This window comes from Danio rerio, chromosome 6 (genome assembly GCF_049306965.1).
Source record: "Danio rerio strain Tuebingen ecotype United States chromosome 6, GRCz12tu, whole genome shotgun sequence".
Classification (NCBI taxonomy): domain Eukaryota; kingdom Metazoa; phylum Chordata; class Actinopteri; order Cypriniformes; family Danionidae; genus Danio; species Danio rerio.
The window spans coordinates 43,725,430-43,797,518 of NC_133181.1; the positions used below are offsets into that span (position 1 = coordinate 43,725,430).

Consider the following 72,089-nt stretch of genomic DNA (forward strand, 5'->3'; position numbering starts at 1 on the left):
TACAGTATAAGCATTAGTTTAAATGTGAAACAATCAATCGTTAAATATTGTACAGCACAAAATATATAATGGATAGCTGTGCGAGTGATAATTATATTATATTATATTATATTATATTATATTATATTATATTATATTATATTATATTATATTATATTATATTATATTATATTATATTATATTATATTATATTATATTATATTATATTATATTATAGATTATGTAAATATATTATAGATTTTCATTATAACTAAATAAATCATTTGTAGAATGTGCTTTTAATGTGTAAAGGGGTCAAAGCCAAGAGATCCTGCAGATGCCAGCTTGTTGAATTTGACTGATGGCTCGACAAATAAGATAACAGGGTTGAAGACCTTATAGAGTTCAGCACTCATTTAAATAGTGGAGTAGAGAAGCTTTATTTGTTAAATACACTGTTTTCCAAAGCCATGATCAACCATAGTTTGGGACTACAGTTTTAGGTGTTACTTTTAGAAAATTAATGTAGTTAATTCAATTGCTGATGCCTTAATATTTAGTTAGCCAAACGTCAAATGAATCCTTTTAAGTAAACCAATGTAATTGTACAATGTCTTAAGATTGAAGTTTTAATTAGTATATTAATTTAATTAAACATTATAATTAAAGATTATATTTAACGGAAATGGATGAAGAAAGAGAAAAAATGGATGGATGGATGGTTGGATGGATGGATTAATAGATGTATAAGAGTGATGTAAAAAAGGAACAAAGGATAGATGGATGAATAGACATTTAGACAGACAGATATATGGCTGGGGGAATGGATGGTTGAATTGGAATTTAATTGGAGCTATCAATAGAGGAAATGGTAGATATATAGCTCATTGGAGGGATGAATGGAAGCAAAAAAGGAGGAAAGGAAAGAAGGATGGATGGAGATCTTTCAAACTGCTTTCCTGACCCAATGTATTTTTCTCAAAATTTTGTCAAGCATATTTTAATTTTTTTTTTTTTTTCCTGAAAATGTCTTCTAAATTGAACAATTTGATGAATTATTTACTGACCTGTGTATGTTGTAGGTTCAGTTCCAGTATGTACTGCAATATTGTTTACAGTTGTGCACAGCTCTACCCAAAGGGACTTTATGTTTGTTGTAAATAAGGGTGTGTTTATTCTTTTGCACAATGCTGTGAATAAGATTGAATCGTAAAGACCAGTAGAAATGTGAAATATGCATATTCAGTGTCTTTTACTCAGATACCTCACTAAATGCAGTGATGTCAACCTTTACTGTAGTTTTCAAATGGCTGTGCAAACAGTATATAATGCTGTCTTGAGCTTTTTTTGCATTGGAAAAAATGAACAGTGTAAACTGTCATAATGAAACATGACAAAGCCATTTGACTATCTCGTTCTTAAACAATGGTGTCAGGACTTTTCATCTTGATGTCACTGACACTTTCATTGACATCAATACTTGCTTTTGAGGAATGAGCTATCCATTTTGAGCAAGTCACACTTTTTTGCAGGTTATCAACTAGGCTTTGCAATTTGTACTAGTTGTTTTGAGAAATTGCATTAACTGTTGTGCAAATGTAAATAGTGTTGTGAGAAATGCACCAAAGCGACTGAAAAAACAGTAAAAACACTGTTGTTTGAAGCCATGTTTGATGCTAGTTTTGGGGCTACAGATTTAGGTATTAAGGTGCTGATGCCTTAGTTTGCACAAATATTTAGCTGGCCAATGGTCAAATTAATTCTTTCAAGTAAACTAATGTAATTCTACAATCTATTCATCATAGATAGACAGACAGACAGACAGACAGACAGACAGACAGACAGACAGACAGACAGACAGATAGATAGATAGATAGATAGATAGATAGATAGATAGATAGATAGATAGATAGATAGATAGATGTGGATGGATGAATGTATGGATGGATGGATAAAGGGACGAAAAATCGGATAAATAAATAGACTCAATTTATTTGAGTGGATGGTAGAAAGCATGGAGAATGAAAGAATGAATTGATTCTCAGATGGATAGATGGATGGATGGATGGATGGATGGATGTGTATTAGAGTGGTCGAAAAAAGGAATGAAGGACAGATGAATGAATAGACAAACCGACAGAAGAAATGAAGGATAGGTGGATATATAGCTGAATGAAGGGACGAAAGAAAACTGCTTTCCTGACCCAATGGATACACTAGTGAGTATTCAAATTCCAAATGAGTCTTTTTTTAATGACTCCTCGTATTATTTCACTACAAATACACCTTATTTACCGTATTTATATTCTTAGTTATTTGTACATATTTTCACTTGTGTTTATTACCCTGAAGCCTTACATTATTTTACACCCCCTCCAATCCTACATTTAAGCAATACTTAAAGAGTGTGTAGTCATCTTATCCAAGAGTATCCGTAGTATCCAAAATACAATAAAAAGCAACAGAACACTAGTAATAACAGTAAAAATGCCTTTGTTGATTGTAGTTAATGAAGTGGTGAATCACCACCTCCAGTTAAACATGCTATTTGAGGAGTAAATGTAATTAGTAATTGCATTAGACCTTTGTAGCGATCTAAAACAGGTTGAATTGGATTATAGTTAAAACACATCCCAAGCATTACACTAGGTGTGGGGCAAAATGTGTATGGAGGTGCTGCCTGGCTTCTAATAGGAGAGATTTGAATATCTGTGATCATCTGTGAAGTATTCAGTCCAAATCACAATTATGATATTTTATAGCATACTTAAAAAAAAGATGATTGAATATTAAATTGTTTTTTATTATATATATTATTAAATAAATTGGTTTTACACTTTATATTTTGAGATTATTCATAGTATATGAATTAATTCAGGTATACTTTAACCCTAAAAAGTGACATATTAACCTCTATCAAATATGATTTCGGTCTTATAATACAAAATTATAAGATATATTATTATTATGTTATAAAAATGCATTGAGTGTGTTAAATAGCGACATTAGGAGTTGCAATCCACTTTTCTTTCTTTCTTTTTAAATTTTTTTTTGATGTTAGGGCTGTTTAAGGGTTAAGTGACATTGATTTAAATAATAGGCTTGGTGAGGTAAAACAAATCTACACTGGTCTGTAAAATTACATCATTACAATTTTACCCAGAAGAAATGGCGTTATTTGTTATTGCTCAAACAACATGTGATTGGCTAAAAAGGATGTGGAAAGAGGGTGGGTGAGAAAATTCACTGCAATGGGATAATTAGATCTATTGCCTCCTCTTTGGGAATTGTACTTCAGCCAGAAGTCATTGGGTAAGTATATTAGCTCAGTCACTACCAAGTCTAATTTCATTGCTGAAGATCTCTGATATTTACAGGGAACGCCAGAATAATTGTGTGAGTCCAAAACGCAAAATAGCTCTAAGAACATGTTTAAAGTTCAACCAAAAACTTAAATTTACTCACTATTTATTTACCCCTAGGTGGTTACAAACTTTTTATGTGTATCCTTTTTTTAATGTTGAAAATTGTTAGAAACCTGTAACCATTGACTTCTATTGTAGAAAAAAGTAATACTATGGAAGTGAATGGTTACAGGTTTCCAACATTTTTCAAAATATCTTCTTTTGTGTTTAACAGAAAAAAAAGTCAAACAGGTTGATGTTGAAAAAGGATGACTAATTTTTCAGTTTTGGGTGAACTATCCATTTAAGAACTTTCTTTTTTTGGATAAACTGAGAGTTTATGTGCTGTATACAAAATCACACTAGTATATCTGTATAAAAATATATATTTTTCAATATTTTCACATATTCATAATGCAAAATTCTGCAAAATTCCAGAAAGCATGTCTTGGTGGTGGAACTTGACCCATTGATCTGACCTATAACAACTATGGGTAAGCTTTATTTGTTAAAAGCTAATCATGATCCCCAAATATGATCTTCCACAATATTTTAGCCAAACACACCACATCACGGATCCTATCTGTGATTGATTTTCCAGGCATACCTCCCTATTGATTTTTGGCAGTGATTTGAGGAAAGAAGGTAAGTGTGTTAAAACAATTCACTCTCAATAAAGTTCACTTAAAGTAGATAATTAGATCTAAGCTATTATTCTTGCCACAGACTGTACTTTGGCCAGAAGTCTCAAGGTAAAGGAATTAGCACCAATTTACCGCTATAGCCTGAAGAGACAGTTAGTGGACACACAGCTGTGTTTGTCTTTCCAATAGAAGGTGGTTGAGGGGGAAGCAAATAAAAAGTGCCAAGAGGAAGAAATTTGTGTATTGTCTAAACAAGACTTGCATTAAAACAATATATTGAAGAGGGAATGGAGGGATTAACTGTGAAATGGATGTGAGGATTGTTAAATTAGAGTAACGGAGAGAAGAAAGAAAGGATAGATGTTTATATGAATTGAAGGAATGAAGGAAAGATGGATAAATGGGCAAGTCAGAATCAGAATCAGGAAGAGCTTTATTGCCAGGTATGTTCACACATACAAGGAATTTGTTTTGTGACAGAGCTTCTACACTGCAACAGAATTACAGAGACAGAACAAAAAACACATAACTATATTTAAAAAATAGAAATAGGAGTGGAAATGGAATAGAAATATAAATAAAAATAAAAATGGAATGATGGATGCAATAAAGTAAGAAAGAGAACAAATGTATCAATTGTATGGAAGGATGGATGATTTTAGTGATGGACAGAAGGAAAGAAAGGAATAAAGGACATAAGAATGTATGGATAGGAAGGAAATGAAAGAAAGATGACTGTATGGATGGATAGATGTAAGAAAGAAAAAAGGAAAGAAAGAAAGAAAGAAAGAAAGAAAGAAAGAAAGAAGGTAAGGTAGAAGGTTTGAAGGATGGATGGACAGACATACAGAACTTAACAAAAGGATGGATAAATGATAGATGGATGGATTTATAGATGGATGGATGGATGGATGGATGGATGGATGGATGGATGGATAAAATGGAATGATGGACAGAAAAGAAAGGAAAGAAGAAATAAAGGAAGCAAGCAAGGAAGAAATGAAGGATAGATGAATGTATTGATGGATGTATGGAAGGAAGGAGAAATGAATTGAAGAAAAGAAAGAAAGAAAGAAAGAAAGAAAGAAAGAAAGAAAAAAGAAAAAAGAAAGAAAGAGGAAAGCAAGAAAGAATAGTTTGATTGATAAACGGAATGAAGAAATGATGGATGAAAAGATGAAAATAAATAAATTTATTAAATAATGTATTGATTAAGAAAGAAAGAAAGAAAGAAAGAAGAAAGAAAAAGAAAGAAAGAAGTTATAAGTTGAAGGATTGAAAGACAGCACTTGACAAAAGGATGAATAAATGATAGACAGATGCATTTATGGATGAATATATAAAATGGAATGATGGACAGAAAATAAAGGAAGGAAAGAATAAAGCAAGCAAGGAGGGAATGAAGGTTAGATGAATGTATGGATGGATGTATGGAAGGAAGGAAGGAAGAAAAGTTTAACTGAGGGATGGAAGGAGGAAATAATGGATGAAGGATAAAGATAAATAAATTGATGAATTAATAATCAATTTAGATTATTATGAAGAAAAATTATTATCAAGAAAGAAAGAAAGAAAGAAAGAAAGAAAAAAAAAAAGAAAGAAAGAAAGAAAGAAAGGATGGATTGAAGGATTGACATAAAAAGGATGGTAAGCAGGTATGATGGCTATAAAGTGATGGGGAAAAGTAGGGAAGATAGGATAGATGTATATATGATCGGAGAATTTAAGTGATGGATAGAAAGGAAAGGAAGGAATAAAGGGTATGGATGTATGGAAGGAAGAAAGGATGCATAGATGTATTTCCAGGTTTTTTTATACACTTACAGGCCATCCAATAGGTTCATCTGTTCAACTGCTTATTACAGAAATCTATAACCAGCTTATTACATGGCAGCCACTCAATGAATCTATATATGTAAATATGGGCAAAATGATCTGCTGAAATTCAAACCAAGCATCGGAATGAGGTAGAAAGTTAAGAAAAAATTATGTTTAGATCCAGATGAGCTGCTCTAAGTGTTCCAGGAAGCACAAATCTACAGAGAACACTCAAAAGTCTCAACAGTTTAAAGAGAATGGTCAAACTCAAAGAAAATATCCAGTGAACAGCATTTCTATGAGTGTAAATGGCTTGCTGTTGTAAGAGGGGAATAATCAAGGCTCCGGCAGGCAATCAAGCAGTGAGTTGGAACAGCCTGATTTAATATGAAAGCAAGTTACAAACAATACAAACCAAAAACAATAGAAAGAAGATTTTCTTTTGTTGTTTATAGATTAAACAAAGATGTCACTTTAACACCATGTCCGAGCTACGCACTATATATTGCTGTGACACACGTTAAGAGGCGTCTTTTCCATGTGAACCATATACAGTTTCTATTTCTGCAATGTCATAGCTGAACAACAGCATAAACGTCGATAACAATGATCACCTCAGGTGCTGATTATGTGCTGTATTCAGTGTTAATGTGAGTTGACTTTGAATACCATTTTACATGATGTTCATTTACCATTCTGAAAGCAGATCTTGAATATAAAATAGTTAGCATAACATATAGTTTGAAAATAAACATTAGAACTGAGACCAAGTCACACCAACATCAGTCACTCAGCATGCATTAGAATTGGTGTTTAATAGGTATTAAATAGATTATAAACATAATTTTAAATAATTTAGTTGGGAGTGCAGTGGATTATTCTGCACTTCTGAATGGCTCTTGTTTTTTAAAAATCTTTATGACGTGTTGCGTCTGGTGAGGACAGCCAAATTGCTTGTTGCTTGAATCTTGTTGTGATGCATGTTGTTAGGACTAAATGCACTGATCTATGGAAAGACATTTCAGTTACTGATTATGTAAATTTAACATAAATTTAAGTGAAACATACCAAGAAAGAAATTTTGACATTTTATTACAGGTGCAAGGTATTTGGATGTTTACTTATGTACAGTTTTTTGGTGTTCATTACAGAAAACAGATCAAGATTAATGTATAGGTTGAAACATTATCAAAATGGAAGTTTGTTCTGTCACTTCAACTTAAATTTTTTTTTTTAAATAAAAATAAATAAATAAATAAAATAAGAATAAAAATAAAAAATAAAACGAAACAAAATACTAAATCAGAGCAACTTCAAGATTCTTACATTCTTGCTTTTTAACAAAGCAGCACAGTATGCTGTACAGTATACACCTCAGCAGTTCATAGAATTAGAAGTCTTTATTGTCCACATGTGTGAAAATTCATATTTGGCCACACAAAATGTTACTAAACATCACAAACACAAAATACAAATACAAACAGCTCAAACACAAAGCTTCCTACACCATGGATTACCATCACACTACACTGGCTATAAAACCACATAGATTCACAGTCACAGATTAGCATGTAAACTAGTCTGTAGTCATTTGTTCACTCTAGTAATTGCAGATGGTATAAAAGATTTCTTGAAAATATTTGTTTTGAATTGTTTACCGAAGAAAGCTTTTCAATTTCACAATGAAGAGTGTGGGCTTTCCGTCTGGTCTGGTTTATATACAATTCCACAAGTTGCTTCTGGGGGTCCATATTTCTTGAGAAGATTTGATTTTGTTATTAGCTTTACTGTTGGTCAACATTCCCTTTTGAACACTTTTACCAGTAGTCTTGAGATCTGTGTGCTTACAAAATAAAATGTGTATTTTATGGAATTATTTATTGTACAAATTTGTTTTTAAGCATAATCATTGCTAAATGTAGAATTTCATTTCATATTATCTGACAGATTTTGCTGTGTGAAAGAAGTCTTCAGCTTCTAGTGTCTCATGTGACTTGGGTTTGGCTGTTAAGCAGTGAAAGAAGTGTGATTACTTTCAGCTTTGATATTGAGAATATAGCCTTGGCCAGCAAAGAGAGATTTATAGATGAGATCAGATTAAATCATTAGAAAAAGCAAATGTGAAATCAAAGTGATGCTAATTTCAAGGCTTTGGATTTACAATAGAACCAGCCTACATAATCAAACTTTTAATCATAATCATACAGGATGTCATACTTTAATGGTAAATATTTAAAACACTATATATTTTGTCTATTCAAGATAAACCATGTGATGCCAACCACAAGATCCACTAAAGTTCAATTAGGTCACATCTAACTTGGCATCTGCCAATGTTACAGCACCTGCCAGGTTGCCTAGTCTGTAGTAGCCATCCTGATTGAAAGTTTATCAAACAGTGTTAGATAGACTGGTGTAGGTTAAGAAAAACTGCATGTTTACTTGTTTAGCTTACACATGAGGATCTTTATTTCTCCATTTTCAAACATATTGCAATTAAACCAATTCAAGTGCTGAAATTGCATGTAAATGTACAGTGTTGAAATCATTCAATATGTAGGTATAAGGTGAAGTAATATGCAAATATTTATTCTCATTCAGCATCAATAATTGGATGATATTTCAAAGAGCATGGACATTAAAACAAGCCATTCCAATTAAAGCCTGTGACAATGTTGGAAATGGCCTAGGTCAGCAATTGAAAAACTAAGTATGATTGGTTAGAAAAGACAATAAAGTAAAAGTTTTTGCTATTTTGTTGAGACCTTAAAAAAGTCAGACTCTACACTGCCAGTGAGGACTACTTTGCGATGTACTTTGATTGAACTCTGTTTGCTGCCAAAAGAGTCTTAAGAAGGACGCCTGAGCATTTACATCCTGACTTGACAACTGTGTTGAGGGAAGCTTCAATACTGTAGGATAGTTAAGCTACAAAATACAAAACAAGCATACAAAAAGAAAATTGGTAACGTCATACATTTCAATTATTCAATAAAACAAATTGGGTGACGTGGTGGCTCAGTGGTTAGCTCTGTCACCTCATAGCAAGAAGGTCACTGGTCACGAGTCCCAGCTGGACCAGTTGGCGTTTGTGCGTGTAATTTGCATGTTCTCCCGTTGTTCGTGTGAGTTTCCTTCTTTGCTGTAGTTTCCTCCACAGTCTAAAGACATGCGCAATAGGTGAATTAAATAAACTAAATTGTCTGTATCGTATGAATGTGTGTGTGAATGTATAGGTATTTCCCAATGCTGGGTTGTGGCTGGAAGGGCATCCGCTACGGAAAACCTAAGCTTGAATAGTTGGCGGTTCATTCTGCTGTAGCAACCTCTAAAATACAGACTAAACCGAAGGAAAATGAATGGTTGAATTAATGAATGATATATCCACAGCTGTATCCCATATGACTCTGGCCTAGAAAAATACATTTAAAATCGCCATGAAACTGAAGTTAGTTTGTTCTTTTTTACTCTATCCACGTACATCCACTTGAAATGATCTTGAAAAAAGTAAGGCGACGCATCATTTCTTCCTTTGGGAACTAATTGGATTGTTGGAAGATGGCTGTTGCTACAAAATAAAAGAAGATTGATGAATAAATTAAGGCAGAGCAGAATGAGACATGCCATGATAGCCCCGCCCTAAAGGCATTCCATGTGACCAGAAGTGAAGAAAAGTTGTTTCGAGAAAGGAAAAAAAATTATGATATATGATTAAAGATTGAGGGGTAATACATTTTTACAAAATAATAAAGCACACAAATACATAAAAATAAGAAGAGTATAGCTCCAGCCTCCGGCGCCTAGACTGCAGCTCAATTCAAGAAGATTGGCCAGAGGAGAAATGGTCATGCCCAACTGAGCCTGGTTTCTCTAAAGGTTTTCTTTTCCTTCACTTTCGTCAATTGGTGGTTTGCTCCTTGCCATTGTTGCCACTGGTTTGCTTGGTTTTGGACTTGTGGAGCTTTGCATCGATGGATTTGCTCTTTAGTGTTTGAACCTTCAGCAGTGAAATTTAAACCACACTGAACTGAACTAAACTGAACTTCAACTCTGAAAATGGACTGACTGTTTCAATTTACTAGAACTTCTATGTTAAGCTGCTTTGACACAACCTAAAAGATGTATTGAATTGAATATTGATTTAATTCCAACATTAACTTTGTCATTTTTAAAGGAAAAAAGTTGCTGTGGTTTGTTTAAATGGTTTATTCTACTGTAGCAACCAGAGTTTTTGTCTTGATTTCTTTTATGTGATGTCAGATTGTGCCCTGGGATCCCTGTTGTTTACAAGATGCACATTTCTGCAAGGGTCAATGCGGCATGTTGACAAGCATTCACTCATTCATTTTCATTCACTTTTCCAGAGCCGAGCTGTGGGGACAGCAGTCTCAGGAGAAAACCCCAGACTTCCATCTTCCCAGACACTTCCTTCAGCTCCTCCGGGGGTATCCCGAGGCGTTCCCAGGCCAGCCAAGAGTCATAGTCCCTTCAGCATGTCCTGAGTCTTCCTAGACCTCCTCCTGGAGGGACATGCCTGGAACACCTCCCTAAGTAGGTGCCCAGGAAGCATCCGAAATACAGATGCCCGAGCCACCTCAGCTGGCTTCTCTCGATGTGGAGGAGCAGCGGCTCTACTCCAATCTCCTCCCTGGTGACAGAACTCCTCACCCTATTTATAAAGGTGCGCCCTGCCACCGTGTAAAGGAAACTTATTTCGGCCGCTTTTATTCGAGATCTTGTCCATTCATAGGTGAGAGTAGGAATGCAGATTGATCAGTAAATCGAGAACTTTGCCTTTCAACTCCTTCTTTACCACAATGGACCAGTACATTGACTGCATAACTGCTGCCGCTGTACCGATCCTACTGTCAATCTCACCTTCCGTCCCTCACTCATAAACAAAACCCCAAGATACTTGAATTTCTTCACCTGGGGTGAGGATGTTCCTTCAACCTGTTGATGGCAAGTCAACTTTTTTCCGGTGGAGTACCATAGCCTCGAACTTGAAGATGCTGATTCTCATCCTAGCCGTGTCACACTTAGTAGCAAACTGCCCCAGTGCATGCTGAAGGTCCATGTTCAATAAAGCCAACAGAACAACATTCTCTGTGAATAACTGAGATGAAACCACAAGAATTCAACCGAAAGGAATACATTTTTTTGAGGCTTATGATTGGCCAACATGATGTCATGGTTATGAGTATACTATCGTCTTTTGATTTGGCATGCTCTTGACAAGGCATGTTTTTATGTGAACAAAATTTTTTTGAAACTACATGTGGGGACACTTTTTTTTAAACCGAGTAAAACTCTTTTTTAAAAAAGACTGTGAAAAGTTGTTCAAGACAACAATTTCAAAAAGCAATCAAAACATCCAAAACCTTAAGAAATGTATGATCTCCACAAGTAGTGATAAAAAGCATTCATTTAAAAGTGCATGTGTGAGTACTGACCAGTCCTACTGTAGGCTACAGGACTAGAGTTTGGATTCACACTGCATGGGTAGCCCAGGGTGGCTAGCCCAAGTTGACAAGGACCGGCTAATCTTTTGTATCCCCGGTGAGCAGATTGCCAAACAAGGGGCTAAACCTATTAGCTGCTTTCCAGCATTTGTTACCATCTACATTGAACAGGCAGACTAAACAATCAATCAAGCATCTACTGAAGAGAACAAACCTGCTATCATTCCTGTTACAATGCATGCCTGATTAGTAATCCACGCTAATAAAGCAGCAAATTAAATGAAGCTATCTGATAAAGCAAACAGGCTTAAAAGGAAATACAATAGACCTTACCTAAAAATTCTATTTAGCTTTGGCGTGCAGTACTTTATCTAGACCCAAACCTTCTATTGTTTTATCCATGTGCAGTTTGCAAGACACAGTGGTAGGTTGTTTAAATAATGGTTTCAGCGAAAAGAGAATAAACAGCACAGAAAATATGAGTATGTCACCTAAAACTGACACGTGTCCATATGTTGCACCAAGATATTAGCAGCACATTCTTTAAATACTGTAGATTGTTATGTGGGTTAGGGTTAGGGTTTCACCATAGAAGCAGCACTATCATGAAGGGTTGTACCTTGCAACTGTTGTGGTATCATTTAAAATAATATTACCTTACAAAAGTTTGAAACTGCTATCATAGGAACACCTTCAAACGACCAGTGGTATGTGTGCTCTGGGGCTCTGCCTTAAAGGCAGATAGGGTCACCCCATATGAAAAAGTATTATCGTAATATATAATAAATACTATAGTGTTTTTGAAGAACACTATGGTAAACAACAATATGTTTACAACTCTTTGTTAATGAATGCTATGGCATACTGTAGTACAGTGGTCTCCAACCTTTTTATCAACCTGGAATGCCTAATGCTTGATAAATTTACCACAGCCTGGAGGGTGGGTGTGCGTAGAGTGCTAGGCAACCATCATCAGTGTTTAAACATAATCAAAGTATGACAAAATGACAAAACATTGCTGCAGCTCTGATACAAGTTTTATTTACTGTATGGAGAAAATAAAAAATGCGCTGCAGTGTTTGGCTGTTCTGTGATTGTCTGAGATAATAGTGAAATGTGTATATTTCAAACAATGTATAAAGCTGATATGTCAGTTCTTGTCATGTGAGTTGCAGCGTACTTTCAGTATTCTGATTTCAAAGTTGAGATGTTTTCAGCTGGGTGAGCCTGGAAGGCCGGGTCCCTTTAGTGGAAAGAACAAACTTGTGCTCGTAAAAGACGTGATATGTGAACGGCCCCTAAAGGCTGCTGTCATTTGCGATCTTCAGCAGTTGATTTTCTTGTACAGACATGCTGGATTTACCCGATTTGTTTATAAATGGGCTGCAGATCTATTCCTTTGTAGTTTGTGGGTCCTTCACTGGGTCTTTTCTCCATTGCAACTTTCCAAAGATGTCAGTTTCTTTTTGACGTCAGACGTCAATGTGTGGATTACATTTTGCCACTGAGAGAATACGGTCATATTTCAAAATGAAAGATTTTTTTAAAATAAAAGATCATTCAGACTCAGATAATAAATAAAATGGAAATAATTAATGATTTCTTGTGCGGCCTGATACCAACTGATCCACAAACTGGTACCAGTCCGCAGCAAGGGGATTAGGGACCACTGCTGTTCTACACTAGTTTATTATAGTGTGATATCCTATAGAGTCATTTGTTTACACTATAGTTGTTGTATTACCATAGCAGCTATATAATTAATACCATAAAAATCTAATACTTTTCTATAGACAGTTTAGACAGCTTTTTTTTTTACCTGCTATGTTTTTAGTTGTAATGTTTCACTGTTATAGTTATCTTGTTGTTAAAAACATGCACCAATTTATTAACAATACCTCTCTTAGGAGAGTGGTGTTCTTTTCACATCAAATTGCTGTGATTATAGGAGGACTTCGCTGATCAGGTTTCTATTGTGATTCTTGCCATTGAGAAGTTCTTTGTACCAATTGAACGATTCAATAATTCTTCCAATCATGTAATATAGGCATTGATTTCACATGGATCATGGCATGAAGGGGATTTATTATTGATTGATTGATCGGATGGTTGGTCGATTGATTGATTTATTGATTGAAAGAATCTTTGGAATCTTGGCTTTTTTATAGGAATCTTTATTCAGATTTTCTATTCTTGTTCACATTCTTCTGTAAATATGTAATTGTATATAATAGCTACATTAATTAATGCGTATATGCACGTATGTAGTTTTATTCGCTTAAATATATTGTATAAAAGCTTATGCAGTGTAGCAGTTGAGTTAAATGTGTCTCACTATAATGCTCCTATAATTAGTTTACCAACTGGATAACAACATGTTGGCAAACAAATGATTCAATGATGAATTCATTCACATGTCAGATAATGAAGCCATGGAAGTCTTTCCCAAACTGACTTTCCTACTGCACTTGCAGTTTATTAGATGTGAAGTTTTGTAATCATGAAGAATATTACAATACATAAACAAACTATTTTTTTTTTAAAGATTTAAGACATCATTATAAAACAGTCTAACCTTTATTCTACAATTTGTCAAGTGTATGATGAAGTGGACGAAGCACGTCTGAGTTGAAGAAATCTGAGCATTACTGGACTTTGAGCTGATCTCAGTGGCTTAAGATGCAGCTTAAGAAGAGTCCAAAGCTAAAAACTAATCCGTGTTGGAAGAAATGGATATCATGTTGACAGGTAGGGTCAAATCCCAAGGTACAATCTGTGGTGGTTATGAACTCTGATCTGGGCCAAATAATCTTATTGGTGACACCCCCTTTTCCAGTTTTGGCTTCCTTAGAAGAGTATATAAGCATACCTGACGCTGTCCACTTTGGGGTTGACCATCTCTTAGAGGAGTTGAACTGCTCATTCATATTTCCACATAGGCGGTTTTAATTTAGGTTTCAGTAAAAATGAACGGGACAGAAGGGAGCAACTTCTACATCCCCATGTCAAACAGGACTGGGCTTGTGCGAAGCCCTTATGATTACACCCAGTACTATCTGGCAGAACCATGGAAATTCAAGGCTCTGGCTTTCTACATGTTTCTACTGATCATTTTTGGATTTCCCATCAATGTCCTGACTTTGGTGGTTACAGCCCAGCACAAGAAACTCCGACAGCCGCTCAACTACATTTTGGTCAACTTAGCTTTTGCTGGCACAATTATGGTCATCTTTGGATTTACGGTTTCTTTCTACTGCTCACTTGTGGGCTACATGGCTCTTGGTCCATTAGGCTGTGTAATGGAGGGATTCTTCGCAACACTTGGAGGTAAGGAGTAACTAGCAGTGCATAGATTTGAATGCAGTACATGCTGGGGTACTAACATGTAATTCCTTTCTTCAGGTCAGGTTGCTCTTTGGTCTTTGGTGGTTCTTGCCATTGAGAGGTACATCGTGGTTTGCAAGCCAATGGGAAGCTTCAAATTCTCCGCAAACCATGCGATGGCTGGCATTGCTTTCACATGGTTCATGGCCTGTAGCTGTGCAGTCCCCCCACTTTTTGGCTGGTCCAGGTAATTAAGCAGATTTAGGTAGATTTAGTTCACTTCAGGCCTCATCTCATATATTTCTAATCTTCCAGATATCTTCCGGAAGGGATGCAAACCTCTTGCGGACCAGATTACTACACACTGAATCCTGAATATAACAATGAGTCTTACGTCATGTACATGTTCAGCTGCCACTTTTGCATACCCGTCACCACAATTTTCTTTACCTATGGCAGTCTGGTCTGCACAGTCAAGGCTGTATGTATACATTTTGAATATATCAGTGATGGTCAAATAGAGCCACATTGGCCACATTTCATTCCTAATTCTTTCTTGTCTTTCAAAATTATTAGGCTGCAGCTCAACAGCAGGAATCTGAGTCCACTCAGAAGGCTGAGAGGGAAGTGACACGCATGGTCATCCTGATGGTTTTGGGCTTCTTGTTTGCTTGGGTTCCCTATGCCAGCTTTGCTGCCTGGATCTTCTTTAACAGGGGAGCTGCTTTCTCCGCACAAGCCATGGCTGTTCCAGCCTTCTTCTCCAAGACTTCAGCTGTTTTTAACCCCATCATCTATGTGCTCCTAAACAAACAGGTGAGCCATGTTCACATTTTAACACATATCTTAGTGATTCAGTTTTTAAAATTGAATACTGTAGATATTGCTAAAATGCTGACTTTTACTTTTGCATCTTAAATATGTGGAATTGATTCTATACATGTTATCTTAATCCCCAGTTCCGTAGCTGCATGCTTAACACCCTTTTCTGTGGCAAGAGTCCTCTTGGTGACGATGAGTCTTCCTCAGTGTCAACAAGCAAAACAGAGGTGTCCTCTGTGTCTCCTGCATAGATCTGCCTATTCAGTGCTCCGTCATTCAAATGAGACAAACTCACGGACATGCAGTACATCTTTGGCCATTTGCAACTGCTGTTTCTTTCAAGACCATACATGTCCACCTAAAAGCATTTTATCAGGAATTCAAGAATAGCCGATGGGTCTGAGGTTAAAGGAAAATGTTATGTTTATTGGATTTATGGAATCGTTTTCTTCACTGTTAGGTGGAGGCAATGGAAATGTATTCAATAAAGTACGCTTGAATTCATCTGGATCTATGCACAATATCTACTCCCGCACCAATAATTTCACTTCACTTGTATGTTTTGATGGAGGTCTTTATTTTATTTTTTTGGTCATTGTATTGTCTGCAAAAGCTGTCTGACTTGATCAGGTCAGATTCTGTAAATATTTTATAAAAAGTGTAGGTAGTATATTTAAATAAAAGCATGCATTCCAGATATGTGTTGTTTTATTTTGGTTTTAAGATTTGAAAACATATTTAAGTTAGTTAAAGTTCTTCGTTTCTAACGAAGTCATGATAACACATTATGAAACATTAGTGAACGTAAGAAAATGCATTAGCTAGTATACGCTAACAATGAGCAAGAAAGCTACAGCATTTAGCATTTTTTGTTAATGAATGCACAAATACTGCATGTTTTCTTAGGTCTGTTAAATAATAATACAGATACTATACTTTCAATTTATTTTAACAGTCATTATTTGAGTAAACATTAAGATAAGATTGATAAACGGTTCAGAAGATTAAAAAATAAATCTCCAACATATGTCACACACACATTTAAGTAGTTTATAAATATAATATATGTAATATAATTGTAAAGATATAAAGAGTTCAGATGCAAACACCTAAACTCCTAAAATAATTGTTTTTTGCTCTTGCTCCATGTCTGCATGCTCAATGGCAAAATGTCAAAAAGGTTATTTTCGTTGCCTTTAAAGTGAAATAACTGAACATAAACATAGCATGAGACGAATACTAATTTTAGAAGAAAACTGCAAACGGCAATCTACATCTAAACACTTTTTTTTTAAAAGAAGCAAAGCCCTTTTTAACCTTAATGTGATAATTTTTCACATTTAGTAATATAAGATTATTATATTCGTTAATATTATTATTTAATTTTTATATATTTATGCTATACACTCCCTATAATTCCCTGTATATAGTGTAAAAAAAGTCCAGAATTTCACAACATGTTACTGTAATTTTTCACAATAAATTACATTATTATTACTTTACAGGATTTAACTGTAAAAATTCGCAATAATGTGGTGTATTCAGAAATTTGTTGTGAAAATAGGCAGGTTGCATGATTACAGCAAATTACTGTAAAAAGGGCTATACCTTTTGCATGTTAGTTATAGACTCTTTTTATTTCATTCAACATAGAAATTAATACAATATAACGTTTATGCCAGTATTGGCACTTTTTGATGTTTAGAAATAACAGAATGTTATTGCAGCTCCAAAAACAATTTGGTTGCATCTTTAAAAATAACATCCTGTTTTGAAACAGCATGAATGTAATAGTAAATTTTCATTTATGGGTGATTTGCACCTTGATTTAGTTTTATGAGGTTAACATGAAAATGTGAAATAATTTTTCATTTATTTTTTTGGCTTAGTCCCTTTTTTAATCTGGAGTCGCCACAGCGGAATGAACTGCAAACTTATCCAACATATGTTTACGCAGCGATTGCCCTTCCAGTTGCAACCCATAACTGGGAAACACCCATAAACACTCAATCCCACACATACACTACGGCCAATTTAGCTTACCCAATTTACCTGTACCGCATGTCTCTGGACTTGTGGGGAAAACTGGAGCGCCCAAAGGAAACCCACATGAACACGGGGAGAACTTGCAAACTCCACACAGAAATGCCAACTGACCCAGCCGAGGATCGAACCAGCGACCTTCTTGCTGTTAGGCGGTTGTGCCACCATGTCGCCCTAAATAATTTTTAATGATTGTAACTTTGTGCTTAGCCAAAAACATAAACTGGAACAAAAGTAATTGATTCATAAAACCAAACACTGTTAAACACCCAAAAGTCAGGGTAAATGTCAGAATGAATAGCCGAGGAAAGCCTGCTTTTCAGAAAAATAGTTAATTCTACAAGATTATAAAGTGAAATCACAGTAATGGACTTTACGATCTACTGTAAAGTGACACTATGTGGCTGTAATTTCACAGTAATTTTATGGAACAAAATCACAGTAAATTACTGTGAACTACCTCATGGTAATTTGCTGTTAATTTACATCCATTATTTTACTGTGAAAGTTATGCAAGTATTAGCCAGTAATTCACTGTGAATTTAAGGCAATTGTTTTACAGTTTACACACAAAAAGTTATGTTTAATTTGCTTCATATTATAATTATGTTAATTCCATTTTCATTCAGACACATGATTCACTTACTTGATAAAGTTTTATATCTACATTTTATTCAAATGTATAGCAATATATAAACATTTTGTTTCTCCTCCTCCATTAACAAATCCTAATCAATCATTTCAGAAATAGAGACCCTTGTCTTCTTCACACCACTGCAGAAGCCAAAATCACATCCCTAACCTCAAACGTTTGATTATCCGTTCTGATTTAGTTCTTCTAGCTTGTTTTAAGCTGCGGTGTTCAAACTTGAAATGTTTAAGTGTGTGAACGGGGCAATGTGAAGATGGGAGGACTGTATGCAACCCATTCCACTGGATAATCTCTCAGCCTCCGACTTAGAACAAAGATTACAAGGTCAAAGATTTGAAACTTAATCCCCTACAGAGGGGATGGATATCATATGAGAGTTGGTAAGGAGCCAAGTAGATTCAATCCAGTAGGTTATGAAGCTCGGTGTCCGCCAAATCTTCTTAATGGTGACACCCCTTTTGACAAGGGACTCCGCTGAAGATATAAAAGCGGGCAGCTGGCAGTTTTGTGGAGTACAGTTTTGCTGGTGTCTTCTTGGCATACGTGCAACACCTCCAGCAGGATGAACGGCACCGAAGGAAACAACTTTTACATTCCTATGTCCAACAGGACTGGGCTAGTGAGGAGTCCTTACGAATACACACAGTATTACCTGGCAGATCCATGGCAGTTTAAGGCACTGGCTTTTTACATGTTTTTTCTGATTTGCTTCGGGCTGCCGATCAACGTGCTCACGCTGTTGGTCACAGCTCAGCACAAAAAGCTGAGACAGCCTTTAAATTATATTTTGGTGAACTTGGCTTTCGCTGGAACAATTATGGCCTTTTTTGGATTCACGGTTACGTTCTATTGCTCCATTAATGGTTATATGGCTCTAGGTCCTACAGGTTGTGCCATTGAAGGCTTCTTTGCTACACTCGGAGGTAAGAATATTTCAGCAGGAATTCGTTTATTTTATTGTTTCATATTCCATATTGTGATCGTTTTATTTGTCCACAGGTCAGGTTGCTCTTTGGTCTCTTGTGGTTCTTGCCATTGAGAGATACATAGTGGTTTGCAAGCCAATGGGAAGCTTCAAATTCTCCTCAAACCATGCGATGGCCGGCATTGCCTTCACATGGGTCATGGCCTCTAGCTGTGCAGTCCCCCCACTTTTTGGCTGGTCCCGGTAAGTCATCCACGCTAATTAGAGACTTTTAATCAGCGCCAAAAGAGATTAAGGCTCAAATAATCACTAAGTTTAACCAATGGTTGCGCTTCAGGATGGGGATCAATTGTCACTTTTAACTAGTTGCTTACTGTGTTGCATATCGGCTGTTTATACTGCATGAACATCCCATAAGGAGATTAATTAACTGTTTACTCACTATATCCAAATCTTGATGAGTTTCCCTTTTCTTTAAAAGACATTTTGGAAGTCATTGATATCTATAGTAGAACAAAATAACTGGAATTTAAAGCCTTTTGGTCTCAAACATACTGAAGAATCTCAGTTTTGTAACAAGTGTATAGGCAGTAAATGATGACAGTTTAAACTTAAAATAATCACCTTGGTAATGACGAAAAAGCATTATATGAGAAGTTTATTCAGACTAAAGTTGTTGTTCTACATGATAACACTTTAAATGTCTTTTACTGGATATGAGTATGCACATGTTACCTAGCCGTGGTAACACTTTATTTGAATAGTCTCTCAACAGACATTCTATTGACTAATTGTAACTCTGCAAGTATTTATTCAACTAACCCTAACTTCTAATTTACAGTCTACATATACTATTGATAATGCAAGAGATAGGGTCTGAAAAGATGTGTGACAATCTTATTTTATTGTTTTGACACAGATACATCCCAGAGGGAATGCAGACATCCTGCGGACCAGATTATTACACCCTGAACCCAGAATACAACAATGAATCATATGTTTTGTACATGTTCAGCTGTCATTTCTGCGTTCCTGTTACAACCATCTTCTTCACTTATGGAAGCCTCGTTTGCACAGTCAAAGCTGTAAGTGAATATAATATTACAATAACATTCAGCATATTTAAATGCCGTAAAGTAATAATTTTTTTTTCTTTCAGGCTGCAGCTCAACAGCAGGAATCTGAGTCCACTCAAAAGGCTGAGAGGGAAGTAACACGCATGGTCATCCTAATGGTTTTGGGCTTCTTGGTGGCTTGGGTTCCCTATGCCAGCTTTGCGGCCTGGATCTTTTTTAACAGGGGAGCTGCTTTCTCCGCACAAGCCATGGCTATCCCAGCTTTTTTCTCAAAAGCCTCTGCCTTGTTTAACCCCATTATCTATGTGCTCCTAAACAAACAGGTGAGCCACTTTTTAATACATCTTTAGAATATACACACTTAAGAAACCTAAATTTATCTAAAAAAATTGATAAACACAGTTCAGCTGTTGGGTTAATGCAAACTTACAAGAGTTTGTTACAATTTTGTCATTAAAAACATCTCAGTTTTACAGTAAACTACTGCACTTAATTAATTCTATGAAAAATACACCATTGCTTTGAAGTACTGGTATTAACATTTAATGTGCCAATTTAAAAACGCATCAAATGTGTTGTAAATACTGATAAAGTCAATTTTACAGTTATTCACCAAATTTAAATTAAGGAAACTTACCGTTAACCAAGACGAAGATGTTAACTCTTGCATTTTTACATGCATTTAATTATTAACATCATGGTCATTTTTGAAAAGTGTAAATTTAATTGAAAATTTTAACCTAGCAGTTGGATTTCTTCATATTTTCTCCATTTTGGTTTGATTATTTCTCTTTAGTGTACATGATTTTATTATATTTTTTGACTTAGAACACCACATCGAGTGCAAACCAAGCATTTACTCTAAGATCAGTTTGTTAAATTGCACATGCACTGTAATTAGATGGCATTTCAATTCCTAGATCATTTGTGCATTGCACATAAAGGTATGACATTCATTTCAATGTTCTCTTCCCCAGTTCCGTAGCTGCATGCTCAACACCCTTTTCTGTGGCAAGAGTCCTCTCGGTGATGATGAGTCCTCCTCAGTTTCAACAAGCAAAACAGAGGTGTCCTCTGTGTCTCCAGCGTAGAACTAATTGCCAACTATGCTTTCTCAATGATTCTTTTAATGCTTTGGAGTCCACTGTCTTCAATAAGCCTAAATATCCACTCCTCAATCTCTGTATATTTTGAAAAATCACAAATAGGGCCCTATACTCCCCTCTCTCCCCCTTATCTCTCTGCCTTGGATCCATCGAGTTCAAAGAAGACATTAGCTGGCTTTCCAGACACATTCTCTTCGATAAATAGAGCGTGGGTAGATTAGTTGTGATCAGCACTAGTTTATCTCACGTCTCTCCACCGATGCTTCATCTTAAGGTATAGCTCACCACTAAATCTGAGCATAAGCCTCTTTTCTTGTCATCATCACATCAGTAGGTCGTGACCAGAACTGCTTTAACTCACCCAAGGGTTCAGCGAGATACGTCATCATACACTGAGTTACCTTTTCACATCGACATTATGGATTGTTACTCCTTTATTTTTGTTTTCAGCTGATTTGTCAGCATTTCTGTACATATTTTCTATATGGTATATTTGTTGAAAAGTAGAATAATAAATACATGCATTCAAATGTCTTTTTTCTTTGGTGATTTGTGTGTGGGTAATTGTAGTTTAGTTCAATTTAATGCGGGGTATGTGATTTATTCTTTGTTGCATTGAATGTAATTCATATGCTAAATAAAACACCCAGTACTAAATAATGATGTGCATGCATAATAAGGAACAATAGCAAAGAAATAATACAATAATTACATGAAATAAACGAACACTAGAAATCAGACCTTTAGGCATGACGTTTACTTCAAACGAATGTGGTGCTTGCAATTAATTTATGATTTTAAATACTTAGGAAGCTAAACACAATATGCTAAATGATACATAATGAATTATGAGCTTTATTAATATTAATCTCGCATTCATTTTCTTTTATCGGCTTAGTCCCTTTATTAATCGTCACAGCGGAATGAACCGCCAACTTATCCAGCACATGTTTTATACAGCGGATACCCTTTCAGCTGAAACCCATCACTGGGAAACTAAACTTGCATACATTCGGAAATAAAACATAACAATTATATAATAAACCTACTAGAATCAAATCTTTAGACATTTCATTCATATGAATCAGGTAGTTGTAATTAGTATATTGCTTTATAAACTGTTAAACTTGTTTAAATGGGATGTATATGCAATATTATATTGCTGTGGAAAAACTATGAGTTTTTAATTGCTACAATTATTTAATTATTACATTATAATTTTTAAAAATAAATTTAATTATTAGTAATCAAGCACAAAAGCTACATTTTAATTTTTGAATCTGACTTGTGTACATTTATTTGCAGTAAATGTGATTCCTGAAATGAATCTATAGTTCAATAGTGTTTTATATAAGCTATTAAAATAAACCAAATAACAGAATGAAAGAAAGAAACACAACTACAGAAAAAAAATAACCATTAAGTAAAATAAAACAATAGAAAAGCTACACTTTCTTGAATAAAATGTATACACTTCATCTGAAAGTGGTGCATGCAATTGATTTGTTGTATATATAAAGTTATTGAAATAAACTCACATGCTAAATTATGGCTACAGTAATGAATTAGGAGTCAGTTTTGTCATATCTTTTAAATACAAAAAGTAATTGCATTCGTAATGGATAAAACCAAACATTAACATTTCATTGAATAGAATCACGGTGCTTGCAATACATATTATGTCTAATATACCGTTAAAGAATGACAAACATGAGCTAAATAATGGCTATCATGATCAATACTAAGTTTTGATAAACTACCGTCATCTACATCCAGAATTAAAATAGCAGTTGAATGAATTAAATGAACATTTGTTTGTAAACCCTTGACATCTTATTTAATCAATTCATTAAACAATTATTTACCGCTTTAATAGTGTTTATTCAACTTTAACTGAAAATACAGTGCATTTGATTAGTATTTTTTCTCAGATTTCAGCATTTTCAGAAAAACGACTTCCTAATAAATAATTAACCCAAAGCACTATTGCTGTTACATTTCGCACACTGAAGAAAACAGCCTATCGAGTACATCCTGTTGGAGCTACTACTTGTAATTAAGCTAATTAATCTTCTAATTAATCTTCCATCAACCTCATTATCGCAAATCTTGTGGCACAAAACAGAACAGGGTTCAGCATCAAGTGTGAAACCTACAAAACTCCAGGACAAACTACCATAAAACGACAGAAGAACAATTTGCAAGTTCTGATCTGACACAAAATCACCTTTAAGTGTGTTCTTGTCCCTAGTAAGTCAACCAACAGCAGAAATAAACGTACAATCCCATTTTTCAATGAAGCACAGTGTTGCGTATACTCACTCTGCACTCAAAAACCGACACTGTCTTTTATATATAAGAATCTCAGATGTCAAAAAAGATCCAAAGCTTCACTGACTGATTAGTCCAAAAGTGATTATGTCTGCTCTTATCATTCAAATCCCACATAGTAACACCCTCCCTTTCTTGCGCTCCTGGATTTATCCCTTATAAGGATCCCCACAGGGATATATAACCACAGCTGATGCATCTATGCAATAAAGAGCAGGTCCACTGCAACAGATTGCATCCTCCTCGTGTTCTGGATCACTAGCAGGCAGAGATGAACGGCACTGAAGGAAACAACTTCTACATCCCCATGTCCAACAGGACAGGGCTTGTGAGGAGTCCGTACGAATATCCTCAGTATTATCTTGCTGAGCCATGGCAGTTTAAACTGCTCGCCGTCTACATGTTCTTCCTCATGTGCTTTGGGTTTCCCATCAATGGCCTTACATTGGTGGTAACAGCTCAACACAAAAAGCTGAGGCAACCTCTCAACTTCATTCTGGTCAATCTGGCTGTGGCTGGCACCATCATGGTTTGTTTTGGATTCACGGTCACTTTCTACACAGCCATTAATGGATACTTTGTTCTGGGACCAACTGGCTGTGCGATTGAGGGATTCATGGCCACACTGGGAGGTGAGGATAATTGTTCTGCAGTTTACCTTTTGGATTTATTTGATTTGTGATTTGATTGTTTTATTTGCTACACAGGGCAAATTTCCCTTTGGTCACTCGTGGTGCTGGCCATTGAGAGATACATTGTGGTTTGCAAGCCAATGGGGAGTTTCAAATTTTCATCCAACCATGCTTTCGCTGGGATTGGATTTACATGGATAATGGCCTTGTCTTGCGCAGCTCCTCCTCTGGTTGGCTGGTCAAGGTCAGTGTAATGATAAATACAATATAAAGCAATTCATTTGCTCTATATTTTGATGGACAAGTGATTAAAACTAAAAATAGTTCAGTCATATATATGAGGGAATTTCTTTTTTATTTGATCAGTACTAAAAAGTTACAATGTAAGGATGTCATTTTGACTCTTCAGAGTCAAACACATTACCTTAATTATAATAACTGTAGTAATATGTTAGATTGAACTGAATAGATTGTACATATGTTTTTTAAATGAAGAATAGGAAGAAGACAGTCAAAAATGTATTAACCTCTGGTGATTTCCTATCAGGTATATTCCAGAGGGAATGCAGTGTTCATGTGGACCAGACTACTACACCTTGAACCCTGACTACAATAATGAATCATATGTCCTCTACATGTTCTGCTGCCACTTTATATTTCCAGTCACCACAATCTTTTTCACCTATGGACGACTTGTTTGCACAGTCAAAGCGGTATGAAATGTCTCTTTCAGCATTCCTGTAAACTCCTGCAAGCATCAGAGCAGTATGTTCATTTCAGTTTGGTTCTTTTAATCGTTTAGGCTGCAGCTCAACAGCAGGAATCTGAATCCACTCAGAAGGCTGAGAGAGAAGTGACCAGAATGGTCATCCTGATGGTTCTGGGCTTCCTGGTAGCTTGGACTCCTTATGCCAGTGTTGCTGCTTGGATCTTCTTCAATAGAGGAGCTGCTTTCAGTGCTCAGTTCATGGCTGTTCCTGCCTTTTTCTCAAAGAGCTCTTCCATATTCAACCCTATCATTTATGTGCTTCTAAACAAACAGGTAAATCCAACATTAGACTTGGAAGAACGGTAAAAAGAAAATCAAAATGTTCATAGAGATGTATTAAATGAAACCCTGTCTTTTGTTTTCAGTTTCGTAATTGCATGCTGACCACTTTATTCTGTGGAAAGAATCCTCTCGGTGATGATGAATCCTCTACTGTGTCCACCAGCAAGACGGAGGTGTCTTCTGTATCTCCAGCATAGACTTTTTGAACTTCTTTGTGGATTATATTCGATTAGTCACTGTGCAATTCGGGCATCTGCAAAAATAAAAAAGGAAACAAAAACAGCATTGAATTAGTTGATCTATCTCATACGATTGTTCTAATTATGATTATTAAACTGGTGAACTCACAAATGGGTTATCGGTGAACATTTTTTATGAAGGCTGTCATTTATACTGTATCCTTGGGTTAAAATCTGTATATATTTTGTAAATAATGATAAAAAATGGATAGGAATAAATACTGGCATTAAAAGTGTTTGTGTTTTCATTATTCATTTACTGATTTAATCTTCAGTTTGTTCACAGACACACACACAAACTTAATTTGTTTAGCATTGTACACACTGTGACTTTAAATTAACCTGTAGAATATCTATATAATATCAGAAAACAAACAAATCCACCGTATATTTAATTTGAAACACAGACCTCTATTGACCAGACTTCACATCTTAGGCAACATATGAAAACATAATACAATGTGACAGTTATTATATATTCTAAATTAGGTCTTAAATTCACAAACAACCATTCACTGCCTAGGTGTTAAGTTTTTTTTTTTATCTTCTACTTAGATAAAGTTTTCAAAGCTGGACTAAAGAAATTTGATTATACAGTCAACATTTTCTATGGCAGATCAAAAAACAATATGAATGAAATAATAATCGTTCATTAATTTTCCTTCGGCTTAGTCCCTTTATTAATCAAGGGCCACCTCAGCAGAATTAACCGCCAACTTATCCAAAGCACACAGAAGAAACCCACACTAACTCGAGGAGAACATGCAAACTCCTCACAGAAATGCCAACTGACCCACCGGGGACTCCATCCAGTGACTTTCTTGCTGTGAGGCGACAGTGCTAACCACTGAGCCACTGTGTCGCCTGAATAAGATAATAATGATACATATATATGTATGTAGAATCGTTGTCACAGTCTAATGTACATCATGCTAACCACAAAAAAGAAAATACATAACTCCACCTATCCAAAAGATAACACTTTAACAAAACAAAAAAAGTCCAGGAGTGTGTTGGAACAAAGGATAAAGAGAGGGATGAATCACACTGTAAGCAGAAATGGGGCACAAAATGGCATCAGAATGGAGCAAAAGTCAAGAACGTGAACCATGAAGCAGTAGCTGGCCTACTTGCTGGAGCAGTGGCAGACTTGGACCATAAAGCAATGTCAGCCTGGACAATGGAGTAGTGAATAAGGCCATGCACTTTGACGCGTTAGATGAGGCCATTAACCACATGGCTGTGGTTAATGAAGCCCATGAACTGTGAAACAGTGGTGTGCCTGAATCATAGATCAGTGGTGGACCTGGAGTGTGAAGCAGTAGACGATTCCATGGAGGAGGACACAAAGCCATTGAGCAAAAGAGGAGACAACTAATCAAAGAGCAGGTGCCCATTCCTGTTAAGGATCAAATGGCCATGGATTAGCCAGCAAAGTTGGAGACCACAAGAAAGGAGCTGCCCAAGTAGCGCACCCCAGTCCAGAAGAACAACACTAGAGATGTCGGCAGCTAGCTCTCTGTGACTCTCACATGGTCAACCACTGAAGCTAAGCTAGGCTGCGCCCGTTCAGTACCTGGATGGGAGACCACATGGGAAAGCTAGGTTGCTGCCGAAAGTGTTGTTAGAGAGACCAGCAGTGGGCGCCTATCCTTCAGTCTGTGTAATTCCAAACGCCCCAGTATATTGATGGGGACTCTATACTGCTCCGTGAGCATCGTCTATCGGATGAAACGTTAAACTGAGGTCCTGACTCTCTGTGGTATCAGGATGTCCTTTGAAAAAGAGTAGGGGTTTAACCCCACCTCCTGACCAAATTTGTCCACTGGTCTCTGTCCATCATGGCCATCTCCATATCATAATTGGCTTCAACACTCCGTGTGTCCTCTCCTCTCTTTTTGAAAATTATGACATCACAGATTTACTTCACATTACAACAGTGGATTTTTGTCACATTACAACCAGGATGTATCTTACACACACAGCAAAATATACATACACACCAGCACCAAGCCAAGTTCTTTCCTTACAAGTACTGTTTACTAACAAGGTGAGAGTGCCAAATACTGGCCTAACATACATGATGCTACATTTTTAACCACTTTCAATTAAATTAAATTCACTTTTATTTCTTTAGCACTTTTATATTGTAAAATCTGTCAAAGCAGCTTAACATAAAAGTTCTAGTAAATTGAAATTGTCAGTCCAGTTTTTAGAGTTGACGTTCCGTTCAGTTCAGTTCAGTTCAGTTCAGTTCAGTTCAGTGTGGTTTAAATTTTACTGCTGGAAGTCTGAAGAGCAAATCCATTGATGCGCAACTCCACAAGACCCAAACCAAGCAAGCCAGTGGCAACAGTGGCTAGGAACCAAACTTCATCAATTGACAAAAGTGAAGGAAAAAAACCTTGAGAGAAACCAGTCTCAGTTGGAATGACCATTTCTTCTCAATGCAGATCGTTTTAAAAACATTGATGTGTAAACATGGCACTTTTTTTTAAATGCAAGAGAAAAACTTTTCCATTTTCGGCCACATTGTTGTCATGATAACGAAGACTTAGGTTATGGCAGGAAAGAATCTGGCCCATTGACACTAACAGAGCATGCACATATACCCTGAGAAGCTAAGAAAACATGGATTATGGTTATGACATGAAGGAAGCACATGTAACTCTCCTGGAGTTGTCAGAGGCTCTGTTTACTCTTATGTGTTTTCATTTTAAAATGCATAAGTTTTGCTACGGTTATGCCATCCGTCCACACTATGCCAGAGTTTCACTTGAAAACTCCGGCGTAGTGTGGACTAATGGCGTGACCGTACCAAAACTTATTCGTTTTAAAACGAAAATGCATTAGAGTAAACAGAGCGTAAGAGGTGTGTTTTATCCATATGTAAACTGTGTCTGCTTCTCTCCAATGTATGTTACAATGTTTCGTCTACCCTCCTGTGTTTGCAGTGCAATAGGCATTTTTTACACTTCCTGGTTTCGGTAAGCGAAACAGCGTATCACAACATCCGGTTTCAATGCAACGGAGTAAGAAAGAATGGCAGAGTCATCTCATCGCTGTTATTGCAGCGTTCCTGGCTGCTTCAACTAAAAAAATGACACCCTTACTTTAATTTCCACGATTTCCCGAAAGACGAAGGACAGAGAAAATCATGGGTGAAATTATTAGAAGGGTTGAATGTCGTTTCAAGTTATATGCGGGAGTACGTTCGTATGCACTTCAAAGTGGAGATCATGTTTTATCAAATACTGGTGGTCTTATTTTTTTTTTGATGAGTAATTATAATATAGACAAAACTCCACATAAGCTATCTGCCTTCCACAAACAAGTGCTCATCATGATCATTAATCTACAAGCATAATTTCTCCCCACACCGTTGTTTATTTTGGAATAATAGACAATTTATACAAACGCAATTCTCCTTTTTTTAATTAGTTTGACAACTAAATTAATTTGTTTAGTCAGTTATATAATAAATATAGTATACTTTTCTTACAATGAAGTCCTTTCTTATTACAAAATCTCAATAACCCAGCAAGTTTTCAACTGTTATTGGTTCAATTCCTTCAGAGACATGTTATTCATTCATGTTATTTAGAGGTATTAATAAGACCATCCTTCTGATGTATCGTCTTTTGATATTACTAAATCTTATGTCGGCAAATTTAGTTTTACAGTAAATACCAAGAGTAATGATAGAGTTATTCATACTCTTTTCCAAAAATAAATCAACCTTATGTTCAATTTTATTGGATGTCTTTATTAAAGGGTGAATTGAAGAAAATTGTGGCTGTTACCACAAAAATATCATGTTAGAAATGGAATTAAAGAAATATCCTATAAACTCATCCACAGGTTTTAACCAGCAAAACATTATTTGCAAAAATTTAAAAGTAGGATTGATGTAAATTGTATTTTTGTAGTGAATATGAGGAGACGGTTTTACACTTATTTTGGCATTGTACATAGTCAGCTTAGGTGCAAAAATGTATTAATAACAATTATTTTGTGTTCAAAACCTCTTTCATTATTATGGAAAAATGTACATTTGGGCTTTACTTGATAATCCTAATCAAGAGGAAAATTATTATTAATTATTTAATTTGCTTATGTTGTTAACAAAATTGAACATTCATAAACGTAAATTTCTTAATAAGAAACCAAATTTGAAGGTATTGATGTAATGCTTGTTAAATACCAGTATCAGAGACTCTCTAAACAAGAAAACCTGACCCTCTTTAAAAACGTGTGAACCCTACAATGTATTTAATTGTTACATATGTTATTACATTTTGTATATTTGTATTTTATTTATAATTACCCCCTGGCATGTATATTTTTGTATTGTAAAATGTGATTTGCTGTTTTTCAAATAAATAATAAAAATTATTTTTTTTCCAGTAGTAGGAGCTTACGTATGTTTCCAGACTTGAGAAAACCTTACGAGCATTAAACAACCTGTAATTTATGAGGCTCCTGCATTGAGCGATAGCAACTCTCCAGTACAACTACCTCACCATTCACTATATCTGACTCTGAATAAAAAGAAAGGAGGGGGTTAGCACAGTTTACAAACGGGACTACTGACATAAAACTAATCCTGCTGGATGTTAAATAGCCTAGTTAATCTTGCTTACGAATGGCTTGAATGAGCAGATCTTACGCTGTTGGCTGCGCACCTTACTGTAACCTAACATTGCAAACGCTTTGTGTAAGATAAATTTTCTGCACAAATTGTGCAAATCAGTATCATTTTTAAATGCTGTTTTATTTAGGCTACGTCAGATTTACACATTCACCAAACAACGTCTTTCTTTGCAAATTATGGCAAAGTTTTGCGAAACCAGAAATAGCGATACATTGCTTTGATGGGTGCTTCCGGTGTTTAGTTCTACTGCGATAAAGGTCTATTGCTGAAACTAGTGGTTTTGCAGGCATGTGTTCCTCACATGTCCTAAAAAGTAAGCCCAAAACATTTTGAGCAACCCCTGGTGGCTGGATGCAGTAGCCTACACGTCATAAACCCTGCCTTCTCCGTGTAAACCAATTGGACTTGAGCCACACTACAAAATTTGATTAGATGTCAAATACATTTTCCCCAAAGTTGTTTTCCATCTTGATATTCAGATATTAGTCCTGATGTTTGTTTTTTTGTTTATGTTGTTATTTGAGGCTATAAAAATGAAGGCATTCATGGATGTGTGCTCGTGGTCGTGTTTGAGGAGGCTTGACTTGAATTTGAGCTTATGACCACTCAGAATGATGACAGAAATGACAGAAACCAAGCTCAATCATTTTAGCCACACTTTTGTAATTTAAGTGCACTTTTATACAGCAGATTAAAGTGCAGATGCTAGATTTTTAAATGATGTTTGGTTGACTGCTGGTGTGGGAGTGGTCATTGTGTGTTCCCACTTGCCATTAGGTTTCCCTTGTCTTGGCATGGAAATTGCAGGACAAGGTTGCCACCACTTTACAATAGATTACAGTTAACGCCATAATTACTGAAGTTAATATCCTACATTTATGTCCAGTTTTCTTTCCAAAATAAAATGAGAAATATGTTTTTCTATTCTTATAGGTAGCCTATGCTATGTTGCCATTTTTACTTTACTTTAATTATTTTACAGCATCAGTTGATTTGGTTCTTAAAAATGCTTTGAGAAGTTTTGAGTTATTTTTGTTGGAATAACTGCTCCAACTTGAGAGTAACACCTGATCTGATGGAGTTCACATGACTGAGAATGCAAGCCAAAATATTTAGCCTAAGGTCAAATGTCAATGTAATTCTCATTTTACTTCTCAATTTCACTAATTTAATATTTAACGGCTTTCTCAATCATTCTCAAACGATTTCTCAAAGTGTCTTACCTCACAAAAGGCTGATGAAATGTGTTATGACAGGCTAACATCTGTGTTGCCACATCACCAATAAAATATAGTAGGCTATGTGTAAGGAGCTAAATCCACTGTAAAAAACTAAAACAGCCTACACGATATTTGTCATTTTGGCTAATTTAGAGCAATTTCTATGGAATTCCAGCCCCTTACGGCAGGCTACAGAGTTTTTCTGAATAATGCTGTCATATTAGGTCAATACTTACCCCATTGATGTTCAAACCCTGTAGGTTGTTGTTTTCCTCTGTGGAGCACCAAATATTCGTGAAGCTCATTTCCATAATCCATAACGTGTAGAAGTATGATAGGCGTGGGATTTAATATCCCCACGGTCATCGATTACCAAGTATCCAGATCACCGGCACACAGCGCAGAGTTTCGGGTGATCCTGATCCGACTTTCTGCCGCTCTTTACCTCCTCGCCGGCTGCATGATCTGCTGTAGTTTTTATCAGGGCAAAACTCTACCAAACAGACGTTTAAAAAACTTCCATCACAAGCGTAGACATTAGCAAATATGTCGTGGTTTATATTCCAAATCATAGTTTAGTTGTGTGAGGTGTTGACCCGAAAAATAGTTTGTCATTAACTTACAATCACCATCTCTGCCGCGCGCGCATCTCTACTTTTTTTTTTTTTTACTTAGCGGGTTATACTCAACCACTGGTTCATGAGTGAGCGAAGTATGGTTCTTAAAACAAGTTGAGATCGTTTAAACAATTATTATTATTATTATTATTATTATTATTATTACTATTATTATTATTATTATTATTATTATTATTAATAATAATAATAATAATAATACATTTTCACTTTTTGTATATGTATTATTGTTGTTATTATTATTATTAATAATAATAATAATTATATATATATATATATATATATATATATATATATATATATATATATATATATATATATATATATATATATATATATATATGCAAAAAAAAGTGAAAATGTGCTGCACATTTGTATTGATTTGTAGAAAACAAATAGACTATTTAATCTCTACCAAACACTGCAACTGCTTTAGCATGAGGAAAATCAAAATTTTATATTATTATAAATATTATAAATTATAATGTAATATCATGATATGTTGTTGTTTAATCATGTTAGTGTGTCATCTTAATATGATCTGTTTTGCACTGTTTTATAACATGTTATCTATTGTCCTCACGCACTGTCAATCAACATTGTGCCCTAATTTAAAATCCTAAATCAAATTACTTTAAGATCCAACTCTTAAATTGGTGATTAGCACAAAAGTGATTACGACTGCTCTTATCATTTAAATCCTATACATTGTAGCACCCTCCCTTATCTTGTGCTCCTGGATTTATCCCTTATAAGGAATCTCAGAGGGATATAAAACCACTCCTGATGCATCTTTGGAAATAAAGAGCAGGTGAAGTGCAGATATCTGTAGTACAGAAGCAGGTTACATCTTTTCATCCATCTGGATCTTTAGCAGGTAGAGATGAACGGCACTGAAGGAAACAACTTCTACATCCCCCTGTCCAACAGGACAGGGCTAGCAAGGAGTCCGTATGAATATCCTCAGTATTATCTTGCGGAGCCATGGCAGTTTAAACTGCTCGCCGTCTACATGTTCTTCCTCATCTGCTTAGGTTTCCCCATCAATGGCCTTACATTGTTGGTAACAGCTCAACACAAAAAGCTGAGGCAACCTCTCAACTTCATTCTGGTCAATCTGGCTGTGGCAGGCACCATCATGGTTTGTTTTGGATTCACGGTCACTTTCTACACAGCCATTAATGGATACTTTGTTCTGGGACCAACTGGCTGTGCGATTGAGGGATTCATGGCCACACTGGGAGGTGAGCTCTTATTTAGCCTAGTTGACAATATACACCGCTAGTAGATTGGTTGTAAATTGTAATTTTATATATATTTTTCCACACAGGCGAAGTTGCCCTTTGGTCACTTGTAGTGCTGGCCGTTGAGAGATACATTGTGGTTTGCAAGCCAATGGGGAGTTTCAAATTTTCTGCCAGTCACGCTTTCGCAGGATGCGCATTCACATGGGTAATGGCCATGGCTTGTGCAGCTCCCCCTCTGGTTGGTTGGTCCAGGTCAGTCTTAGAAGACATTACACAATTAATTAGCTTTCCAGAGCAGTAATTATAAGAAATATTTCAAATTAACATTTGAATATTTATCAATTGGAATATTCATCAATATGCAGGAATAGGATAGTGGGCTTTTTTTTGTTCAATTTAAAGATGTAAATAACCTTTTGTCATTGTTTTCCATCTGCCAAAACTCTTACAAAATAAAGGTCCCAAAAGGTGTTGCTTAATGTGAAGGATGTAAACATTTTCTTCAAGTCTTTTGTGAAATAAAAACAATGATTCTTTATAGAACCATCTACCGAGAAGAAAAAAAAAACATTTCTTTTAAAGAGCACAAGTACAAAAGACAGCAAATTGTGAGATCACTTTTGAAACGCACTAAAATGTGTCGCTTTTTTATTATCAGGTATATTCCGGAGGGAATGCAGTGTTCATGTGGACCAGACTACTACACCCTGAACCCAGAGTACAACAACGAATCATATGTCCTCTACATGTTCATCTGTCATTTTATACTTCCAGTTACTATAATCTTCTTCACCTATGGGCGACTTGTTTGCACAGTCAAAGCGGTATGAAATTTCTCTTTCAGCATTCCTGTAAGCTCCTGCAAGCATCAGAGCAGTATGTTCATTTCAGTTTGGTTATTTTCCTTTTTTAGGCTGCAGCTCAACAGCAGGAATCAGAATCCACTCAGAAGGCTGAGAGAGAAGTGACCAGAATGGTCATCCTGATGGTTCTGGGCTTCCTGATTGCTTGGACTCCTTATGCTACTGTTGCTGCCTGGATCTTCTTTAATAAGGGAGCTGCTTTCAGTGCTCAGTTCATGGCTGTTCCTGCCTTTTTCTCAAAGACCTCTGCATTGTATAACCCTGTCATCTATGTGCTGCTAAATAAACAGGTTAGTCATTTATCAGACTGATCCCACACATCCTAGACATCCAATTTCTTCTTTACACCCCAGAAATGTACTAAATAAAACATTGTCTTTTTCAGTTTCGTAATTGCATGCTGACCACTCTATTCTGTGGAAAGAATCCTCTTGGCGATGATGAATCCTCTACTGTGTCCACCAGCAAGACGGAGGTGTCTTCTGTATCTCCAGCATAGTCTTTTGAACTTCTTTACAGGTTATGTTCTTTTAGTTACTGAGAAATCTGGGCATCTGAAAAAAAAAACAAAAAAAAAAAACAAAACAAAACAAAAGTTCCTGGCTGTGTTCTGTCATCATTAACTTGGTCAACGTTGTTATATTTTCTACACGCCAGAGGGCTAGCATTTATATATTTTGGTTGAAATGTACTGTATATATATTTTGTAAATAATGAAAAAGATATACATAGAAATAAATACCGGCATTAAAAACTGTTTTTGTTTTCATTTTTTATTAAAGCAATGAATTTGCTTCTACACACACACACTCTTACAACTACACTGTAAAAAAATATATGATCAATTGGTCCTGACAGCATATGTTTTAGGTCATTGTAACTTATTAAACTAAGTTAATGATGTTCTAACTTAATTTTATAAGTTACCCAAGCTGGTTTCAGTCAGTTTAACATAAGTTCAATTTAACATAAGGTCAATTTGATTCAGCTTAAAAATTTTAAGGCATCCAGGATTGTTTTACAGTGTATATATACACAATAACAAGTAACCCAAAACAATAATTTAAACTGACTCTGTGTAGTACAAGAAAAAATGTAAAATATATATATTTGAATATATATATATATATATATATATATATATATATATATATATATATATATATATATATATATATATATATATATATATATATATATATATATATATATATGAATTATATTATGTTTTGTATAATAGACCAAAATTTATCTTCAAGAAAACTTCATTTAAAAAGTAAGTCCGTCTCTCTGAAGTTGGAATTGTGGCAGATTGGGTGATCTATTTTAATTAGAGATCAGCAGGTGAACATCAGGACCAATTTATTTGTACCATTGTGATCCTGCCAAAAAGACTCAGTGATGGTAACACTGTTGGCCAGGAGCAGACATTGCAAGTGCATTTCCAGGAAACGTGTTTTCACACATTAACAAGGATCAGCAACAGCTTGGCAAACTGTTTATTAGAAGCACTTTAAAAAAATGACCATTTCGGAATCGGCAGTATGTTGTAGCCTATAATAAAACACATTTTCAAGACTATGAAATAGTCCCTGTGTTATTAGTGCATTGGTTTCTTTTAATAAAATGTTTTCATATAACGTAGTTTGGCGGTTCATCCTGCTGTGGTGACCCCTGATTAATAAAGGGACTAAGCTGAAAAGAAAATGAATGAATGGTTGAATGAATATGTAATTTTGATGCTCTCCTGCTGTTTGAAAGATTTAACCATGATCACACAATTTGTCATTCGCAATATAAATAATACACTGGGTTAATCAAGCTGCAGTAAGGTTTTTAAAAATATATTTAGTTGGCGGTTCATTCCACTGTGGCAATCCCTGATAAAGCAGGGAATAATTTGAAGGAAGGTGAATCAGTGAGTGAGATATTTAATTCTCCTTTATTTTATTTTATACTTATTTTTCTAGTACTAGGTTGCAGCTGGAAGGGCATCCGCTGTGTAAAACATGAATAAGTTGGCGGTTCATTCCGCAGTGGCGAACCCTGATGAATAAAGAGACTACGGCAAAGGAAAATGATTTAATTAAGTTTTTATTTCTCACTCTGGTCTTAATGGAACTTAAAATAAATATCTTCATGCATTTTCAGTGGTATTAGTTTTCCTAATTCTGAGAAAAGGTTGTTATAATAATGACAGCATGACAGCACACATTGCTTAAAATAGCTTAGTGACACATATTGCACTTAGTTCAGAACCAAATGCTTATGTCATGTTTGTTCTGTTTGTCATTTTAATCTGATCTTCAGTGTAGTTCATATCCACTGTTGCCTATTTAATTCTATTATCCACATGCTGCTCAAACCAACAGGCAAGGAATGCACTAGACATATTTCTGCTTAAGCACTGTATGATGAAGTAATTTATTTTATTACTTTTAGCGTTCTAATTATTTTTGTTGGACTGAATGCTCTTTGATTCGTCCTCTACGTGATAAATCCTTAACTACCAACAAGAAAAATCAGGAGGTTGTTTACAGTCCCTCACATATCTTTTACATAATATTATGCAGTGTATTTATTATTAATCATTTAATACAGTTGTTATTGCAGTTTTATGTGTTTCTTATTCCTCAGAACTTGTCCTTAGTGCACCTTCTAGTCATGCCGTGTAAGTATTCAGCCAGTTCACTCACCTAAAGTCCTGACACAACTAACTCTGACAGGATTACGAGATCAGGCTCTGGTAGTTTAGGAAATGTATTGACTTCTCTGTGGGCACAACTCAACAAGATAAAGATAAGACAAAGATCTGCTTAAGCCAATTAGCAAGGTGCTCACCCAACTGTGGTGCTGAATACTAACCTGGCTGCTCTGGCTAAAGGAATTACGGGTTTAAACTAATTGGTTTCTCCCTCATGCTGAGAAGCATGTAGTACATTTACAGTTGAAGTCCGAATTGTTAGTCCCCTGAATTGTTTGCCCCCCTGATAATTTTATTTCTCTCACAATTTCTGTTTAATAGAAAGAAGATTTTTCCAACACATTTCTAAACATATAGCTTAAATAACTCATCTCTAATAACTGATTTATTTTATCTTTGCCATGATGACATTAAATAATATTTGACTAGACATTTTGGTAACGCTTTCTTTTACAACCCGCAAAGTACCGCGTAAGTACAGTGAAATTACAGTGTACTTTTCTGTACGTACTGTGTAAGTATAATGAACGTATGTGTAGGTATAAGGGAACAAACCGTAATGCTTGGGTAAAAAGGGGGTAACAACCAGATGTTCATCACGAAAATTACCGCGTAAGTACAGTGAAATAACCGTGTACTTTTCTGTACCTATAGTGTAAGTATAAATAACGTTTACGTAAGTATAAGGGAACAAACTGTAATGCTCGGGTAATAAGGGGATAACAACCAGATATTTAGCATAAAAGGTACCGCGTAAGTACAGTGAAATAAGGTTGTACTTTTCTTTAAATTGCAAAAGAACAAACCATAATGTTTGCGTAAAAGGGGAGTAACAATAAGATATCCATCACGCAAAGAAGTATATTAAGTTTACGATGTACATTTCTTCAAGTATTGTATACATATAAAGAATTATGCAAGGATGGTGACAACCTATTGCTATCTGCAAATGTACTGTATATGCACCTGCGTGAGTACATTAGTACTCTTATTCAGTGCTTGGGTTTTATATGGGGTGTTTAATGAATAAAAGGTTTACAACCTGTGAAATTATGAACCCTTATTGTATACTGTACGTATTTTAAATCTGCAATTCAATATAAAATATATTTCCATACACTACTTACCTTATGTTTACTCGTCGATCTCACCAAAGCCATCAATGTCTCCATAACTCACTATCAACAAATAACTTTGCATGACATAGGCCTACCGTCAGGGTTCAATGCAGATTAAAACAGGCTCGCATCTTTACTGCTGTTGCACAGGGAGGCTAACTGTTGCATTTCAGTAAATGTATAGCTGATGCTTTATAGAAAAATCTAGTAATTTGGTCTTCAATCAATAAAAACCGCTGCTGTAGTTTACTCTGTTCTTAGTGTTCAAGTATACACTAGTATGTTAAAGTTCAGCTTCTTCCCTCTTTGTTCCCTGTAGTTAAAGGGTAAATACAGTATTTGTTCCCTCCTTGTTCCCTGTACTTACAGGGTAAATACCACATTTGAGGGTTGTAAATTAAAGTGAAGCTTTGTTCCTCCCTTGTTCCCTGTACTTACAGGGTAAATACCACATTTGAGGGTTGTAAATTAAAGTGAAGCTTTGTTCCTCTCTTGTTACCTCCTTGTTCCCTGTACTTACAGGGTAAATACCACATTTGAGGGTTATAAATTAAAGTGAAGCTTTGTTCCTCTCTTGTTACCTCCTTGTTACCTGTACTTACAGGGTAAATACCACATTTGAGGGTTGTAAATTAAAGTGAAGCTTTGTTCCTCTCTTGTTACCTCCTTGTTACCTGTACTTACAGGGTAAATACCACATTTGAGGGTTGTAAATTAAAGTGAAGCTTTGTTCCTCTCTTGTTACCTGTAGTTAAAGGGTAAATACAACATTTGTTCCCCCCTTGTTCCCTTTAGTTTACAATGTAAAATCTTAAAGGCAGTGAAATAAATATACAAACACACAATATATTTCTTCTTTACTTTGTAACCTTTATTTTAATAAATAAGCATTTTAAAAGACTTCATATTAATCAAACATTGTCTTGTCTATCATTGCCTATACTCATTCATTTTCTCTTCGGCTTTGTCCTTTTGTTAATCTGGGGTCGCCACAGTGGAATAAACCACCATCTTATCCAGCATATGTTTTACGCAGTGGATGCCCTTCCAGCTGCAACCCATCTCTGGGAAACATCCATACACACCCACTCACACGCATTCACTATGGACAATTTAGTCTACCCAATTCAACTGTACCGCATGTCTTTGGACTGTGAGGGAAACCGGAGCACCCAGAGGAAACCCACGCGAACGCAGGGAGAACTCCATGCAGAAACCTTCTTGATGTGAGGAAACAGCACTACCTACTGTGCCACCGTGTTAACACCCAGCTGCAACCCATCACTGGGAAACATCCATACATACTCATTCACACACATACACTACGGACAATTTTACCTTACCCAATGTCACCACATATTTTTGGACTTGTGGGAGCACCCGGAGGAAACCCACGCTAACATGGGGAGAACATGAAAACTCCACACAGAAATGCCAACTGACCCAGCCGAGGCTCGAACCAGCGACCTTCTTGCTGTGAGGCGATTGTGCTACCCACTGCGCCTGCCTATACTCAAACAGCAAAATAACACATTATTTCCTTCCCCCTTTTTTTCTGGCATCTCTTGCTTGGCTTCCTCTTCTGCTCTTCTCAGCTTCCACTGAGGACTCTGATGGTGAGTGGCTGATGAAATCCCATGGGTCTTGCTGCTCTGCATTTATATAAAATATATAAACAGACAGAAAGGCTTTTAGTAAGCTATAGACATGTTTATTTTCCTGTTTAATGTGTGTGTAGTGGTTGTCTAACAATTTCACACACTAAACATTTACAGATACCATACAGACACTATACATTACTATCAAACAAAAGTACTATCATCAGATCATATGGGAGATTGTGATCATTTATAGTGATAATAATTAAAGCGCAGAGGGGAAAAGGCTTAAATATATGTGCAGGCCGTATAGACTTTGAAGTAAAGATTATTTGCTGTTCAGTGTACATATTTAAATTCTGTGTCACTCATTAAATGGTAAGTAAATGTAACGTTTGGGTTAACTACCCCTAAGGTTAGTTTTTGATTAAAGTACATGTCTTAACCCATCATTAGTCCTAAATAAAGTGAAAGACAACATAATATGGTTGATGTACTGTTATGGACCCTTTTTACATTTCAGCACAGTGAATGGGAAAGTACAACACATTTTTTTTACAATCTTCTTTGCTCAAATAAAATGAAAACTTTACGATGGTGTCTCGACAATTAGAAAAATAAAAATATAGTGTGAAACTGATAACGCCAGCAAGAAGAGAGAATAACTTCTAATTTACTCATGACCATAGACACTGTTTGAAACACCTCGCACATGTAATCATATTATATAATGCATACGTAGATACAAATAAATGTTATTTTATAAAAAAAAAATAAAAAACTCAAGGATTTTAGATCCTGATGATCGTTAAACGCGTCATAACAGTGTTGTGAAAAGGGTGTAATTGTTAAAAATACGTACAAACATCAGATATAAACAAAAACCTAAACAAACACTTCTATGTACATAACGTCATAAAAATACTTGTTTTATTTACCTCGCGCTGCCGTCCTTGTACTGCCGTGAACAGGAAATTCTAGGAATGGAGGACGGAGAGTTGAATCGATTCGTCTTCAACAAACCGATCAGTGTGACATCAAAACATCGCGAGAACAACAGACAGCTCCGTGTGCATTTGAATCCATCTCGCGATATTGTATCACTTCAGGTACGCGCCTACTGATTCGTTGATTCAAACGAGTTGTGAATCAAGAAGCCTCTAAAGATCCGAATCAAACTGCAGCAGCACGCCACGAGGTTTTGCTCAGACTTTTGGGACGTTTGGAATTGCTCCGTCTTGTCACCATGTAACACATGTGAGTAAATCGTTGTCAGTACATAAGGCTATTGTTACGATTAGAAATTGTGCATTAACCAGATTATATTTATTTTGTTTCATTTGTTTTTAGCGTAACATTAACGTTAGTTCATGGCCGAATCTAAACGGCCAGCAGCGGATATTTACCAATGTTTACTGTCGTTTACTTTGCACATCTTAGAAATGTTGCCAAAGTTCCTATGGATTTAGTTTCTTCATGTCATTCCAGAAAGACTGGATGATGAGCAGGTCAGATCTCTGTGGCTGTTGTCATACTGACTGTGCAGACGATTTTCTCCCTGTATACGTTAATTACAGCAAAGTTAATGACAAAATTAATGTTTGGAAATGTAAATTGATATTTTCTGTAGCATGCCAGTTTGATATATCAATACCCCCCCCCCCCCCCCCCCAATTACTAGTAACGTTTGCCTAGGACTTTAGCACAGTAGCCTACTATTTAAGCCTTTTCCCCTCTGCACTTTAATTATTATCACTATAAATGATCACAATCTCCCATATGATCTGATCATAGTACTTTTGTTTGATAGTAATGTATAGTGTCTGTATGGTATCTGTAAATGTTTAGTGTGTGAAATTGTTAGACAACCACTACACACACATTAAACAGGAAAATAAACATGTCTATAGCTTACTAAAAGCCTTTCTGTCTGTTTATATATTTTATATAAATGCAGAGCAGCAAGGCCCATGGGATTTCATCAGCCACTCACCATCAGAGTCCTCAGTGGAAGCTGAGAAGAGCAGAAGAGGAAGCCAAGCAAGAGATGCCAGAAAAAAAGGGGGAAGGAAATAATGTGTTATTTTGCTGTTTGAGTATAGGCAGGCGCAGTGGGTAGCACAATCGCCTCACAGCAAGAAGGTCGCTGGTTCGAGCCTCGGCTGGGTCAGTTGGCATTTCTGTGTGGAGTTTGCATGTTCTCCCCATGTTAGCGTGGGTTTCCTCCGGGTGCTCCCACAAGTCCAAAAATATGTGGTGACATTGGGTAAGGTAAAATTGTCCGTAGTGTATGTGTGTGAATGAGTATGTATGGATGTTTCCCAGTGATGGGTTGCAGCTGGGTGGCAACACGGTGGCACAGTAGGTAGTGCTGTTTCCTCACATCAAGAAGGTTTCTGCATGGAGTTCTCCCTGCGTTCGCGTGGGTTTCCTCTGGGTGCTCCGGTTTCCCTCACAGTCCAAAGACATGCGGTACAGTTGAATTGGGTAGACTAAATTGTCCATAGTGAATGCGTGTGAGTGGGTGTGTATGGATGTTTCCCAGAGATGGGTTGCAGCTGGAAGGGCATCCACTGCGTAAAACATATGCTGGATAAGATGGTGGTTTATTCCACTGTGGCGACCCCAGATTAACAAAAGGACAAAGCCGAAGAGAAAATGAATGAGTATAGGCAATGATAGACAAGACAATGTTTGATTAATATGAAGTCTTTTAAAATGCTTATTTATTAAAATAAAGGTTACAAAGTAAAGAAGAAATATATTGTGTGTTTGTATATTTATTTCACTGCCTTTAAGATTTTACATTGTAAACTAAAGGGAACAAGGGGGGAACAAATGTTGTATTTACCCTTTAACTACAGGTAACAAGAGAGGAACAAAGCTTCACTTTAATTTACAACCCTCAAATGTGGTATTTACCCTGTAAGTACAGGTAACAAGGAGGTAACAAGAGAGGAACAAAGCTTCACTTTAATTTACAACCCTCAAATGTGGTATTTACCCTGTAAGTACAGGTAACAAGGAGGTAACAAGAGAGGAACAAAGCTTCACTTTAATTTATAACCCTCAAATGTGGTATTTACCCTGTAAGTACAGGGAACAAGGGAGGAACAAAGCTTCACTTTAATTTACAACCCTCAAATGTGGTATTTACCCTGTAAGTACAGGGAACAAGGAGGGAACAAATACTGTATTTACCCTTTAACTACAGGGAACAAAGAGGGAAGAAGCTGAACTTTAACATACTAGTGTATACTTGAACACTAAGAACAGAGTAAACTACAGCAGCGGTTTTTATTGATTGAAGACCAAATTACTAGATTTTTCTATAAAGCATCAGCTATACATTTACTGAAATGCAACAGTTAGCCTCCCTGTGCAACAGCAGTAAAGATGCGAGCCTGTTTTAATCTGCATTGAACCCTGACGGTAGGCCTATGTCATGCAAAGTTATTTGTTGATAGTGAGTTATGGAGACATTGATGGCTTTGGTGAGATCGACGAGTAAACATAAGGTAAGTAGTGTATGGAAATATATTTTATATTGAATTGCAGATTTAAAATACGTACAGTATACAATAAGGGTTCATAATTTCACAGGTTGTAAACCTTTTATTCATTAAACACCCCATATAAAACCCAAGCACTGAATAAGAGTACTAATGTACTCACGCAGGTGCATATACAGTACATTTGCAGATAGCAATAGGTTGTCACCATCCTTGCATAATTCTTTATATGTATACAATACTTGAAGAAATGTACATCGTAAACTTAATATACTTCTTTGCGTGATGGATATCTTATTGTTACTCCCCTTTTACGCAAACATTATGGTTTGTTCTTTTGCAATTTAAAGAAAAGTACAACCTTATTTCACTGTACTTACGCGGTACCTTTTATGCTAAATATCTGGTTGTTATCCCCTTATTACCCGAGCATTACAGTTTGTTCCCTTATACTTACGTAAACGTTATTTATACTTACACTATAGGTACAGAAAAGTACACGGTTATTTCACTGTACTTACGCGGTAATTTTCGTGATGAACATCTGGTTGTTACCCCCTTTTTACCCAAGCATTACGGTTTGTTCCCTTATACCTACACATACGTTCATTATACTTACACAGTACGTACAGAAAAGTACACTGTAATTTCACTGTACTTACGCGGTACTTTGCGGGTTGTAAAAGAAAGCGTTACCGACATTTTTTCAAGACACTATACAGCTTAAAGTGACAGTTAAAGGTTTAACTAGGTTAATTAGGTCTACTAGGCAGGTTAGGGTAATTAGGCAAGTTATTGTATAACGATGGTTTGTTCAGTATACTATTGAAAAATATAAAGCTTAAAGGGGCTAATAATATTGACCTTAAAATGATTGTAAAATAAATTAAAAACTGTTTTTTTTTCTAGCCGAAATAAAGCAAATAAGACTTTCTCCAGAAGATAAAATATTATCAGACATACTGTGAAAATTTCCTTGCTCACTTAAACATCATTGGGGAAATATTTAAAAAAGAAAAAAAATTCAAAGGGGGTTTAATAATTATGATTTCAACTGTACATGCAGTCTTTTTTGAGTTATAATTTATTTTGTCTGTAACACAGGTATGCTTTGAAGTTGTAACTATACATGCATCTCATTCTGCCTGATTAAGTTGGATATTTATCCAAACAGACTGACATGTTAAATGGGGAGACGAGCAATATGCAGCCAACTAATAAAAAGGTGAGAGTTTCTCAAATATATTTGGCTTTAAAAATATCATAAAATCTTCTTCCACTGTGTCTCAAGCATATAGGAATAATTCAGATTTCAATTGTTCAAATTTACAGTTTTTGGTGAATTTACCCAATTAATTTTCAGAGTTGAGATCTGCACATATAACTTATTCCCAAACATCACATCTCATCAGCACTTCCCAAGTGATACCTTATTAAAAAGACAAATTAAAAACTTGGAAAAGAAAGAAAGAAAAAAAAAACATTCAGAATAGAGTCTTTAGATATTAAAAAAAAAAAAAAATCTATTCAGATAACATGACCCAATGCCTCTGAGATATGGTGGAAATAAAGTAATTACCTTAAATAAAACTATGATAAATGTTATATCTCTCTGATGCACTCTCACAAATAAAGGTACACTAGCTGTCACTGGGGTCGTACCTTTTTATAAGGTTCACATTTGTACTTAAAGAGTCCATATAGGTACCTTAAAAGTATACACTAGTTCCTGAAAATTTTAAGTGACAGCACGCATACCTTTATTTCTGAGAGTGTGGGAATGAAAGTAATAAAAACAAAGCATATTATATGCTTATTAAATATATACATCTTTAAAATAGCCATTGGTTAGAGGGAAACCAGAAGAAATTGTTATAGGAAAAATCAATATTGATAAAAACAAAGCAAAGAAAAAAAGTGTCCCTAGGCCGTAATTTACTAGCAACCGTAATGCTGTCTAAAACATTCTAAACTGCAGTTGTAGAACAAATATTTCAAGAAAATAACAATACAATGTTTACACCCAGACAGCAGGGTGGCACAGTGGTTAGCACAATCACCTCACAGGAAGAAGGTTGCTGGTTCGAGTTCCGGCTAGGTCAGTTGGAATATCTGTGTGGAGTTTGCATGCTCTCCCCATGTTGGGGTGGGTTTCCTCGGGGTGCTTCGGTTTCCCCTACAGTCCAAAGACATGCGCTATAGGTCAGTTGAATAAGCAAGAGTGTGTGTGTTTCCCGGTGTTGGGTTGTGGCTAGAAGGGCATCCGCTGTGTAAAACATATGCTGAATAAGTTAGCGGTTCATTCCACTGCAGTGTATAATAATAATAAAGGGACTAAGCCGTAAAGACAATTAATGAATTACTGTTTAAACCTCCTAATATATAAGGTAGGTTTGTATGAGTCCCAATGATGCACTATTAATTTTTACACTATATAACGTACTTTATAACTTCATGAGGTTATTTTGTCAGACACATCTATAGACATAATAACATTAAAAATATAGAGAAATATAAAACTACTCATTTAATGTTGCTGTTTTTCCACATAACTTTTGATATTTGATGTTTTTATTTTCTTTGTGCTTAGAGTTTGACTTCTGAGACAAACTACAGCAATTTTTTTACAGCCATGCAGCGTAAAGAAAAACATCTTAGCACATTCTGACCTGTGACAAGTTTTACTTTTTCTCAGGGAATTTAATCTCTGGTTTTTATATATATATATATATATATATATATATATATATATATATATATATATATATATATATATATATATATATATATATAGTCACCACGAGTCACGACACACTAATCACTTCAAGATGGCGGACGCGTCTGATCAGTTAATATTGGGATCAATACAGTATATAAAGATCTTAAACATAATGTGCGTAATTATTCCATGACAAATATAGGCCTACTACCCGAGACGTACTCTTCTGTTTCCTTTTAGGATGTAATAAATTATGTTTTTTGTTTGTTTAAAACGCTACATTTAAAACGCTATTTTCGTTCGTTTACCCTTTATTTACCCTGTTCTGACTGATAAGAGCTGTTACGAACTCAATTACTAACTTTCCTTTGGCGACATCTCTAGGTGGCAGGTGGAAATGGTTTTAGATTGACTACATAAAAATGTGTCTACTCCTGTAATGTTTAAAATAACTTGAAAATAAAATGTCAAAATAGGTTTGAAATTATATCCAAAATGCAAAATTGTAATTCAGTGTGATGCTTGGCAACATTTTTTCGGTCAGGCAAAATATTATCTTGGCGGTTCATTCTGCTGGGGTGACCCCTGCTGAATAAAGCCGAAGGAAAATGAATGAATGAATGAAAATCTAATCATTTGCCACACATTTGCTACACTGAACATGTATAACCACAAACCACTTTATATGAAGAAAGTCTTCAAAATCTGATCTAAAATGCTATTCGAACTTGATAGTTAGAGGCTAATCTTATTAAGGTTAAACATGCTGCAACCTTTCGAAATCTGTCTAATCCATTAGGATCTGTTTTAGACATGTTAATTAGAGCCGCCTGTGACCTTTGATAACCTGCTGTCTGCTACCTTGTGTCATTTTAGTAAAAATTGCACATTGTATAGGGAGTCTCAAACCTTGACATAACAATGAGTGTTTTTTAGTTTTTCCATAGAGGAAAGGAAAGTTTTGAATGACATGTTAAATATCGTATGCATTTTGAGACAGGTTTGAGAAGCATTGAATTGGAAGCTTACATTTCATCAGCGATTCACCAGTGAAACACAAAGATGTAACAGGTATGGGATAAATATGAATCGTGCACCAAACATCCTGTAAGAGAATTGGTGTAAAGGACAAGAAATATGGTCATGTCAGAGCAGCAGGAATTGGAAAGCGAAAAAAGCTTTATCATTTCTCATCCCCTTCTGTGAAAGATGCCCGTTTATGCCAGCAACCTGTTATGCACTGTTCACCACAGCATGTGCTCATGTACAGTTGAAATCAGAATTATTAAATTAAACCCTCTTTGATTTTTTTTCTTTTTTAATATTTGCCAAATTATGTTTAACAGAGCAAGAAATTTTTCACAGTATGTCTGATAATATTTCTTTCCTCTGGAGAAAGTCTTATTTGTTTTATTCTGTCTAGAACATAAGCAGTTTTTAAATTTTATACACCATTTTAAGGTCAAAACTATTAGTCCCTTTAAGCTATTCTTTTCCCGAATGTCTACAGAACAAACCATCATTATACTACATCGTTATCCGCCTAATTATCCTGCCTATTTAACTTAATTAACCAAGTTAAGCCTTTAAATGTCACTTAAAGCTGTTTAAAGTGTCTTAAAAAATATCTTGTAAACTATTAATTACTGTCATCATGGCAAAGATAAAATAAATCAGTTATTAGAAATGACTTATAAAAACTATTATGTTTAGAAATGTGTTGAAAAAATCTCTCTGTTAGACAGAAATTGGGGAAAAATAAACAGGGGGCTGATAATTCAGGGGGTTTAATATTTCTGATTTCAACTGTAGATGAACATTTTGTGCGCATATTAATTTTTATTTTTTTAGATGCGCTTTTTGGGTAATAAAAAAGTAAAATAATAAATAAAATAAATAAAAGTAATAAATATAATTACATAAAATCAAATATTGGGTGAGATGTTTGACCAGGTGTTTGAGGCTCTTAATCATAGTCATAATTCAGAAAATTATAAAACCAACCTAGTTTTTTTTTTAAGCACGCAAATAGAAAAAGCATTGTTGCAAACAGCCTGTGTGTACAGCTTCTAACAAAGCTAAAAAGACCATTTTGCATAGAGATATACTTTCTAAATAACAAATTGAAATAACATTGTGAAAATACTTGTATTGAACTTATGTGTGAAAACAACTATTTATTTGTGTTGTGTTTGTTTTCATTTGTTTATATTTATATTTTATATAAATATAAAATATTTACATATTTTATTTAATCACATGATCTTTAGTCATTTATATAATTATCCTCACATAATTTTATTGATTATGAGTTAATGATTTGATTATTATTATTAATAAATATTTATCATTTTATCACATTTTTATATTTTATTATTAGTATTTTCCTATAATTATTGCTTTACTATTATTTTATTTTTCCATGTTGTTAAAATCTTATATCTGTGTGGATTCACGCTATACTTGTTTTCATGAGTAAGAGATAATAGAATATCTCAATTTCAAGATCTGTATTGTCACTGGACAAAGTTGTGAAGCAGTAATTTTTCATTGCTGTTGCTTGTGGTATAATAACACTTGTTGGATTCATCCTGGTCAGACAAACTAAAATGGTTTAATAAACTGCCACTTCTTTATCGTCATTATTTTGTCTCCTGCTTTTGTTCCTCTCTAGCTTTCTCAGTCAAATCCTATATTGATATCAGAACACTTGTTAAGAAGTTTGGGTATTGTGCGGCTCAGCTGGCTTCTTGTCTGGATACCCAGAGAAACAGACATTTTCTGACAGGATCTGGCGTCCAGGGCTAGATCTTATTTATTTGGAGTGAAAAGTGTGATATAACAATTGTAATTTTGAGAAAAAAAGGTGTAATAATGTCAGCTTACATAATAAAAATATTACCATTGCAATGATTAGATGCTTTCTTAGCTGCTATTTTCTCACCGATGTCATCTCAATAATGTCACAAGTTTATTGTGTTTTGTAAGAGGAAACTTAGTAAAGTATAGGCAAATATTTACATAATCATATTCATAATTAATGTGGTGACAGCATAAATGGCATGTTTATGAATGTTGCATGTTCTCATCATTTTATTATTCCCCTAATTATTTAAAATTTTTATATAAATTTTATTGATCACACTTTAGTTTGATGGTCCGTTTGTTGAATTCACGTTACATTGCATCTTTGCCAACTAATTCTCAGTAGATCATAAGTAGACAGTTAGTTTGGAGTTGGGGTTAGGTTTAGTGTAAGTTGTGATGTACTTGCAAAGTTTCTTGTAGCCAGTTAAATGTCTGTTGAAGGAGCAGTATCAACAGATATTAAGCAGACAGTCTACTAATACTCAAATGGACCATCAAAATAAACTGGTGTTACCAGTTTATGCATTTCATTTGTTTGCTCAAGCTACCTGAAATAAATTGTTTGTATAGGTTTTTTTCTTTTTCATTAATCACAATAAAACTGTACTAGTTACTTGAAGAAGACAGGCATTTTATTTGTGGATTTAGGTAGGTGGTGTGACTGCAATGAAGTGCATTTACAGTACAGCTCAATTTTTTTTATCTTTAAGCTTACGGCCATGACCCTGTGCAAGAGCCAGAAATGACAGATGGAGGAACAGAATGACAAAAACTGGACTGCAGCAGAGGAACAGCAGGAGTCAGTCCAGCCTGCTTTTCACATACACTTGTACCTCCTAATGTCCAACACCATGACGTCTTTTTATTTGCTCGGCTGAGTTTATGATTAGCCTAGACTTCGTCCTCTATGAGAAAATGCATACTGTAAGTGCCACTGCGACATCATGTGTCCCCATGTAAGCTTTTATGTAATTAACTAATTAAATATAATATCTAACTAGTACCCAGCTGTTCACACAAGGACAATGATAATAATGATCTAGTAAAAATCTGTTCAAAAAATATAAAACTATAAAAATAATGACAGAAGATTAAGTTATTAAGTTAGAAAACCAATTATAACTCTTGAGCTTGAACTTTTAAAGGGATAGTTCACCCAAAATAACAATGTCCTTTTCATTTACACATCATCAGGATTATCCAAGATGTAGGTGACATTTCTCTTCAGTCGACAATTGGGTGATTTTAATGAGAGATATATTTAGCATTTTAAAATGAGAAAAAAAAGAAAAGGTTTTTAGTATCTTGTTAAAAATCTATTGAGCAATCGCATTTTGTCAAAATTGCTAAAAGAACGTCAGAGGTTGTGCTGGTGTCATTACCGATTTGGCGAACTGACAAGAGCGTAATGAAACAGAAGTACTTTATTGAACCGTGTGCCACACTATTTATCAGTTGGCTCAAAAGAAGAGATGGAGTGTATTGCTGGACCAGTCATTTATATTACCATGTAGCTCTTTCATTCTTCATAACATTGACATGAAAAACAGCATTAAAAAATGTACAATACATCAGGTTAGAAGTCTTTTCATTCAAGAAATCGCCAATTCAACAAACACCACCAGGGTACCATTGACAGAAATGTGGGATTTCAAATGGATATTATGATGTTATTAACATATTAAATATAAAAGAAGGTATATTAAAAGAATAAAAGAAAATTAAAAGTCATGTCATGGCTGCACTTCCACTGCAGTTCAGTAGGATTCAGTATGAGTACACATTCTCCCAACAGTAGTGTATGCCAGAAAGTAGCAATTAGATAGCAGCATGGTTTATTTCTGTGCACTGTCATTGTATTATGTTGTCGTATTTCAACTGTCTGATGTTTAAAAAAAATGGTTATTCGCTCGGCAATTGTTGCTGTTTCCCTGGTTAGTACACATGAGTGGCGATTCTCTGTAAACCATGCAGTTAGTGTTCTGCAGAAAGTCTAGATTATAGGTGTCAAACTCGATACCTGGAAAGCCGCAGCTCTGCACAGTTTTGCTCCAACCAACCTTAATCAAACACATCTAACTAATCAAGGTGTTCTTCTAGACTACTTGAGGCTATAGGCAAGTGTGATTTGGCGGTGATTGGAGTTAAAATCTACTGAGCTGTGGGCCTCCAGCAATTGAGTTTGAGACCCTTGGTCTAGATCCACTATTTAGTTACTCAACTATTGTGCTAGGTACAATAGTAAGATGGTTTACTACTCACAACTTCTGACAGAGCACTGTAAAAATGCAGGGTTCCACACAATTCATCATGTTGTCACCACACAAATGGATTAAGTTAACACATTTAAGTGGACTGATCATAAAACCATTAAGTTGTGCCAAAAAAATAAAAAAATAAAATAAATCCTCTAACCACTACATTATTGGTTGCCTGAAGTTGCTCTTTTGGAAATTGGTACTAAGAAATAATACATTATTAGAAAAAACAAACATATTTTAATTGATAAAACAGGAAGGCATGCTTCACATGTCAATCATTACAAAGCATTTTTCCTTTTGTCCTGCCATGTTTCAATCCTTTTTTTGTTTACCATTATTGCTGATTTACCTCCTGCGTTGTTTCTAATTCTGTTCAAAACATTTGTCTTGTTTTTGACTTGTCTTGTTTTTGTTTTTGTTTTTTCAATTGAAATATGTTTGTTTGTTCTGATAATGTATTATTTCTTAGTACTAATTTCCAAAAGAGTTTTTTGTTCACTCATCTTCTGACATTTTCAAAGCTGCTTACATGTCTGTGCCAAAGGTGTAGTGGTTAGTGCATTGATACAAGGCACAATGGTGTTCATGGTGACCCAAGTTTGATTCCCACCTCAAGGTCCTATGCTGATCCTTCCCCTCTCTCCTCTCCCTATGCTTTCCTGTCTATACTCTACTGTTCCATTAATAAAAGGTGAAAAAGAAGATGACAGAGTAAAAGGATGTACAGAAAGGATTATGGTTTTTATTTTTTTTTTTCACTCAACTTCAGGCAACATCAGTTCTGCAGACACAAAATGTTCCAATGACACAACTTAAAAAGTTTTGTTACAGAGAAGTTCACCTCTCTAGAAAACTAATAAATAATCTTATGTTAATCCAACTTAATTTTTTTAGTATTACTGACAGCTGCAGCTGATGTTTTCAAAAGTTGAGTGAACAAGAAAAAGCAAAAGGAAATAAGGACTGTTTTTTTGTTGTTGTTGTACTGACTTAACATTTTGTACAGTGCAAATATCTGTAAATTTGCAGTGTTCTGTGTTTTGTGAGTAATTAATTTATTATGCTTTAGAAATGTATTGGACTTTGATCTTTTTCCAACAACTTTTAACCTGGAAAAGTAAAAATTGAGTTTTATTTAACATCTAACAGTTGTGTTATGGTCCAAAAACATTGTAATAAACTGCCAGTACATTTGCTGTTATTTTACAGACTTAATGACTATCACTTAATATTAATTTTCCTATATGTTATATTTTATTCAAACGACTAAAATATCAATAAAAGTCACTTTATTAAATTGTAGAGATGAATTTTCAACATCAAAAGTCAACAAAGCTGAGATTAAGGTCTCATAATGCAAATCACAACCATAAATGAACAGAAAACACTTGAGAATCACAAAATACAAAAACTGTTAATTAAAAAAATGCAAGGTTAATTTATCTTGTCCCGACACAAATCGTCAATCGACAAAACGTCAACTTAACAAGTTTAAGTAGATTGAACATAACAGAATGAAGTTGTCCCTCAAAAATCTCAAAAATGGTTGTTTCAGCACATTTTAAACAAGTAGCTTGAACAAAGTATTTTTAACTGTACTATTAACTTTGTCAATCAGAATTTGATGATATCAGAATGAACAATTCCTTGACCATGTCCTGTATTTTACATGCACAGTAACGGGGAAAACCCATCAGTTTGAAAGCAAAATTCATTCATTTTCTGGTCGGCTTAGTCCCTTTATTAATCTGGGGTCGCCACAGCAGAACGAACTGCCAACTTATCCAGCACGTTTTTACCCATTGATGCCCTTCCAACCGCAACCCATCTCTGGGAAACATCCACACACACTCATTCACATACGCACTCATACACTACGGACAATTTCGCCTACCCAATTGACGTGTACAGCACGTCTTTGGACTGTGGGGGAAACCTAAGCACCAGGAGGAAACTCATGTGAACACAGGGAGAACATGCAAATTCCACACAGAAACGCCAACTGAGCCGAGGCTCGAACCAGCGACCTTCTTGCTGTGAGGCGACAGCACTACTGCGTCGTCCTTTGAAAGCAAAATATAAATCTTCTTTGACACCTGCTAATCAAAATTATTTACGTATTACCAGCACTCCATTGTGGCTTCTCTCTGTTTTCTACCAAGCTCTTTAAATCACGCTCATTGCACTCTTTAAATCCAAGACATGTAATTGAACAGCTGTTGGGTTTCTCAGTGGTAACCTTTAATTTGGCAAAAGCAACATGCCATTGGCTAAAATCTGATGATCACCTAAAAGCTGCAATTTGGATCCTAGGCAGCTGCAAGCAGTTTGCTTCGCTGCAGTGCTAGATATACTCTGAGATATGGAGACGTTAACCACATGGCTCTGACAAGCCGAAAGATCCTAATTGCTCCCTTACACCCCTTTATTAAAAGGCTTAATGGGGAAAACAAGCAGCTTCAGCAGTGAATGTTGACTCTTTTGTAAAAGACCCCACAAAGCAGCAGCACACGAGTAGCACTGATACAATAAAGGATAATTCACTTTGAGTCCTCGATTGGGCTTTGAATTCTTTTTTTCTTATTTCCACCTAGATTGCTCATTTGTTTTATGAGAAATTAATTGCAAAAGTAATTGTGGCATTCATTATGTGGAAATACATAAAACAGCCATTTAGAGGAAGAAGGATAATTGTATTACTCAATATTATGGAGCAATTAGTTTGCATAGTAACATTTGTTCAGTTTTGAATCTACAATAAGCTCAGTGTTAAGTTTTATCAGACAGATTTATCAGATTTTAGACAGATTTTTCACTGAACAGTGTGTGGTTTGACCAAATGATTCATTAAAAAGGTCTCTGACTGGACATCATCCTCGATCTACAGGGTTTCATGTCATTCTCTGTCTCAAACCTTTTGGTTTTCCCAGACATCCATTGGTAAATAATCATTATTCAGAGTAGAGCATAAAAATACAGACAACTAAAACAATAGACTGTAAAATAAGATAAATAGTATGAAATTGGACATGGTAGTTTGATAACACCATTTTGTTTAACATTGCCATATAAAAGCTAGATTCTACCTTGGAATGACTGACTGAATGACTGACTGACTGACTGACTGACTCAATCAATCAATCAATCAATCAATCAATCAATCAATCAATCAATCAATCAATCAATCAATCAATCAATCAATCAATCAATCAATCAATCAATCAATCAATCAATCAATCAATCAGGTCATTTGTAACTTTTTTTCTCTTAATTCAGATTTTCTTCTTCTTAACATGAGAAAATTAATTAAAATCAATTAGAAAACTGATTTTATGTCTTGCAACGCATTGTTTTTGCCAATATGAGATCATAATTTTGAGTTTATAAATCAAAACTGAAATGTACAGATGAAATTCACAAAAAAAAAAGTCCAACATAGGCTCATTCTGAAACCTTAACCCTATGTACATTTCTGGAGATCACGAGTTATGTAGCCTGAGCGACGTATGGCTGCATTTCATCTTTCATATGAACGCGATGGAGTGGTATGACGCTGTTTCTATTCTTGCCCACCAGCTGACCGCTTACTTTTATATGGACAACTTTCCTGCTGTTACCACCCAGCAGGCACACAACATCATAAGATCTTAATATTAGGTCAGTTTTAGGTCATGACGTCAGGTGACCAAAATTCTATGGTTAGCCTGCATCTAAGGACAACGTTATTTTAACATCCAATAACGATGTCAAATTATGTTTATATTTGGTTGATTTTAGGTTGTGTTAGAACATGACCAAAATCCAACGTCTGATAGATGTCATAGTGGTAACGTCCACACAACGTCAAGGTGTAACATAATTAGACGTTGATATTTAGTTGATTTTAGGTTGATTTTAGGTTGGACATTGAACATTGACATCGGCCTGACGTTGGTTTCTGATGTCAACCTGATTTTCATTTCCAAACAAAATCCAACGTCCCTATGACGTTGAGGTACAACATCATAAATTTATGTTGATGCCCTGTGCCTGCAGGGTAGTTCAACATGTAAGTCGACGGACTAGAGACGCAGAGCGGAGTTGACTGCGACAAGAGGTTTTAAGTCAGGTAAAGAACGGTTCCAGAAAGCAGGTAAAACAAAAGCTAAAAACTGCAATAAACAAGTAAATAACAGGGTAAGAATGTTGTAAAATCTTAAAATGTGGTAAAAATCAGGTAAGAGCTTTTCTTTTTCTGGATTGCTTTTTAAAAACACTGCGGTTGGGTTTAGGGAAGGGGGAGTTTAGCAGGATTGGTCAGTTGGTTAGTCAGTAAATCAGTCAGTTGGCAGCAGCCTGTGGTGGATTTATGTGAGAACAGCAGATGTGAACGGCACTCACATGAGAGATATTTGAGAATTGAAAAAGCGTACACAGCGGCCTCTAGTGGATTTGGAAAAACAAAAACTGCAAAAAAACGTAGCTTTTTTACTGTAGCTCTCGGGATGTATTTTGCTCTCTTCAGAAATGTATATAGGAGTACGTAATCAGAATGAGCCTGAGTTGGGAAAATCACAGCTATTAGAAAAAGTAAGAGTCGTGTGATATAAACTTCCAATCAAAGCTTCAAAGTCAGAATTGTTGGCTAAACGTCAGTTACTTTTTTTATTCAGTGACAGAAACAAAGATAATAGTAACATATATAATAGTACATATAGTATACCACATTTATCAATAAGTTCCTTGGAAAATGCAAAAACACCATTTCAAATTAAAGTCTATATTTAAAAATTGAAATATGTTTTGATATATTTAAACACAAAATATAGACTGTTTGAATATAGGTATGCTATGCTAAACGCCATACAAATACTGGAGCAATATCACAAAATATTACATCTGAAATGGTAAATTATTTCTTTATATGCAAAGATAAAAAGATTTAAAGATAAAAAGAGGTTATATACTACAATATATCAGTTTATAATTCAGCAGGACTTAATTATAGCTACGGTAAAGACATATCTTTGTCACAATACAGTATATGACATGATAGAAATATAAATGCACAATGACAAATTACCTGTGTTACTACTGAGTATTTCTGTCTCACATCTCATTAACAAATATGAGAGGGCCTCTGGATGTGGGACTCCCCATCTGTCGGTACAGCATCGGCTGTCCCAGACTGGTTTGTGGGAGACTGAAGCCTCCGCTGGACAAGTCAAAACTTCCCTGGTTGTAGAGCCTCTGACCAAAACCGGCTCCGGACTGATCAAAGCTGGTCTGACTGAACTGCCTGAAGCTACCGCGCTTCTCAGAGGGCGTTCTGGAGGGATACCGCTGGAAAGACTTATGCAGACCCGTCTCTTTATAGGCAAACCAGATATTACCAGCCCAAAGTAAGAAGTTCAAAAAACCAAAGGCCTGAAAGCAGACAAGAAAGAATTGGAATTGTAAAATAGGACTTCTATCTTATGCATTTAAAAGTTTGTATATTATCTTGAAAAAATGCAATAAAATAGTTAAATTGGAGTAAAATTAACACCAAGCGTATACTGTCATGACTTACCACATAATTTCACCAGAATATTATAAACAGTGTGTACAGCTGTCGCTTATTTTTTGTGAAAGCTTGCTACATTTTTTTAAAGTCCCTCCCATATGAAGGTCACCCAACCTACTTGCGGTGTAATCCCTCCCACTTGGAGGTGTCCTGGCTGCAGCAATACCTACTTGGGTATCACTGTTGCCCGAAGACCTCCAAGTGGGAGGGATTAAATTTTAAGTATAGGCTGGATTTAGGTGATGTAGGTGGAGCAGACATTAAAAAAACACATCAGGTTACTGTAAGGTTGGGTTTAGGGTTGGGGTAGGTGGAGACGTTAATAATACACACAACACAATCTCACGGCAATTCGTAACTTTTTCATTTAGTGGCTAATTCGTATGAATTCGTACGATCTAATTCGTACAATTTAGTACGATTTGCTTATCCCCCAATGACGGTTGGGGTTAGCGGTGGGGTCAGGTGCCACACCTCCTTTTTAAAATCGTACCATTTCGTACGACTGAACTCGTACGAATTCGTACGAATTAGCCACTAAACTAAAATACTTACGTTTTCTCGTGAGATCAGGCTGAATACACAACAGGTTACAGTGAGGTTGGGTTTAGGGTTGGGGTAGGTATAGACGTTAATAAAACTTATCAGGTTACTGTAAGGTTAGGTTTAGGGTTGGGGTAGGTGTAGACATTCATCAAGCACAATATTGAGCTTGTGCCATGTTCAAGACATTAAATAAATAAATAAACACCCCAGGTTTGTATTGCCAACTAGGAGGTCAAGTGCCACCCACTTGAAACTGGCTCTGAGCTCTGTTTTTTTGGAGTTTCTGATAAATAGTAAGTGCAATTAAACATAATTTGTTTGAAATAGCCAATTTTTTGTGACATCAAAAATGTTTAACTGTCAGTTTTGTTCAATTTGATCAATCTTTGCTAAATAAAGTTATTCACTTCTCACTTACCTTAAACTTCTTGAAGGGTTAGTTTACATCAAAATAAAAATGATCTCAAATTACCTTGCGCAAGTGGTTTCAAGTATGATTTTTTTTTTCTGCACAACATAAAAGAAGATATATTGAATTAAGGACACATTGACTTTCTTAGAAGGAAAATAAAAGCTGTCAATCGGTCTCAGCGGTCTCTTGCATTTTTCAAAATATCTTCTTTTATGTTTAACAAAATAAATAAATTGCAATCGATTTTTGAAGAGGTGTGGGTTGGGAAAATAATGACAGAACTTTCTTTTTTTTTTGTATGAACTATCCCTTTAATGGTAATATGCAATAATGACTCCCTTACATTTTTCTCTTTTCCCTATCCATTACGATAGAAAATACAAAAAAAAAAGGATGCTCTCACAGCAGACATGTTGAGATTGGTCCAGATGGGTTCCTGCAGGACCTCACATGTGTTCTCCTGGGCTCTGCATGCAGACATTAACAGCATGATTTGGTGCACATCAGTGGCCGTTTTTACCCCAGACAGAGTTTTAGCCCAGGCAATTGAGCTCACTAGCCACATGCTAGAGAAAGCTAAAGTCACCAAGAAATCCTGTGAGAAGAGAAAAAAAGAAGAGGAAGCAGAAAGATGATTCAATTAAACTGTATTGAGTTTTTCAGCACTCTCCTTTTCTTCCAATGGCAGGCATTTCTCACAGATATTCTGAAATGCACTCACAACTACTGGACCTCTGTTCTTCTCTCTGTATTTGTTCTGGTAGAAGAAGTAAACAATAGTGGCCAAAAGGGAATAGAGAAAAGCCAGGACTGACACAGAGACAAAGAACTGCGCGGACGAAGCATAATCGCCTTCCAGAAAAAGAGTCTCTTTCCTGGTTTTTTCACACAGAGGAGCAGTGAAGTGAACCTGTTGCAATCTGTAAAGGGAAAACATAGGAATTTACACTTTTATTGTATAGCTCAAATAATGGATTTAGATTATATGTTTAATCACAACAGGTTGTTGCTAAAATGGACATAGTACAATCATATTAATTAAATATCCACTACCTGACAAAAGTCTTGTCGCCTATCTAAGTTTTAGGAACAACAAATAATATCTTGACTTCTAGTTGATCATTTGGTATCAAAAGTGGCTTATGAAAGGCAAAGGCCTCTAGATTATGCTTATTTTACCAAAATAATTTAAATGATTTAATTAGGACAGTAAGGTCTGACTTAACTTACTTTACTTAAGTCTTGTCACTTAACAGAAACAATGTACAGTATAAAATTTAATGTTAACTTTCAGTGGAAAAAGAATTAATATTGTGTATGACTCCCATGAGCTTGGACGACTGCATCTATACATCTCTGCAATGACTCAAACAACTTAATAATAAAGCGTTCTAGCACAGAGTTCATCAAGATTCTTTGGATTCATCTTCAAAGCCTCCCCTATCTTATCCTAGACATGCTCAATAATGTTCATCTCTGTTGACTGGGCTGGCCAATCCTGGAGCACCTTGACCTTGATGTGGAGGCTGAAGTATGAGAAGGAGCGCTATCCTGCTGAAGAATGTGCTCACTCCTGTGATTTGTAATGTAATGAGCACCACAAATGTCTTTAGGTCTTCAAATGTCTCTCGCACACCTCCATACTGATTGTAACCCCAAACCATGATTTTTCCTTCACCAAACTTGACTGATTTCTGTGAGAATATTGGGTCTATGAGGGTTCCAATAGGTCTTCTACAGTATTCGTGATGATTGAGATACAGTTCAATAGATGATGTATCAGAAAAAAATTAACCATCTGCCACTTTTACAAATGATCAACTAGAAGTCAAAGTATTATTTGTTGCTCCTTACAATTAGGATCGACGACAAGACTTTTGTCAGGTAGTGTAGTGGTTGTACAATAATCAGACTACTTTGTTTTTTTAAAAAACATTACAATCAGATTACAATTTTTTATCAAATTTTTAACAACTTTTTTTATGGATTACATAAAAAACAATGACAGTGAATTATTCAGAATTTGTTCCTCCTTTATTATTATTTTTCTTTCAAGCTTTCCTTTCTAAACTAATTTTGATTTAGTTTAATTCTAATTTTGACATTTTAGATGTGTATCATATTGTAAGTGTATTTACAATAAATTTAAAATCACAAATATTAAAAAATCTCAAGCAAATTAATTTGTGATCCTCGTCGCTGAATTTTTAACTAAATTATGCAAAAAGTAATCTAAATGTAATCCAAAAGTGTATTAACACATTACATAAAGTAGGTAATTTGAATTACATTAATAAGAGCAAAGAAATACAGTATATCTTTATATTTTGGATTTACAAAAATAATACTAAATTCACCATTAACACTATACTCAAAAATATATTTTCTGTTCGTTCAAACTAGTTTTTTGGGGGACAAATTAATTATTTTATGTTCAATCCATCTAAATGAGTAAAACCTAATAAGCAAAATTAATTCTTTCATATTATCCCACCACAAATTGATTACTGAAGATTTTTTTTCACAGTGTACTTTCATTATCTAATTAGTCTGACATTTTAAAAATGATTTATGACTCCTTGAAACCAAAAATTAAATCAAACACCCTCTTCGAATGTTATCACTCAATTGAATGGGTGCTAAATGTCCCTCAATACACTGAAAACCTAAATATGTTTTATTAATAAAATAAATGTAATTAAAAATAAATACATAAATGACTGAAGCATGTATTACACAAAGCCTGATCGTCAAACCCCTCTGATTATCAATGTATAATTTGCACACTGCCCTAAACCCAACCGTCACAGTAATGTAAAAACAGATCTGGATCTGGAGTGTTCTCTATTAGTATAGCTGATTAACAATGTGAATGGATGATAACAGCCTTCTGAGCCTACCAGAAGGTGCAGAAGGCCCTTACTGGCCCTTATCTATCAGCTGATTACCACTAATAACGCACATTGAATTGAGTGATAACATTCAACTTATCTGAAACAAAATCAATCCAAAAACAAACCAACTGACTAGACATCTGATAACATTCCACATTAGAGTATAGCGTAAAATGCAGTACAATAATTGTAAGCACTTGCCTGAAGGGGTAGTTGAAACTAATGCTGATGTTGTTTTGGGTTTTGTCCAAACATTCTACTTTAACCATTATCTGGCCAGAATATCCGCCACATGTTGCAAATGCTAAAACAGCAAAAAGCTGTAGAGGAATAAAAAAGAGAAGCAAATGATTAACGTAAAGCCCTGATGAAAGACAACAACAACAAAAAAAAAGCCAGTGCTCTCTTGACTTGACATCAGAAGCTTTACTTCATCAGAAAAAAGTCAAGAGAAATTAACCTCACTGAACGTTTAAGCATCCCTCTTTAATTATCCTCCAGTTTTCTGATTTAAGGTCAATTTAAATGACCTCTCGTCCAACCGCCGCACAATTAATGCTGCAAAATTAGACGGAGTTGCTTTAAAGTGCACTAACCCCCGGCAGTCACACGTTTGTCTGACACGATTTGAATATTTTTCCACCAGTTCAGATTTTGGTTTGGCATAATGAACGAAAGGGCAGGACGTTTACTGGACAAGTGCCAATTCTTTATTTTCAGCAGCGTTCCAAGTCTCCTGCTATTTTCTCCTCTCTCTTCTGCTATTTCTGATACTATGATGCAGCAGGTGAAAGGAAGCAGGTCCTGTCAATTAAGATTTAATGCCTTCACTCTGTATACTAATTAAATACAGACTGAGATATGGACTGTAGGTAATGAGTGTGTGGGTCTGTGTGTGTTTCAAAGAGAAAGTGCATGGAGAATTTTCTTAAAAATTAAGCCTTTCTCCTAATAGGCAAAACAGCTAAGCAAGCCCTAAGATGTGCATAATAAATATCACACATAAAGGGCATCTTTATAACTTAATAATGTCATACACAGAATAAAGAAAAAAGGTAGCTTCTTTGATGAGTCTCTGATGAGATCCAGTGAATTATGCAAAGGTTACCCAGGGGTTGCCAGCAGACCCAGAAACACACACGCTCACACACACTCATAAGCACACTCATACGTAGGCTCAAATTAATTCAAATTTACATATCTGCATGCACACACAATACAAATACACATAGGCAATCATTCTGCATTTCTCTCAGCTCAGATTTCACATTAAAGTCTGTCAAAGAGCTGGATGGCATCGATCTTTTGCACATTTCAACAAGAACAGATGAATTATTCAAGCAAGAGAGACTACAAACAGCGAGCCGATGCTGCGACCCCAAAGAGCTGCTAATAATTAAACATTAATTCTGATAGGCATATTATAGATGATAGGCACTTATTAGCAAAACTTTACTTTCGCTTGACACTTTACCTTGTTCCTGACAAATTCCACCCCATGTATACACAAAAAAAAAATATATATATATTTTTTATATTAAGACTGAAAATAAATAAAAGCTAACAAGTGACATAGTTTAGGTTAGCTAAATTACATTTAAGATAAGTGGTATAATCGTGCATCATGGTAAATACAGTAGCTGATTTAGAAAATTCAAACAGAAATCAGAAAGTTCAAAAAGAGAGCTCTTACCGGAGCAAATATGACCATGCACATTGATGAAACGGATGGAGCATCAGCCTGTGTGTGTGTCTGTGAAGGAGTGTTGAGCTCCTCTGCCAGCCAAACCCAGAGATACTGAGTGAATGAACACCATGGAGATGCTTCAACAGGGGAAACTGGCACTGTGTGTGTCAGTGAGAAGACACACATGCATGTGCGCACGCACGCACGCACACACACACACACACACACACACACACACACACACACACACACACACACACACAATGGGGTGCAATCACTATAATACAATGCAAACACCTTATTATGTGTGTGTGTGTACAGTTTGTTTCGGCACATTTTCTCTAGACTCATAGTCAATAAAAAATACACAATTAAGCAACAAACTCAATCAGCATTCCTTGAAAGATATACTTGGCACCTCACAGCTATTACGTCAGTGTTTTACACACAGGGAAGCAAATCTGACACAACAATGTCCTTCTGTTTTCTTGATTTCTTTATATTTTTTACTAAAGGGCAGAGTGAAAAGCTAGTCTGTAGGTAAATGTGTTTAATCGTCACATTCAAATGATATTGCTTCAAAATTCAGAGTAGATTTCATTTATTCACCCTCACTTGTTCAAAACCTACTCGAGTTTCTACATTCTGTTGAACACAAGAGAAGGTATTTGGGACAAAAATGCTAGTTGTTGACCCATTGACTGTGATAGTCATTTATTTTCTCTCTTAATTAAGTTGCTGGGTCCCACTAGCATACTTCAAAATGAATTCTTGTGTGTTAAATAAAATACAAGAAACTTTTAGAAAGAAAGAAAGAAAGAAAGAAAGAAAACAAGAAAAGAAAAGAAAGAAAGAAAGGTTTAAACAGACATAAAGGAGAGTAAATGATGAGGTCATTTTATTTTCTGGGTGAACTATCCCTTTAAAAATAACAATAGGGCTGACAAAGGTTTGATTCTGGTTGGTTGATGATTATTCTAAAGTACACAATCAGAAAATTCTTCTCCACACAAAGTTTTAATTAATTCTGGGCAGGTTTATATCTCATTAGAGTTCTATATCACTTGCATATTGTATATTAGATCATTTCGAAGGTCTTTGCACCCTACTTTTGTTTGCATTCTAGTGTGGATTACATTTAAAGAATTCAACAGCCAGTCATTAAGCATTTCATATGTATACCAGGAGGCAATGCCTCACCTGTCATCATCCTTACCTGCCATCACGAGATACTAATGTATATATAATGATGAAATAAATATTTGTCCACTGATCTGTGTTTTAAATGCAATTTCTGTATGACTGAATTGATTTAAATTCGTTTTATAATTAAAATCACTGTAATTTGCGTATTCCCTGTTTAATAACAGCGTAGGAAGCAAGGTGAAGCAGAACCGAGCTGTGCCTTAGGTCAGATTGCGCAATCCCCTGGGTTGAGGGCATGCCTTTTGCTCACTCAGTGTATGCTACCAATATAATGCTTTATTAAAATCTTTTTTTTATACATTGTAGACATTTTTATTATATGTCCTCACGCTGCATATGATGTAATGCATTTTACGAATACCTATCACTTATTTAGTGTTAGAATCTGACATAAAGCCACACTGAAAAGACATGAGGTAAGGCAGGCAGTAGCTCTGCTGCACTGAAGAGGGCGCCCGTGTTATTCTTGTTTAGTGGTTGCTCTCCTTCTACGAAGTAAAGTTAAGTTCCATAGGAGTCTGGCTGCGTCCGACAACACCTAGGTACTGCATTTGAATTTAAACGTACTACTCGGCCGTTAGAAAAGTATAGCTGCGTCCCAAATTGCATACTTATGCACTACTTTATGCCTTTTTGTAGTATAAATAGTTTAAGTAGTGTGTTCACACTGACAACTCTAAAAATAATAAGTGCACTTTAATTACCCGGATGATGCACTCATTCAGCCGCTAAAATGAAGTGTGTAATGATGGACACTTCACGCACTCAACGACCGCAGGTTTGCTTACGTAGCAGAAGGGGCGGAGCTATCGGACGCAATTGTTGAATAACTTTATTTATTTTGGATGGTGAAAGCAAAATTTTCCTACGAGAGTGATTATAGCACCTCCCGATGGTGAATGCAGCAATACTCATGGCAGGTATTATTTGATAATTCGGTCGTTTATTTCACTGATTTGGCAACCATCAAACGTCATCAGGGAAACGGTTTGAATTTCCGCTTAGTAAAAAAACATTAGTGTGCCATTTGGGACGCCACTACATACATATACTATCCTGTTGAGTACGTAAGTGCATAAGTACGTAGTGCATGAGTGCATAGTGTATAGTGTGCCATTTGGGACGCAGCTTCTGTTCTATACAGTATAAATGTAAGAAGCATGAATGGAATTCGACATACTACATCCGCCATTTTGTCATGGTCATGTGACCTACCTGCGTCAGTTGCGTCGCTTCACTCCCATTCATGAATTCGCTCACGGAGCATCATGGGATAGCGCAGCATGCATGGGATGCGCACTTTGGAATCTCACGGGAAATCATCCGGGTGCATCTCTCATAAGCTGCGTCCCAAATCGCATACTTATGCACTATTCTACGCCATTTTGTAGTATAAATAGTGTAAGTAGTGCGTTCACACTGAAAACACTAAAAATAATAAGAGCACTTCAATTACCCGGATGATGCACTCATTCAGCCGCTAAAATGAAGTGTGGAATGATGGACACTTCACGCACTCAACGACCGCAGGTTTGCTTACGTAGCGGAAGGGGCGGAGCTATCGGACGCACATGTTGAATAACTTTGTTTATTTTGGATGGTGAAAGCAAAATTCTCCTACGAGAGTGATTATAGCACCTCCCGATGGTGAATGCGGCAATACTCACGGCAGGTTTTATTTGATAGTTTGGTCATTTATTTCAATGATTTGGCAAACGTCATCAGGGAAACGGTTTGAATTTGCGCTTAGTAAAAAAACATTAGTGTGCCATTTGGGACAACACTACATACATATACTATCCTGTTGAGTGTGTAAGTGCATAAGTACATAGTGCATGAGTGCATAGTGTATAGTGTGCCATTTGGGACGCAGCTATACTGATTTTAAAATTCTACGACCTCGGACATACTACTCAGCTCGCATACTGATTTTAGCGTAATGTATAGTATGAAAGTATGCGGTTTCGGATGCAGTGTCTGTTATATTATGTGTTGCTCTGACTGACTGCAAAAACCTGGATGTAACAAATCAAATCAAATCACTTTTATTGTGATTTGATTTGATTTGATAATGTAAATATCTCAGTTTACAAATTCTCAAAATTGGACTTATTGCACTAATAAAATGTGAATAAATAATAAACGGCCAATGTTGGTGCTAAAGGGCTTGCTTCAAAGGACGGGACAGAAGATAACGTAATTATTTCAAAGTAATTCAAGTCATTTAAAGACTTCATTATCAAGTAAATGTAAGAACAGTGTGCGAATTGTGTGTGTGTGCGTGCGTGCGTGTGTGCTTGCATGTGTGTTTGTGAGTGAGAGAGCGAGAGCGCGCATCCACCATGATGCTGTGTCACTTGTAGGCTGTCTGTAGCGTCAACCTTGTTTTACAGAGGCTTATTGAATTGTACATTTTACATTCTTCCTTGGCCCAATATGTACCTGCCTTGTGTATAGAAAGATTGGTGATATGATAAATGAAACACTATTGTTAGTTGGCAAATACACTGGGTGCATATATTTGAAAGAGTCGTGCCTCACCAGCCTCAAACCTCACAGCACGTCGCAGATTACTAATGAAATGTGAAATATTTCTTTTCTGTAGCAAGCCTGGCTGCCCTTTGAGATATTAAACATTTAAATCATGAATAAAGAACAGTTTTTTGAATGCACCAAACAAAACAGGCATTGGTGGCTTCAGAAGATCAGAGCCAAATGGTTACTTTGATCAGTGAAATGTTCATTGAGCCAAGAGATACTTAAGTTGCAGAAAGAAAAAAATGAATGAAAGAGAAAAGTTGTGAGGTGTTTAGACCCCATCAAAAGAAATGGGATTTTTCTATGGGCAAGAATCATCCTAAATGGTCTACTTAAATTTTTAGATAACAAATTAATGTCAAAATATGGATGAAATGTTCCAGCAATCAACATTATGTATAAAATTAAACAAAATTACTTCTAACTGTACTTATTAAAACCAATCAAAGTATAATTGATCATGCTGAATTTAGTTACATTTACAATGACAAAACACTTGTTGACAACAAACTCTGTTTAGTGTTTTGAAGTAGGCCAATAACCAGCGGCGGACATATACATTATATGAGCAATTGCAGCATTATGAAAGTGTGACATTTGCAGTAAAAACTACAAAAAATAAAAATAACAACAATAATATAATAATAATAATAAAAATATATAATAAATCCACATAGAAAGTTTACATTAACATTATATTGAATCATCTGCTTATATTTTACAGAACAACTAACCACAGAGTTATAGGAGCGGAAAAAAATATCTATCTTTAAACATGTGTTGTACTTTAAATGAGGAAAATACAGCTATGACTTAGAGAATAAGAATGACTGCTTAAATACTAATGTCACAATATCAATATCAATCACAGGCAAAGAGGAAAGAAATAATTGAGGAACAGGCAGAGCAGGGTCAATCAGCTGTACAGTGTCAGGTAAGGGTGTTGTGCTTTATTGAAGGGATAATGACAATTCTTTTGGGGGTGAACAATTTTTTAAATGTTTTTGGAGTTGTGGCTGTTTAGCTGATGAACTTTACAGGCTCACTGATTTACAATATGATTGGTCAATTTAACAACTGTAATGTAAACAAGATAGTTATTATCAGTATGGAAAATGTATTTTCCTACATTTATACTGCTTCAGGAGTCAGTCCGTTGACTGTAAACAACACAACAAACAATGCAATAAATAGTTTTGAAGAAAAATTTGCTGTCATTGAACCTGAGAAAACTGAGAATAATCATAATAACGTAGTCTCTACGCTATAATAATAATAATAATGATGAAACCATATTTTTAACTGTAGGGACATATCTTTATTTGTACATTTCGGCTGTATTATTTGTGTCCCCTTCAAAAAAATGCTACAAAGCCTAGTAAAACATATTTTTAAAGTTTTTTTTTTCGTCAAATGATTATTACCCAAAGTATGCCTGACACTATGTTCTGCCAATCGTGTTCTTGATGCTCGTCTTTGACAAGCGTTCTGTTTCTGTGTTGTAATACAATGCTGCCATCTGCTGTTCAAATATGTATCCTGTATACTACTCCTTCAAACATGAATATCTTTAAATTGATTTATTTTAATTTACTCATTCATATTTATTATTATTATTATTATTATTATTATTATTATTATTTATTTTTACATTCCACAAACAAGCCTAAAATCAATACTTTCTGAATATTCCACTTAGTGAGCATTCACTATTCGTTCTAGGGCACGGCTGTCCACACTCGGTCCCGGAGAGGGTCCCAACCTCAATCATACACACCTGGGCTAGCTAATCAAGCTCTTACTAAGCTTTCTAGGAACATCCCTGCAGGTGTGTTGAAGCAAGTTGGAGCTACAATCTGCAGGACACCGGCAATCCAGGACCAAGTTTGGACACCCCTGGTATAGTGTCTTTAAGGTATGGCGTCTTTGAGGTGTTGTTACTTATTTATTCCACTAGGAGGACTGTTGCGTTTTGAATGGGATTCAAGTAAACAATTAACCACCATATACGCGATGAACATCTTTTTTTCCTGTTTTTTGACATTGGATGATACACAACGTGGATGTGAGAAAATGTGCAAAATTGTAAACCGAAACACACTAACTGCCAAGGTTTTCTGTTTTCCCTCTGAGATTTCTGTAAACAGTCATTATGTAGGCACTGGTGGCACAAAAACTACCCACTTCACATTTAATGGTGTTTATCTTTTACTTTTACCCAGAATGGGAAGACCTGAAATGCGTTTTCCTTCTCTTTCTTGTTTCTTGTGGTCAGCTTTTCTTCTAAAAGCTACAGAATTACCTTCCTGCATGGTGTTAATTTTTAATGGAACATTTTGACAGCTATACTGAAGAAGTGTCTCAGAAACAATAAAAAAAGCCCACAATTATGAAGTTCATCCACAAGTGTCTTATTCTCCATATTCTCCATAGAGAGAATCTCTCTCTCTTTCTCTCTCTCTCTCTCTCTCTTTCTCTCTCTCTCTCTCTCTCTCTCTCTCTCTCTCTGCTTCACTGGTTTAGATCTCTCAAATGCCAGGATCTACTCAAAGCTAATTTAATTCTGGCTTCCTATCATCTCACTGCTCACATATACAGAGGGATTTTTGCATTAGGGTAGACAGCAAATATATGTCGCTGAAAAGAGCCAATGAAGCAGGCAACCTTTGGCAAGAAAACCCCTTACCTTACACTTGGGGGTTACAGAACGAAATAATGATCTGCATGTAGTTACAAAAAAAAAAAAAAAAAAAAAGATTCAGCAGAAACAGCCTGCAAGTGTGCAGTTCTACAACATAGTTAAGTAAAGTGCTGTGCCTAATTACACAGTTTGCGTATACAATAGGCAGTGGTGGAAAGAGTACTGAAAAATTATTCTTAAGTACAGGAACCATTACTTGCCTAAAAATGTAGTGCAAGTAGAGAAGTGTCTGTTGAGTTGTGAGTAGTAAGTATTATAATCTAAAAAAACTTAGATGCATTTACATGGATTTTGTGGATGTGTGTATATGTTACATACTGTAGTGCATTAAGTTATTGCCCAGCAGGCACACAACATCAAAGTTTTTTTTTTAACTACACAGGTTCTGCAGGTTGCAATGTCCCAAATTTTGTTTGCCAATCTTAAGCCAGTTGTTATAGATTGTTTTGGTTCAATTTATAATTTCCCCAACCAGTGCAGAGCCCAGGGGACCAGAGTGAGTGCTCCGACTTGGCCCCACTACTGGTCCCCGTCATAAGATGTTAATGTTAGGTTAGATTTAGGTTGTGACAGCAGGTGACCAAAATTCAATGTCTAGCGCCAGCGTCTAAGGACAACTTTATTTTCATGTCAAATAATGACGTCAAATGACGTTGATAATTGGTTGATTTTAGGTTGTGTTGGAAAGTGACCAAAATCAAACGTCGTGCCACTATTTTAAACCAATGTTATAGTCACGTCAAATACTGACATTTATTTGTCAGTTATGGCAACCAATGATAGACGTCACAGCGGGAACGTCCAAACAGTGTCAATCTGTAACATGTTGATTTTAGGTTGGACGTTGGACATTAAGGTAGGCCTGACGTGGTGTTCTGACTTTAACCCAATTTCGAAACAAAAAGCAACGTCCCCAGGATGTTGGGGTACAACATCAATTTGATGTCATGTTGATGTTTTATACATGCTGGGTGTTTAAGGCTATTTCAGTCAACATAAAGTAAACATCCATCATCTTCTCATCAGTGACATGCATCTAAACAGTCTCTGTATCCATGAGTGTAAAGATTTTAAGCATCTTCTTTTGGACACTTTTAATGCTTCCAAACAGTTTGCTTTAATTATAAATCGCCCATGTCTTGAGATTACTTCATTATGATGCGGTTTACCTTTTATGTGTGATTTATTTAGACAGGAATCACAGGATTGGACAGGAGTCTGATTTTTCTAATCCCTATAGACTAAAAAAATAGTGACTGCAGTTTGAAGGAAAGTAGTGGAGTAAAAGTACCAATACTGCACAAAAAATTACTCAAGGGAAAGTAAAAGTACACATTTTTAAAACTACTTAATAAATTACAATTACAGTAATTTGAATATTTGTAATTTGTTACTTTACACCACTTACAATAGGTCATAATTTAAATATGCTAGAAGAAAAATAAATAACCAATCATTCAAAATTAAGACCTAATTAGGAGTGTCATAATATAAATCAATCGAAATGGTTTGATTGTACTGATCAATGGAGAGTTTATCAGGTGATTTGTCAAATTTCCTTCAACACATGTATGCATTAGTGCACTGTTAAATGAATCAAAGCGCTCCGTGTCTTTAGGCATGTTGACGATTAATCTTTTATGAGGTAACACACCATGAACTAGTAACAGATAAAGAGTGATTTATATTTATAATTGACAGAATATCTAATATATCTAATATCTAAAATAAAGCCAGTGTTGTACGGATGCTTGTGTATATACTGGCTTATGTGTTGAGGAAGAATGAAAGAGTAAGTGTTTCCCGGTGGATGGCAGGTCTGAAGCTCTGACAGCAGTGAGTTTTTCACTACGCCTGAAGTGCTGCTGCTCTTCACTGCATATTTAATGACTCTTTTTCTGGCTCTTTCTTCTCTCATGTTTCTGTCTAGTCTGATAGGTACAGGAGGGTGAGAAACGAAAGAGGCTGATTACATGTTAAAGAGTGGACAAACAATGCATGTTCGAATGTAATTAAAGTGGGACCTAAATCAGCATCTCTAAACTCTTTGAGATGCAAATTTGTCAGGAAGATCATTTTAAACAACACCTAGCCAGAAATATGTAAAAAAAAAAAAAAAAACTGGGGAAAATGTAGGCACTCCATAGAACTTGCTCAGATTATTACTTTATCCATATATAATCAACAATTATACTTCAGAAATAAAGAAAATTAAAGTGCATTAGTGTCCTTTTTGACCCCATTGTCTTTTACTATACAGACAAAAAAATACTATCCTTGTAAGTATTCACTTGAGAATCCCATATCATTCTGAAGTAAAATCCGTCTTCATTGCTCTAATAATGAAGATGGAAAGAAGCGAGTGCTAAGATGAGACTCACCTTACAATGAGAGAACTTAACAGTGCAGCCTTTGGTGTCACTGCCTTTCTGCCTGCTGTTGTACCAGATCAAGGACCGATGCATTAAAGAGCTCTATATTTAGAAATAATGGTCCTCTAAAACCCGGCTCTGTTCTAGGAAGGGGTACAGGGAAGTAAAAGGCAGACGCATAGGAGGATGAATGTAAAGTGCAGACTTTGATGAACCATATACGCATATGGAAGATGTTTGAATCATAAGTGATGGGTTGTTGTGAGCTCCACTTGGAGAGAGCTTTAATTCTGATCAATAATGTCTGATGACCTCTATTTGTGTGATGCATAGATCTAAAAGATCACATGTGGCCATGGAAACGGAATAATAGGGGCCTTTATTGTACCTGTACACAAGTGCCATGTTCCTGTGAATGTAAGGAAAAGATTGACAGAGGAAGAAAAAAAGAAAAGACAGAGATATCGAGTGTTTTAATATTTTACAGAGCTTTTCAGCCACGTTTGTAAGCACTCAGACACAGGCTTTGCTACTGACCCACTGGCATTCACACATCCAGTCCTTTTACCAAGACTCTGTCTTGTATTTTCACACTCTGAACAGACAAACCCACATCCATTGTTTAATAATGTCACACAGTCAAGAGGAAATGCTGAGCTTTTTTAGATGCTCTTTACTAGATGACACTGTAGGTTTATGAGTTAAAGAAACAGTCAAGCAGCTGGAGAAAAAGATTTTATTTTATCTATGCTATTGAAACAGAAAGGTATGTGAACCATACTATAATAGTGTACTTTAATTAATCTGTTGTAGTGATTTTATTGTTGCTATACAACAGTAATATAAAAAAATGGCCCAATACTGTAGTCTTTTACCACAACTATACACTACCTGACAAAAGTCTTGTCGCCAGTTGTAAGACAACAACTTCTAGTTGATAACAACTTCTAGTTGATCATTTGGAAAAGTGCTAGAAGGTTGAATTTTTCTGATGAATCATCTGTTGAACTGCTTACTAATCATCACAAATACTACAGAAGACCTATTGGAACCTGCATGGACCCAAGATTCTCACAAAAATCAGTTAAGTTTGGTGAAGGTTAAATCATGTTTTGGGGTTACATTCAGTATAGGGTCATGCAAGAGATCTGCAGAGATGGCAGCATCAATAGCCTGAGGTATCAAGACATTTGTGCTGCCCATTACATTACAAACCACAAGAGAGGGCAAATTCTTCAGCAGGATAGCACTCCTTCTTATACTTTAGCCTCCACGTCTAAG

The 72,089-nt window shown here is 35.6% G+C and overlaps 5 protein-coding genes across 7 annotated transcripts; 4 read left to right on the forward strand and 1 right to left on the reverse strand.

Moving 5' to 3' along the window:
• The first annotated feature begins 14,206 nt into the window (after positions 1-14,206).
• Positions 14,207-16,148, forward strand: opn1mw1 (opsin 1 (cone pigments), medium-wave-sensitive, 1). The gene is given in 5 exon segments (NM_131253.2): positions 14,207-14,634; positions 14,710-14,878; positions 14,947-15,112; positions 15,208-15,447; positions 15,591-16,148. Coding segments are annotated over 5 exon segments (1,050 nt in total). The 5' UTR covers positions 14,207-14,273; the 3' UTR covers positions 15,705-16,148.
• Positions 16,149-18,662: 2,514 nt separating this feature from the next.
• opn1mw2 (opsin 1 (cone pigments), medium-wave-sensitive, 2) lies at positions 18,663-21,789 on the forward strand. The gene is given in 5 exon segments (NM_182891.2): positions 18,663-19,071; positions 19,148-19,316; positions 19,993-20,158; positions 20,233-20,472; positions 21,127-21,789. Coding segments are annotated over 5 exon segments (1,050 nt in total). The 5' UTR covers positions 18,663-18,710; the 3' UTR covers positions 21,241-21,789.
• A 1,993-nt stretch (positions 21,790-23,782) lies between these two features.
• On the forward strand, positions 23,783-25,741 carry opn1mw3 (opsin 1 (cone pigments), medium-wave-sensitive, 3). The gene is given in 5 exon segments (NM_182892.2): positions 23,783-24,218; positions 24,294-24,462; positions 24,766-24,931; positions 25,021-25,260; positions 25,353-25,741. Coding segments are annotated over 5 exon segments (1,050 nt in total). The 5' UTR covers positions 23,783-23,857; the 3' UTR covers positions 25,467-25,741.
• Positions 25,742-32,831: 7,090 nt separating this feature from the next.
• Positions 32,832-34,881, forward strand: opn1mw4 (opsin 1 (cone pigments), medium-wave-sensitive, 4). Its single transcript, NM_131254.1, is given in 5 exon segments — positions 32,832-33,261; positions 33,348-33,516; positions 33,923-34,088; positions 34,178-34,417; positions 34,513-34,881. Coding segments are annotated over 5 exon segments (1,050 nt in total). The 5' UTR covers positions 32,832-32,900; the 3' UTR covers positions 34,627-34,881.
• A 20,643-nt stretch (positions 34,882-55,524) lies between these two features.
• On the reverse strand, positions 55,525-70,897 carry synprb (synaptoporin b). Of its 3 annotated transcripts, none has more exons than XM_073952650.1 (6): positions 70,818-70,897; positions 61,998-62,149; positions 60,506-60,624; positions 58,132-58,330; positions 57,814-58,005; positions 55,527-56,313 (listed from the first exon to the last, which is right to left on the reverse strand). In XM_073952650.1, exons 2-6 carry the CDS (start codon positions 62,019-62,021, stop codon positions 55,996-55,998), a joined length of 852 nt encoding a protein of 283 aa, XP_073808751.1. In that variant the 5' UTR covers positions 62,022-62,149; positions 70,818-70,897; the 3' UTR covers positions 55,527-55,995. The 3 variants fall into 3 exon arrangements, with proteins under 3 accessions (NP_001004532.1, XP_073808751.1, XP_073808752.1); XM_073952651.1 differs by lacking the exon at positions 70,818-70,897 and adding an exon at positions 63,902-63,999; NM_001004532.2 differs by lacking the exon at positions 70,818-70,897 and having other exon boundaries at positions 55,525-56,313; positions 61,998-62,108.
• Between the last annotated feature and the right edge of the window lie 1,192 nt (positions 70,898-72,089).

Bases quoted from the DNA above. Each gene is read 5' to 3' on its own strand.
- synprb (NM_001004532.2), bottom strand. From the start codon at position 62,021: ATGTGCATGGTCATATTTGCTCCG. The intron at 58,006-58,131 runs GTGAGTGCATTT...CTCTTCTCACAG, and splicing joins AGAACAGAGGTCCAGTAGTT to GATTTCTTGGTGACTTTAGC. The intron at 56,314-57,813 runs GTGAGAGCATCC...GTCTGCTTTCAG, and splicing joins CCAATCTCAACATGTCTGCT to GCCTTTGGTTTTTTGAACTT.